Source organism: Populus alba, chromosome 3, assembly GCF_005239225.2.
Source record: "Populus alba chromosome 3, ASM523922v2, whole genome shotgun sequence".
NCBI classification, from domain to species: Eukaryota; Viridiplantae; Streptophyta; class Magnoliopsida; order Malpighiales; family Salicaceae; genus Populus; species Populus alba.
In genome coordinates, this window is record NC_133286.1 from 11,929,922 (window position 1) to 11,998,053 (window position 68,132).

The 68,132-nt window shown below is 33.9% G+C and overlaps 10 protein-coding genes across 27 annotated transcripts; 5 read left to right on the top strand and 5 right to left on the bottom strand.

Moving 5' to 3' along the window:
* Positions 1-2,888: 2,888 nt before the first annotated feature.
* On the top strand, positions 2,889-5,579 carry LOC118062966 (VAN3-binding protein). The gene is made up of 6 exons (XM_035076868.2): positions 2,889-3,895; positions 4,073-4,451; positions 4,539-4,715; positions 4,847-4,896; positions 4,980-5,037; positions 5,151-5,579. The coding sequence occupies exons 1-6, from the start codon at positions 3,638-3,640 to the stop codon at positions 5,390-5,392; spliced, it is 1,164 nt and encodes a 387-aa protein (XP_034932759.1). The 5' UTR covers positions 2,889-3,637; the 3' UTR covers positions 5,393-5,579.
* A 455-nt stretch (positions 5,580-6,034) lies between these two features.
* On the bottom strand, positions 6,035-9,233 carry LOC118062967 (formyltetrahydrofolate deformylase 1, mitochondrial). 2 transcript variants are annotated; one of them, XM_035076870.2, is made up of 8 exons: positions 8,985-9,233; positions 8,800-8,912; positions 8,364-8,514; positions 8,206-8,243; positions 7,975-8,134; positions 7,594-7,692; positions 7,397-7,483; positions 6,035-6,399 (listed from the first exon to the last, which is right to left on the bottom strand). In XM_035076870.2, exons 1-8 carry the CDS (start codon positions 9,105-9,107, stop codon positions 6,253-6,255), a joined length of 918 nt encoding a protein of 305 aa, XP_034932761.1. In that variant the 5' UTR covers positions 9,108-9,233; the 3' UTR covers positions 6,035-6,252. The 2 variants fall into 2 exon arrangements, with proteins under 2 accessions (XP_034932761.1, XP_034932760.1); XM_035076869.2 differs by having other exon boundaries at positions 8,206-8,279.
* Positions 9,234-9,368: 135 nt separating this feature from the next.
* LOC118062968 (uncharacterized) lies at positions 9,369-10,965 on the top strand. 6 transcript variants are annotated; one of them, XR_012169307.1, is made up of 4 exons: positions 9,369-9,570; positions 9,662-9,814; positions 9,944-10,040; positions 10,407-10,965. XR_012169307.1 is itself a non-coding variant. In XM_035076872.2 (3 exons), the coding sequence occupies exons 1-2, from the start codon at positions 9,565-9,567 to the stop codon at positions 9,812-9,814; spliced, it is 159 nt and encodes a 52-aa protein (XP_034932763.1). In that variant the 5' UTR covers positions 9,369-9,564; the 3' UTR covers positions 9,944-10,108. The 6 variants fall into 6 exon arrangements, 2 of the variants coding, with proteins under 2 accessions (XP_034932763.1, XP_034932762.1); XR_012169308.1 differs by having other exon boundaries at positions 10,516-10,965; XR_012169305.1 differs by having other exon boundaries at positions 9,662-9,810.
* Positions 10,966-11,810: 845 nt separating this feature from the next.
* On the bottom strand, positions 11,811-17,962 carry LOC118062869 (phosphatidylserine decarboxylase proenzyme 1, mitochondrial). The gene is made up of 12 exons (XM_035076732.2): positions 17,525-17,962; positions 17,151-17,239; positions 16,969-17,022; positions 16,761-16,826; positions 16,457-16,517; positions 16,186-16,295; positions 15,832-16,085; positions 14,759-14,865; positions 13,485-13,552; positions 12,793-12,870; positions 12,585-12,707; positions 11,811-12,304 (listed from the first exon to the last, which is right to left on the bottom strand). The coding sequence occupies exons 1-12, from the start codon at positions 17,685-17,687 to the stop codon at positions 12,143-12,145; spliced, it is 1,335 nt and encodes a 444-aa protein (XP_034932623.1). The 5' UTR covers positions 17,688-17,962; the 3' UTR covers positions 11,811-12,142.
* A 4,499-nt stretch (positions 17,963-22,461) lies between these two features.
* LOC118062888 (uncharacterized) lies at positions 22,462-26,156 on the top strand. The gene is made up of 6 exons (XM_035076758.2): positions 22,462-22,720; positions 22,815-23,150; positions 23,224-23,388; positions 24,621-24,755; positions 25,113-25,210; positions 25,314-26,156. The coding sequence occupies exons 1-6, from the start codon at positions 22,526-22,528 to the stop codon at positions 25,513-25,515; spliced, it is 1,131 nt and encodes a 376-aa protein (XP_034932649.1). The 5' UTR covers positions 22,462-22,525; the 3' UTR covers positions 25,516-26,156.
* Positions 26,157-26,960: 804 nt separating this feature from the next.
* On the top strand, positions 26,961-33,405 carry LOC118062816 (DNA mismatch repair protein MSH4). 9 transcript variants are annotated; one of them, XR_012169476.1, is made up of 6 exons: positions 27,010-27,102; positions 27,744-27,917; positions 28,042-28,077; positions 28,201-28,319; positions 28,788-28,904; positions 32,419-33,405. XR_012169476.1 is itself a non-coding variant. In XM_073408350.1 (5 exons), the coding sequence occupies exons 1-4, from the start codon at positions 27,031-27,033 to the stop codon at positions 28,282-28,284; spliced, it is 366 nt and encodes a 121-aa protein (XP_073264451.1). In that variant the 5' UTR covers positions 27,010-27,030; the 3' UTR covers positions 28,285-28,319; positions 28,788-29,056. The 9 variants fall into 9 exon arrangements, 2 of the variants coding, with proteins under 2 accessions (XP_073264451.1, XP_073264450.1); XR_012169479.1 differs by having other exon boundaries at positions 28,042-28,213; positions 28,859-28,904; XM_073408350.1 differs by lacking the exon at positions 32,419-33,405 and having other exon boundaries at positions 28,788-29,056.
* On the bottom strand, positions 29,360-31,823 carry LOC118062815 (large ribosomal subunit protein eL15). Its single transcript, XM_035076661.2, has 4 exons — positions 31,687-31,823; positions 31,176-31,342; positions 29,923-30,120; positions 29,360-29,790 (listed from the first exon to the last, which is right to left on the bottom strand). Exons 1-4 carry the CDS (start codon positions 31,688-31,690, stop codon positions 29,545-29,547), a joined length of 615 nt encoding a protein of 204 aa, XP_034932552.1. The 5' UTR covers positions 31,691-31,823; the 3' UTR covers positions 29,360-29,544.
* Positions 33,406-33,540: 135 nt separating the features above from the next.
* LOC118062814 (E3 ubiquitin ligase PARAQUAT TOLERANCE 3) lies at positions 33,541-40,726 on the bottom strand. 2 transcript variants are annotated; one of them, XM_035076660.2, is made up of 15 exons: positions 39,733-40,726; positions 39,191-39,287; positions 38,781-38,862; positions 38,507-38,673; positions 38,328-38,404; positions 38,066-38,122; positions 37,809-37,965; positions 37,558-37,706; positions 37,142-37,306; positions 36,745-37,047; positions 36,569-36,610; positions 36,123-36,366; positions 35,911-36,030; positions 35,482-35,551; positions 33,541-34,566 (listed from the first exon to the last, which is right to left on the bottom strand). In XM_035076660.2, the coding sequence occupies exons 1-15, from the start codon at positions 39,896-39,898 to the stop codon at positions 33,895-33,897; spliced, it is 2,568 nt and encodes an 855-aa protein (XP_034932551.1). In that variant the 5' UTR covers positions 39,899-40,726; the 3' UTR covers positions 33,541-33,894. The 2 variants fall into 2 exon arrangements, with proteins under 2 accessions (XP_034932551.1, XP_034932550.1); XM_035076659.2 differs by having other exon boundaries at positions 38,066-38,131.
* A 4,113-nt stretch (positions 40,727-44,839) lies between these two features.
* On the bottom strand, positions 44,840-49,601 carry LOC118062862 (uncharacterized). 2 transcript variants are annotated; one of them, XM_035076724.2, is made up of 10 exons: positions 49,273-49,601; positions 48,246-48,305; positions 48,117-48,156; positions 47,429-47,607; positions 47,251-47,289; positions 46,970-47,056; positions 46,729-46,789; positions 46,241-46,365; positions 45,586-45,677; positions 44,840-45,386 (listed from the first exon to the last, which is right to left on the bottom strand). In XM_035076724.2, exons 1-10 carry the CDS (start codon positions 49,318-49,320, stop codon positions 45,272-45,274), a joined length of 846 nt encoding a protein of 281 aa, XP_034932615.1. In that variant the 5' UTR covers positions 49,321-49,601; the 3' UTR covers positions 44,840-45,271. The 2 variants fall into 2 exon arrangements, with proteins under 2 accessions (XP_034932615.1, XP_034932616.1); XM_035076725.2 differs by having other exon boundaries at positions 47,705-48,156; positions 49,273-49,322.
* A 2,841-nt stretch (positions 49,602-52,442) lies between these two features.
* Positions 52,443-60,422, top strand: LOC118062820 (probable glycosyltransferase At3g07620). Of its 2 annotated transcripts, none has more exons than XM_073407890.1 (5): positions 52,443-52,682; positions 53,173-53,850; positions 53,949-54,079; positions 55,982-56,330; positions 59,023-60,422. In XM_073407890.1, the coding sequence occupies exons 2-5, from the start codon at positions 53,404-53,406 to the stop codon at positions 59,710-59,712; spliced, it is 1,617 nt and encodes a 538-aa protein (XP_073263991.1). In that variant the 5' UTR covers positions 52,443-52,682; positions 53,173-53,403; the 3' UTR covers positions 59,713-60,422. The 2 variants fall into 2 exon arrangements, with proteins under 2 accessions (XP_073263991.1, XP_034932561.1); XM_035076670.2 differs by having other exon boundaries at positions 53,186-53,850.
* Positions 60,423-68,132: the final 7,710 nt, after the last annotated feature.

A 68,132-nucleotide genomic window follows, 5' to 3' on the forward strand; every position in this document is an offset into this window, starting at 1 on the left:
GACATGCGATGCAATCCGAGATCTAATCATATATATTGATGAACCCATCATCTAATTAATTAATGCTGTAAAGGCTTACTCTTCCACTGTACAAGAAAGGATCAAGCAGCGAAGCTTGGATGCTGCACGTGAGGCAGCAAAGATCCTGGCAATAACCATTCGAAGGGATGAATGCATAGCTCTAGCTATTTGACGTCAGAATATGTCTATTAAAAAGATGATAAAATTAATTACCAGTGCCTGCACCAGACAAATAAAAGAAACTTAATAAGCTTCATGGACCAACGTCCAAGGTTCTTGCTTCATTAATTCCCTAGCTAGAATTCTTTTTTTTTTTTTTTTTTTTAAATTAATGAAAGTTTATGTGACTAGCACATGAATGTTCTCATGATCAGTTCCACTGTAAAAAGTGGGAATCTGTAGATTTTTGCTAAATGGCATGAAGCGTGGCTGTCAGGCAATGTTCTTTAATTAGTGGCTGTCAACTTTATTTGATCCAGGTTCCACCCCCATGTGGAGGGGATAACACTAGCTTTCTATCTTCTCACTTTCTTGACTTCTCTTTCCTTTGATCTGAAAATTTGATTCCCTGTCGATTTTTTTGGTTGATTTCTGCTTTGCATTACACAGGTGGCCGGAGCAGCTGAGCTTGGTCTCCTAGCTATAATGGCCTAGAAAAGTAGTCATTTGTGGATTTCTTAGTCGACGGAGTGAAGGAGACGAAACCGAAAGATAACAACCACAATATTTGTATAATTGGTTGGTGCCTTCTACTATAATAGCCTACAGGCACCTCCTCCCTTTACATGTTACTTTCTTGATGCGTATCGAATTTAAATTCTTGATTATTTCTTAAAGAAATACTTTTGTGTCACTTGATTTAGTAGCTTCTATAAATTCATGAAGAATGTTGATGTGGGTTGATCTAGTATAAGAGATGGTCTTCTTGATTTTTCTCCCTTTATATCTTGCTTAAAAAAATATTTAATATATATGTAACTTAAGCTAAAGCTTTTGATATGGGCTTTCAATTTATTTAAATATAAATAATTTGCAATAATTTTTTTTTATTCAAGTAGGTGTTCGGGTCAGCTTGTGCGTACATCGACTAATTTCATAGGCTATGAAGTTCACGACCATGTAAATCTTCAGTAGCTCTGAGGTTTTTGGACTCGAACTGATAACCTCTAGAGAACAAATCTAGAACCTGACTAGTTGACCTACATCTTTCACAATTAAAAAATCATGATTCAATGTATTTAATTAAAAAGGTTTCTCATATTTTTTCATCTTGATATCAATATTTTAATAAATATCAAAACTTTCATGATTAATATTTAATTATATTGATAGATAAGCAAAGTATATATCAGAACTACAACATATACTTTAAATTGCATCAGTTTTAATACTATATATCATCGATTGATACCTCCTTACAATTTCCCGGAGCTTATTCTACCAGCAGTCCCAAAAGGCAGCAGGGACTTCAAGTCGGCGAAGAACACTGTTTCCAACAAATTAAGCTAAAATTCAAAATCGTTAAGCACATTCTTTTAAAATGCTATTTCCTGGCACTGTGATAGCAAAGGCCCATAACAAAGACATTTCAACAAAAACAAAAAGGGTGAAAATGATAGAAACAAACATAAAAGTTTAAAGTTGATTAACATTAAAGTTCAAAATTTAACCATTCAGTGGGTGGTTTAATGGAAAAAACTTAAGATTAAAAAATTTACTTTTCATGGTTAAAGCCTTATAATTAATAATATGATGACTATTAAACACCCATATTAATAATAATAAAATAAAAAAAGTTGATTAACATATCTATATTCCATGCGTGGAGTAAGAATTGGTTCATGTAGCATCTGTCGTTATATATATATATATATATATATATAAGGGTTAAAGCAGATTGTAATTATGACTCGACGCAAGTCCCATAGTCTCCCAGTGTTGAGTGCGATGATTATAGGGCATAAAACCGTGTACAGACTGGCTAGGTCAAATCATTTATCAAGAAGGGCCATCTCGTTATGTGTATAATGCAGACTTGGGGCCCCTCTATCAGCTCTTGGAGACAAGGAAAAGGCTGAACACTTTCTTGATCTTTGCCTTCTCATCCCACAATTTGAAATTTGAGCGAAGCCAGAATCTTTGGCTGGCCCTCGGTGATGAAGGTGGCGAGTGAAGCTCTGTTTGTGTCCAATGCAAGCATGGAGTTTCCCATGGAACAAGCCCTACATATTGAAACGTGAAAATTGGCATTTGTGTCGGTGTGTCAACGCAACCACAGATCGGAGGAGGCCAATTATAGGACTCTGTGTGTAGTGTACTCAATTAGGTATAGCGATGGTGACTGGCTAACTAGCATTTTATTTAGATGCATCCTTGTACACATGAAACAACCGCCCAATTTGACCATATGGCATGCTGATTTCTCTCTGAAAGAAGATAGATTGTATGGTTATGAGCAATCATGAACAAATAATATCAGCTCGCATACTAATAATTAATATCACATGGATGATTGGATCAAACCATGAATTTAGTAAAATGTAAATTTGAAATAAAGACTATACTTTATGTTTAGCCCGAGATTTATTGATCTTGCTTCCACGTTACTCCACTTAGAATTTATTTATTTTTGTGTTTTAAAAAAATTAATATTTTTTATTTTAAATTAATATTTTTCAGTCATTTTTAATATGTTAATGTTAGAAATAATTTTTAAAAAGAAAAAAAATATTATCTTAATGTATTTTCAAGCAAAAAAATACTTTAAAAAACAATTATCATCACATTTTAAAATACCCCACCTTGATTAAAACATATCAAACAAATATATTGAGCCCCATGGTTGCTCGAAGGAATAAATTTAAAAGCTGATAGATAATGATACCAACCTTAACCGTCCTGCTTCAAGCAAGGCTGTTGAAATGGAAGAGAAAGAATCCTAAACGGTCCCCACCGTCCAGCCAATATTCATGAAGTGGCCGGTCTTTGCACGAGCTTTCGAAATACTTGCAGGTGAATCATCCATGATGCGCTCTTACTAGCTCTCATAGGGAAATACACTCGATATTTAATACTCATAACCTCCAAAAAGTACAAGAGTTTAACACATAATCCTTTGTCTCCTTATAGAATCCTGCGCTTTCTTGCACGAGTGCTTAAGGAACAATCCCCGCTTGTTAAGGATGATGTTCTATTTGTGTCCCTTAAGCTTAGAATCATACTAGTTATCGAGTTTGGTGAATTCTGTCCTTTTGATCCCTTTAACGAAACCCAACCTTATTTCCATGAGGTTTCGAAGCACTAGATTTTGAAAAGTGCTTTTTTAATCTAATTTGTCCCCTACATTTGCAAGTTTATTGACCTTTTTGTAGCTACATGCTATATATATATATAACAACCTTGTTCCGAAGGCAGTTGTATCTTGTTTTCTAAGCTTGCAAGGCTAGTATTTTTCGTATCTTCTACTTCTTCTTCTTAGAGGCATCTTTGACTGATTTGACTGGGAACACCAGTCATTGAGGTTTTAGTGAGAGAGATCACTGCCCTAAACAAGAAATAGCTCAAGGAAGCGAAGGTTTACAATTTGATTGGAATACTTGAAATACAAATTGAAGAAATGGAAAGTGGAGTTCATTCTGCTTTTAAGAGCACTTCGATGCTAGAATATTTAGAGGAGGACCAAGAGCTGAAACCTGCATCTTCACTGCCAGCGATTCCTCAACCCCAGACGCCAAGAGAGCCTATGGAGTTCTTATCAAGATCCTGGAGTCTCTCTGCTTCAGAAATCTCAAAAGCTCTGGCTCAGAAGCAGAAAGAGTTTTTCACTGAAAAGAATCCCGATACATTTCCAGAGACAATTGTGGCACAACAATCAGTGAGTCTTCCTCGCAGCTACTCTTAGTTTATTTGCAATTTCTAAATCCTGTCCTCTTTATTTTCTGATATGAACAAGAACATTCTCAAATCCGAAATTAAGTAATCCAAAGCTTCTTTTTTTTTTGGCACGTAATCCATTCTATTCTTGTCATCAAATTATTTCACTCCTTTGCAGTCAGGGAAGGTGGTAAATTCAAAAGGAGGTTCAAGGACAGGATCAATAGGGAAATGGTTCCACCACAAGGAATTCAGTAGCAGTGCAGTGAAGAAGAAAGACAAAGCACGCACGGAAAATGCCCATATGCATTCTGCTGTATCTATAGCCGGACTAGCTGCGGCATTGGCTGCCGTGACAGCTGCCGGAAATTCCAGTGGTTCCAGCTCCAAAATGAGCATGGCTTTGGCCTCAGCTGCAGAACTCCTTGCATCACATTGCATAGAATTAGCAGAATCAGCCGGAGTTGATCACGATTGTGTGGCTTCTGTTGTGAGATCAGCAGTAGATCTTCAAAGTCCAGGTGATCTAATGACCCTTACTGCGGCGGCGGCAACGGGTATTTGCTCAATCTTTTTCTGGTCTTCATTTTATTTCCGATCGTGAACATTGATTAGTAAATAATGTGACCCATCCTCTAAACCAGCTTTGAGAGGAGAAGCAGCTTTAAAATCAAGATTGCCAAAAGAAGCAAGAAGGAATGCTGCTATAAGTCCTTATGATAGGGGGGTGGCGGATACTCACTGGACTTCTTCTTCAAATGGTCCATCAGAAGAACAGGGCCCTCCCTGTGTTGGTGAACTCTTGCAACACACAAAGAAAGGTTCATGTCCATGCCCTCTCTGTTGCTTTTGGAATTTCCTTGAGTTCTTGATAAAGAAATACTAAGAAATGAAACCGCTGTTGAGTGATTTTAGATGCTAGTGCTAAATGAGTTGCTATTGGAATTGTCAGGAGTGATGCGATGGAAACATGTCACCGTGTACATCAACAAGAAATCCCAGGTACATACTCCTCGGAGAAAAGTTGGGAGCGATAGTTTATTGAGGTCATAAAATACGTTGTTCACCGATACAAATCTTTTCAGGTCCTAATTAAGATCAAAAGCAAACACGTTGGAGGAGCCTTGTCCAAGAAGCAAAAAGGTAAAGTGGCACTAGATAAATACTCTTTTCTAGTTGCAAATCTCAAAATACTTGAGCAACAAATCTTGAAGTTTTAAATCCTTTAACACCTGAATGTCTTCTGCTGCTACCAGGTGTTGTTTACGGAGTCTGTGATGAGACAACAGCATGGCCATATAGAAAAGAAAGGGAAACTGGTACTGAGGAAGTCTATTTTGGCACTAAAACAGCACAAGGTCTGCTGGAGTTCAAGTGCAAGAACAAAATTCACAAGCAGAGGTGGGTTGATGGTATACAGAGTCTTCTTCGACAAGTCAGCAGCGTTGAAGAAACTGACCAATCCCTGAAATGTTTGAGCATAAACGATGGTGCCTAGCATAGCATATGATCGATGTTTGTATATTTGCTCCGAGAAAATAGAGCAGATGATAGTTTTGTTCGATGAAGTATAGAGTGACAACGGTATACGAGTGATATTACAAATGAAAATCCCTCTTTTGTACAATTTACCTATGTAATGTAAGAAACGCACACACCTTTCTCTAATGCAGTCCCCGAACCCGGAAGCATCTCTTTGATCTGGTTTTCAATTTAATGCTAAAAAAACAATCTAGATAAGACAGACAGCTATATAATTTTCATGCATTTCACTTTTAAAAACGAATAAATGATATTATTCTTGGCGTTCCTAACCAACATGTAACCATTTTTCAGATTGAATTCACGGTTATAACATATGATATAAAGGAAGAAAAAAAAACATTTCATCTAGAAAGCAGAAAGTATTAAAAAATCAAGTATTAGACAAAAACTTGAAAAAATAATTCTCATTTCTATATCATAAGCTATTAAGTTGATATGGTTCTTTAACATGAATATATTAATAAGCACTCACGAGTTTCAAATCTCGTGAATTACCTAGTAAAAACACTTTAAAACTATCACTTCGAGTAGTTCAGTATATAGCTTAAGTAATTCCTTCAAAAGTGCAAACTAAATATGAACTTACTGTAAGTCGGCAACAATAGAAGATCAGTTTTGTCTGGTGCTCTCACTAAATCAAATCCAAAGAGATAGCTTAAATTTCACTAGGTGACCTTCTGAGTTTGGAATATAAATAATAATAATCATCATCTCGACATTTGTGATGGGAATATTTTAATTAGGAAAAATGAATGGCTCACGAACATACAGATTGTAACAACAGTCAACAGCTCTCTCCTCTTTGTCTTCACCTCAGAATACAACAGTCTTGTTTTCCTCATAAGGCAAAACACGCAATTCACAGTATGATTTTATAGCTTTTGCAAGGCATTGTTTCTCAAGGTTCTCTGATTTCCGCACAAAACTCTGGATATTATCTCTATGAGAAACTCTCTCAACCTGTAACACGTAAACAGGGATATTGAAAAAACTAAGCAAGTTAGGCAAAACCAGTTACATATCCTGCAACACGTGGTAGATAAAGACAATATCACAACAACATCGTATGATAGATGTTGTGATACAGCCCATATGGTGTTAAAACTTCAGATTGCAACAGTGATCAATTAAAACAGTAGTTTGAGATAATTTATTGCGAGGCACAAACCCTCCCTGCTCGTTTCACTAGCATGGCTTCAGAAATCTACCAAATCAACTCTAACAATTCAAAGTTAATGTTTCCAAAAAGAGAAGCGTGTAGAATAGCAAAGATCCTTGAATGAACAACATCAGCTACACGAGATATTAGGTACAAATCACGGCAATTACATTCTTTAGGAATCATCTCTGAATATCTCATATAAAAATAGAGAGAGAGAGAGAGAGAGAGAGAAAGAGGAAAGAAAGACACTGGGGTTAAGCAATTTTTAAAGACTTACATTCTTCTTCAGTTAATTCAACTTGATCCAATCATCTCATAGATTTCGTTCTGAATTTCCTATACCAACCAGTTTGTGTTTTCAAGCCCGGAATAAATGGCCTCTTCCTTACAAATTGACTCCTTATTTCACCAATTCACCATGATATTGAACTCTGTTGACTAGGATTTTTCATTCGTCAGTCTTCAATCTTAGAAAAAAGCAGCATCTAGAAATCCTCTATTCAATAAAATGGGTAATTGATTGGAAATTGTTAATCCATTTGAGAAGTTCCAGCATTTTATAGATATGACAGTGGAGAATTTTACAAAGTGACACAGTTTACATTTCTGAACACTTTGGCAACATGGCAAGAACAAAAATAATGTGATAGCAGAGGAAGTGATGGTACAAGGTGAAATAAAAGAAACAAAACCCAAATCAATGAGCCAAGAAATAATTCACCACTAAGTACAACCAACAGAAATTACGATAGTTTAGACAAGAAACTTCATAGCTTAGTAAGTGATAGTGATTACCATCTGTTCAATAATAGGCCCTGCATCAAGTTCTTCAGTAACAAAGTGACTCGTAGCACCGATTAATTTCACACCAGCATCAAAAGCCTGCCAACAATATCTAGCAATTAAAAATGTGTGGGAGTCAGGGAGAAAAGTTGAAATGGTTGCATAGGTGATAATTTCTATATCCTAAGGATAAGGTTACAAAAACTAACCTGCTTTGATGGATTCCCACCCTTAAATGATGGCAAAAGACCATGGTGAATGTTAATTATATCCTTTCCATAGCTCTGCAGAAATTTACCAGATAATATCTGCACTCAAGATTTAAATTTGTGAATACAAATGTTGCCACAGTTGACTCATTTATATCAACTACTGTGTATGCATCATGGACATTGCAAGTAATATTATGTTTGTGGGTACAAAAAGGAGCAGGCAAAAATAAAATTACAGGATTTCCTGTAAGGATATCAGAGATGAAAAAGAAACTAGGAAACCCTATTTCTTCTATCAGATGAACTACATAGATTCTACTAGTTTGGTACACAAGAAGAAAACAGATGAGGATCTCTGAACCTTATCATCAGGTTTACCTGCATGTACCTGGCAAGAACTAAAAAATCAGTATTCTGAACCAAATCCAGGATCTCCTCTTCTCTTTTATTCTCTTTAGTTGTGTGTAAATAATGATAAGGAATGCCATTCCGTTCAAGAAACCGAATCACATGAGTGTCTGGGCCTCTATCATGATTACTGTCGCGCATGAAGAACCATAATTAGACCAAATAGATAAACCTGAAGTCTTAACATTTCAAAAAGTTCACCTTATTACACGAGTTATATCAACCGGAAGCCTTCCATCCTGCCATGAGTGTAACAAATCAATCAGGCAATGCTCCTGCAGCAAGACAAGCACAGATTTAGATTGATACCGAAAGTATAAAACAAACCCACTGGAAAAAAAAATTACAACAAACAGCACCTGCTTTGAAGCAATAACAGCAATCTTGAATTTGGGGTCCAGCTTAGGCACCCGGACAACAGACCTTGTTGCATCGAACATTTTTGAAATTCTGAGAAAGTCCTCATCCATTTGCACACGCGGCCATTTAACGGGGTCAAAAATAAACTCACTGCCACATTACACATAAATCAAAATACACCTCCACTTGCAATCAAAATTTATTGATCAAACAGGTAAAAATGGTTAGCAATTGAAGGTCAGCAATTGCTGCTTGCTAACTACATTCAACGTTAAAAATACCATTCCTTGAACCCAAACCACAACAAGCATCAACCCATTTACAAAAAAATCAAGAATTCATTGAACCACACGTGCTGCGTCACAAAATTGTCATTGAGCAAATAATTTAGCAAGCAAAAGGAAGGTAACCGGAATAACAAACTTGAGGTAATACCTTCTAGAGTAGAAGACATTCTTGTTTTGAGGGACGAAAATATCAGCACCGAGAATGTTTCCACCTCTGGAAGCAATACAATCCGAGAGCTTCGCAACAATACCAACAGAGTCCTAACCAATTGACACAGATACAATTCATTTCTCTCTTTCTTTGTTTCTTTTTAATGAAATAAATTGACTTACAGGGCATTGGAAAACGTGGACGCCGTGGGTAATGGAGGAGGGATCGAGGGACGACTTGAAGAACCTTCCGAATCCAAATACTTGAGGAATTCTTGAACTCACTCTTCTTCGTGTCAGGTTCATATTTCTCTTCTAGTCTTTTAAGTTTTCAAAATTGGACAAGCACTGGCCAAGGCACCCGCAAACTTTGGCGGCCTTACCCTTCGGGGTAGTTGGCTGTTGAAGCTCACATTTTCAGGATTTTTTCATCTTTTTTTTTGTCTGTCTTGACGGTGTCGTTTTATGTAAATCCCGTAGGAACTTGACACGTGATACCAGAGATTCGATGGTCATTTTAATATCCTCGTGGCAACTATCAAGCGGTCAATAGAACTCACCGGACCTATCTTACTGGACAGAATTATTCAGATCCTGGTAGGTACTAACCAGTAAGCGAAACTTGAAATTCCGCATCTTTTTTCCTCACAATTTCGCCAAAGAATCTGCAATTAGTCAATCAATCAATCGCCAAGCGAAAAAATCTGTAAAATTATCGTAATCATACAGTCGATCAATCCAATTTCTATCGTATATAAAAAAAATGCATGTAAGTCTCTCTCCCTCCCTGATTGTGGATGATCTGGATCTATTGTTATCATTGTCCACTTACAAATTCATTCGATACCATGCGGGCGCAGTACAGGAGAGTCATGGAGGTGGAGCCACCGAGTCCGTTAAGATACCTAATCGGCGCAGCATTAATGATGATTGGAGTGGTGTTACCCGTCGGTTACATGATGTTTCGTAACAAGCGGGGTCCTTCTTCTTCCTCTTACCCCAAACAGACGTAGGTGTGCCTTTGCCTATTCTTACTGATTTTTCGATAATAATCTTATTAGGTTTTGGAAGGGCTGTTAATCTGTTGATTTTGGTTAAATCTGAAGGAAATTTAAATTATTATCTCTTTTTAATATTCTCAGGGCAAAGTTTTGATAGATTGGTAGTGATTGAAAGAGAGAGGGAGATCTGGTGCTGGATGAGTTGAAGAGTTTGAAGAAGATGCAAGAAAAAGATGAGGTATTTTTTGACAGATTGTGCAAATACAAATGTAATTGACAGAAACTCTAGTTCTGTCATTAATTCTGTTTTTTATCAAAATACAAATATTTCATCTGTGTGAAATTTCTTCAAACAATTTGGAGAATAGACACTTCATTGATTTCTTCGTGATCTTTCTTAGCTGCATATTAGAGTAGGCATCTGCTTGGTAGAATTTAGAGTGTCTAGTGACACTGCAGAATGCTTGTTTTAATCGGTGATACATTTTTTTATTTTGGATATGCCTGACAGAATGGGTTATGCCAGTGATTGGTGAATTACCTGATGGTTGGATTTACTCGATTAGCATGGAATTTTTGTTTTGTTTCATGCTCTCTGTATCAGTCTGAGCTATGGAACGACCTGTTAGAATGACAGAATTTGCTGTTTTCAAGTGGGAATGAAGAAAAGAGTGGAAAATATACATGGTTGAAATGTGTTGCCTATTTGCTAGGAGCTACCGTGGAAACAGCTACCATTTGGAATTGAAATGCTTGGTGGTGAAGACAATGCAGGATGCACAAGGATCAGAAACATTTTAGATTCTTAAAGAATGATTTTTCATGGCTCAGTCTCACAGATGTGTTGTGGTTCCATCTCAGAGAAAAAGCATAATACATGAGGGTGTGATGAGATCAAAGTGGTGTTAACAAGATTGAACAGAGCCGATAATATTTGCTGCTCTACCCTCATGAATGGAGGCGTCTTATGCATTTACTCACTGTTATCATCTATAGAAACCATATCCTCTCAGGAACAAGCTGCCAGGATGTTGATTTTTTTTTTTTATCGGATTTCCATGATGTTGGTTTGGTTCTAACTTCTAAGATCTGTTACAATATATTTGAGAACTTGACTCAGGAGTGGATCAATTTTATGGAACTCCGACTGTGTTTATACTCCATCTGTGCATGTTTGGCGGTAAACTTGTAGCATGTCCTTAAATTGAGATGAAGATAGTTAAAATGGGTGCATTGAGGAGACAATAAAACTGTATGAGTTTTTTTTTTTTTAAAAAGTGGCAGATTTCATGGTTCTAACATCACTTCTTACAAAAAAAAAAGAAATTTCATGCTTTTAACAAACGCATGTTGGAGTTGCAGATTCTTACAGTTGTATTAATTTTGGTACGAAGGTGTATTTAGTTAAGACTAACTGGGGCTTTGAGCAGTACAGTTTCTAGCACAACGCCTCATTATGTTTTTCCAGACTACTTCGAATCCATGTGAATCTTGAAATCTTGCAACGTACCTTTGGATAGATATTATGTCTAGCTGATTGATTTTTAAGGGTTCTCGCACATTTGGTAAATGCAATCTCTCGTCCTTGCTTCGCAGCCAACCTTGCCAAGTCGCTTGCTCTGTTGAAATTACCAGTTCGTATTCGGAGTCCACTCTTTTGCCTCCTAACTGAGAAGGGAAATGGGCCTAATCCTTTGCCTTCCATTTGTAGGGGGTATGTTCCTGGACTCATGAAGGGTCTCGTGCTTCAACGTCCGAAGTAAGATTAGCCGAGGCATGTATATAATCTCCAGTATTATCAAGTGTAATGGTTACTAGTTACTAATCATTCTCCATGGACACAAGCACAAGCTTGTTTTACTGCTAGAGTAGACTCGTATTAATTTATTTGGGGGTAACCCCCTTGGAGCAGGTTTATATGTTTTTAGGAGCCGAATAATTTATCCTAATTTTTTTTATTTTTGGAAAAATTTTTTTGACATTTCCCGACTTTGAAAACGAAAAAAGCTGAAACCAAATTATCAATAATGTAATATGAACAAAATAAGAATCAAACAAATATTTGACCAAAACACAGAAGAACCAGTACTGTCCTTACAGTCGAACCCATGGAGTGAGTTGCTTGATGCCTAATGGTTCTTGAACGCACAGCCTCTAGGATATAACCGAGTTTTTTCAATGACCAACAAAGGTGCTTCAGGAAACAAAAATTGAGCTGTCGAGGGCTTCAAACCCTGAAGAAATACGGTAAGAAATCAGTTCGCCACCTTCATTGGTGTAGAATTTCTATACAAATGCTTGCCCTCTATTGTCAATGTACCACACACGCCAAGCTTGTTCTTACAAGTCATGCCACCTCCCCAAAGCTTCCCCAACACGCACTCTATCTCCACGTCTGATACTGAACCTAAACTCCGAAGATGAATCCCTGTTTTGTAGCATTTTTAATGTGGGGGCCTGGAACACGAGCACCACTGTCGATCCCAAGTTGAAAGCAGCCACCTAAATGGAGCAATCATTGAAACCATGAAAATCATCGTCTTCAAATGAAAAGATTCAGAACAATCAAATTCTCATGGTGACTAATATGCCTTTTCCATACAAATAAAAGAACAGGTCTGGGGAGAAAAAGGATTCCAATTAGCTAGGTTGAAATGATTAACAGCAAGTGTTGAAAACCAGATTGGAAGAAAAAAAATTGGGAAGGACTGCACCTGATTTAATCATAGCTGTACTACTAGCAAGGATCATTCTCAAAATACAATCTACTCGCATTACTAACCTCAGCCCCTTTCTTGAGAGTTTTACCAACCCCTTCATGTTCATATACTCGCTCATCTGGAGGTTCTGAATTCAGTATCTTTTGCCTTCGCTGGTTTGTTTGAAGTTCTGGTTCAATGAAAAGCTGTACAACATGCAAGTTTAGACTAATGTCAGCTGGAGGCATCTCATTAGAGACGCACTATATTTCTGTTATTGTGTTGCATTACCTTAATTGACCCAATATTCGTAGCACCAATTGCAGCAATAGCCATGAATCCTCCTTCCCACAAACCTTCAAGCACAACCTGATGAGAACGAAACAAAGGCAATGAATGAAACCCCAGAGATATCCATGAAGATGAGGAGAGGGTAGCTAAGCAGAGCACACTCGAGACTAAAAAACTAGAACATCCAAGAAAATTCTGTCAGGCTATTTTGATCAAGCCTGTACACTGAGCTACCACAGCTAAAAAGGTTGAAAGCTTACCGATATGTGCCAAATGTGGGGAAGTAGCAGATCATGGAGCATATTGGCACATTACATAGTAACAAAAGATGTGACCAACAAATGGAGAAAGAGAGTGAAAACACACATTCACAAATTCATGCAGAAAAGACGTGTTAGGCTCTGGTTCTTTCTATCAAGCAACTGTCCAGTAAATTTTTTGTTAATTTTTAATTGTGAACATAAGAATCAAATTTCCAATACATATATAAATTATATGCAAAAGAAGAGCTTTATGGCATGATGTAGCTCTTCACCTCTCCTCCACCATCTTATATAACATTCTAAAACTTGACAACTAAACACCTCCAATCCAACAAGATTAAGGACAAGCATAGAAGATTAAAAATAATATTGAAGCTACTACACTGTCAAATCTTAATGTTAAGTACAAAAGATACAAATCAGGATTACCCTTTCATTCTGAACATAAAGATTTCTGATGGTTCTTGCAGCTCGTTCATTCACAGGAAATAGATGCCCTACATAATAACTGAAAAATTAGAAGCATAAAGTCACATTAATTATATATTAATGGAATAATAGAGGCATGCGTGAATATCCAACAAAAAATATTGACCACATATATCACAAATTGCACAGGTGCAAACATGCTCTTCCTTGTGTACTTGGTGACTGCTACAGCTATTTAGACAAATTTATGAATGTGCACCTCTAGAACCAAAACCAATCTGTTTCATGTGCCATAAGCACTAACAGATTAAAATCCTCCTCATACTCATGGTAATATGCTGGTCATTATGGCTATCCATCTTCCTGTTACTGATTGTTGCGGCATCCTCCCTCAGGATGCCATAATGTGCAATTTGAATCTTTGATTGATGTCACCAGGACAACCCAAGCAACTGCATTTAGCACAGTTCCAAGAGAATTTGACCAGAAAAAATATTTGCCCATTGATCTAGTGAACCTATTGAACATAAGCTGATCAAGGTCTCTGAAAAGAGAGAAGGCAAGGCACCAAAATAGTGTTCTTCCTATTTCTTGCTAGGTGTGAATTTCAAAACAACCTTCTTGAAAGGACCAGTATGTCATATGAAGCACTTCACAGCGACTAACAAATGGAAAGCACTGCACACACTACAAAGACATGATTTGTGATTTCTCATGTGTGCAAATAAATCAATACAATGCCAAGGATTTTATCTCTACAGCATTCCTGATGGTAGATAAGCTGCCCTCTCTCCCTCTTTCTTCCGCACTGTAAATGTGCAAATGTATTCTTCACCATCCCTTTGCAATTTTCAAAGGGACATTGCTGTCATGTTCTCCATTTTATATCACATATCATCAATTAAGTGTGAAAAAAATATATCTTATGGGAGCCTAAGCAACCAGCAGATTAACAATTATAAAGAACATTCTAATCAAGAGAAGAGAAGCGAATGCAAATCTAATTTGAAGGCCAAACATAATAAACAATGACACAAAGTAGCCAAAAAACTGAGTTTCCTAAGCAGAAACAAGGTTAATTGGATTACATGAAAAATGCCGGCAGACAACAAATCAAGCACAATAGATTGATACTTTGATAGCTATAAAGAACCTTCTAATCAAAAGAAGAGAAGCGGATGCATGTCTAATTTGAAGAGTAAAATTAATAAAACAATAACACAGTGTATCCAAAAACTGAGTTATGTAAGTAAATAAGAGGTTGATTGGGCTACCTGAAAAATGCCGGCGGACAAGAACATTCCAATCAGCAGGTGAGTGTATCAGATGATAGTCTCCAGGACTCAAGTATATTACACAGTAGTAGAGGCCTTTTGCTGGACTGCAATCAAATTTTAATGCATGCACCAATTTAACATTAGTTATAGGACCATACTGCTCATGTATAGCAGAAAATCTGACAGGGAAAGGACCTTAGAGCTTAACATAAAATCAATCATCTTCCGCAAAGCCCAAAGCATTAACAGGAAAACTTGATTTCAAAATCCTGACCACCCCAGGAAACTTCATGCAAGAAACATGGTACTTATTCCAGGTTGCAATAATTTGGTGAATTCCATATGCATATTTTTTTTTCTATTCTTGGATGGAACCATCAACATTTATCAAGCAATTGAAAATGCATCAGAGATCCGTAACATATGGATGTAAATAAAAAAAAATATGAAAGTCAGCTAGCTTCTTCTGTAAATAATGATGTCACAACCTAACAGAAGATTTAAATGCATTGCATGAAAAGTGCAATACAAGCATCACGCATATTAAGATGCTCCACTCAACAAAGTTTTAATCTCGAAGATGAATGAAAGCCAATACCATATTCCATGTGATGCTATTAATTTAGTATGCATTTCAAGATTTTGAAATCATGCATAAATGGTAAAGGCACATTTCTGGCACAGAGGCACTTTAGGAGTGACAACACCTGAACCTCTTCATTACTGTTCACTATTCTTAGGTTCTAACAAAATTATTCATGGATTCTTAACATTCCCCATCTCAATCCCGAATCCCAATGGCATTTTCTCATGAACAACATAGCTCCTTAGCTAAGATTTCCCATGAAATCTGGAAGTATAACTTCATCGAATTACAAAGAAAATAAATTTTGTAGTAAGAAAATATGGCTATATTAAACGTATTTGCAAATTCTAGAAGCACGATATCCATTACCTTTTAGGTTAATCTAAAGAAAAGTGCTTAATAATAATCCATGTCAGTTTTGCAACGAAAATTCAATACATTTACATAAAGTGGGAAAAAAGGAAACATGTTAGTACGTGAGTACCATGCTGACACAGTGTCTCTGATTTTAGGGGAAGCCAATGAAAATCTCCACCATGACTTCTTGTTCTTCTCTTTGAGATTTCCTTGCTCTTCACTACTCTCCTTGTGCATATCCCCTTCAGTTATCACGGGAAGCAAGGAGCTAGCACCAAGAAGAGAAGAAACAGAATAAGAAAAACCTTTGACTTGCTCAATCATAGTCCCTGAGCCTTTCAACTCTCCAAATCTTAGAACAGTACCATCCACAGGACTAACCTGAAGAAAAAATGAAACATATACAAGCAAGTTTAAAAACAATCAGCAATTGAAACAGCTTGGAAAACTAAGATGCCACAAGAAGCTTGTTACCAGTTACCAGACAATGTGGGTCAGGGTCGATGGGCCTGGAACCTTCTTTCAAGGTCCGAACAAAGAATTCCCGTAAAGAAGCATAGTTTTCGAGAGGCAGAGCTACTTCTTCTAAGTCTGATATAAACACAAGCTTAGAAATTTTCTCATATCCTTGTTTTTAGTTAACAATTCACATACTCTACAGTATCCATAAAAAAAAAAATAACAGCAAAACATGGAAGAAAGTACAGGTATCGATCAATAAAAGGGAGCAGAGAAACAGTAAGCAATCATACTTGAATGGAATGCACGAGCCCATGCTCTATAAACATGTGGACGCATCCAAACAGGAAGTTCCTGAAATTTCGTTCCTTTAGCAAGTCATACGGAAATAGTAAAGCACCAATGCTATTGTAACACAATGGTGAAGGAAGTGATAGGGAAAAGAAGAATTTATGTGGTCAATTCGAGGTTTTTTTTTCTTTCAATCAGAGACCAGGCTGGCCAGTGCACAAAACCTATTCCATAACTGGATGTGTTGTTATAACATCAGAGGTAACTAGAGCCTGTAGCTAAAAGAAAAGGGTGAAGAATACTCACCACACTTGTCAAGGAACCGAAAAGTCTAGAAATGGAGCGTAAAGGTAACATCCTCAGAAATGACGCCTGATGTTGAGAAAGTAATAGGAATTAATAGAAAAACTAGATATGAAATCACAGAATTTGATAATCGAAACAGATGTAACCATAAAAATAAAAGGTTAAAGTATCAAAACTTAAATTTCAGGTCATTATATAAGCATATTACTTTATGATCAGGTTGGAACTCGAACTCAATTCCTTTCTCCCGCGCCTCTTCGACCTGGCATCAAGAGGGAACGAATACTGTAACAAAGAGTGTATAGATAAAAGATAACATAATGATACTCTTAAAGAGCATGAACTAACATATATTTGAAAGAAATAAGTAAAAGAGTGAGAATAATATACCTTCTTATCGTCATAAAGCCGACGAGCATGAAGAGCACCGAGCATGAGTAAAGTGGCGACGGTTGCACCAGGTACCAGAAATACATTACCTGCACGACCATGCCCCCAATCAATACATACCAAATTATTCACTGTAAAAATTTGTTACCTCAAGAATCATTAGTTTATTCACTCTCTCTCGGAAAATTACAGTTCAAGTTAGAGTACATTTTTATAGTTCCGTCCAAGCAACCTTAACAACTAGCTAACAAGCTAAAATGCAAGAGGGAGCCAAGATAGTTAAAATATTAATAGTAATAATTGGCATTTTCCCCCTCTCTTTCTCCTCAATTTTCTCAGGAACACCGGGAGAATTACTCAATCAATTAACTAACCTCGGGGATTTCCACTGCTTCCATTGAAAGAAGCACGTACTTGAGATGCTGTTTGGACCCTTTTGAGAAGCGAAGTGAAGAACTGGCGTCGCTGATGGTGTTGGTGGCTCAGACGTAAAGAGTGAGCAAAAATAGGGAGTTTGTTGGAATACCGGAATTTCATTGTTGTTGAATTATTTTGTTGGCAGTGATGGTTGTTCTGGTTAGGGTTTTGTGGAAGCTCACAGTGAAGCTGATGGTTTGATGATGGATGATTAAACGACAGGAGGTGCACCGTTTTACTGTTTTGACCTCGAAAGGAAGCGGGTTTTCTTCGTATCCGCGCATTGGCGCACACCGTTTTCGCGCTCGCTGGAAAATTTAATCATTCACTAGTTTGGGTCTGCAGGCAAAACACTCTCCCTTTGCACAACACATACAATTTTACCATTTGCTTGGTGTTGAGAAATTCCATCGCTGTGACTTTATGCATGTCATCCTGTTTCAAAGTAGAAAAACTGAAGAGTCATTTGTTGTTTATGTTTTTAATGTTCACGCACGTAGCAAATCACAACAGAATAAAAAACCACTCATAGACCCCGGAAGATATACCTTAATTATCATATCCTAGATTTACTTTATAAATCTTTTATAAATCTCAGAGTCACGGAAAATTTATATAATCATTAATTTTAGAACAAGTAGGATTAATTAAGATATACGCAAATTAACTCGAACACTCATATTAATAATAATAAATAAATAAATAAAAACCCATGTTAGTTTACACAGAAGAGGCAGTAGCATTTTAGTAAAAATATGCATGTGAAATAAAGAACAACGTCCCAGAAAAGAAAAGAAAAAAAGTTCAATTGGCAAAGAGCATGAAAGGCCGTCAATGAAATGCATTAATGTGCTAGGAAAAAGTATGTGAGAAATCGACATATAAAAATGAGAAAATAAAAAATCGCTGAAAAACAAACAATATCTGAAAGATGATGTTAAAATTGTAAACCCAGACCTGAATTTTTAGTATTAATGAAAATTTAAATTTAACCTGAGAATATTGTGGGTTAATTAAAAAATAAAATAAGAAAATATTGAATAGAATGAAATGAGTTTGAAAGATTAAGATAAAATAAATAAAAAATGATCAAGAAATAAAAAAATATAAAAACATGAATAAAAAATAAATAAAAATGATATATGCGGAAAGAAAGGTACTTCGTTATAATTCAATGAAATTCAAAATAATTCAGTTTAAATTTAGCATAAACAAGTGATGGAGTCTGAAAAGTATTACCCAAGAAAACATTAAAAAAAAAATAGTGTAAAGAAGGGATATATTGGGAATTAATAAAATAATTATTTTTATTTTTATTTTTATTTCTATTTCTATTTCTATTTCTATTATATCCCACCTTGAACGGAAAGGAGATAATGATAGTTCTTCGTTTTCTTAAGCTTACTCTTGTGAAAACTTAGGAAAAACTTAAGATTCAGGGGAAAGTGTAGAATTTTACTAAAATAAACACTCAATCACTTGAAATTATAAATATTCAGTGAGGGAAAAGTAAGGTATTATAAAGAAAAGGTTAGGGAGGTGAAGGAAAAAGCTTGAAGAGATTTTGATTGGTTAGCTTTTTTAAAAGTGTATACTACTGTGTGGTAAAGTGCTCTAAGCTAATTTGAACCAATTATCGATATTTTTTTATCGTTTTTTTAATTCTTGAATTTAGGGTTTTCAAGTGAGAGTAAAGGATTATGTGGAGTTGTTATGGTAGAATAACATTTAAATGATTTAAAAAAACCTAAGTTAATTTATTTAACCCGTGACTCGTGTCATGAGATTAGGATAACCTCATTAAAAATAACACCAAAAAAATAACTTGACTTAATTCAATTTAACCTGCTAAACTTGCGATCAAGGTAATGAAAACCATGATTACCTTGTAAAAAGAAAATCAAAACAAATTATGAAGTCTGGTTTTCAACAAACTCATTGCTGAAGGATAAAATTAAAAAAAAAATCAATATAAAAACAAGACAAAATAAAAACAACCCGAATCTACTCGGGTTAACCCACAAAACATGTGATCCGAGTCATAAGACTAATATTACCTTATAGAAAGCAAACTAAAACAAATCATGAAATCTAATTTCTAATCAACTCAATGTTTAATGATGAAATTAACAAAAAAAAACAAAAATAAAACTCGAGACAACTAGATTAACCCGCCAAACCCATAACTCAAGTTAACCTCGTAGACAATAAGCCAAAATAAATTATGAAATCTAATTTCTAAATTAATCAAGTGTTGAATGATGAAATTAAAAATATATATATAAATTAAAAAAAAACACTTGAATCAATCCGCCAAACTCGTGACATGGGTTATGAGGCTGAGCTAACTATATATAAAGCAAATCACAATAAATTATAAAAGTTTAATTTCCAATAAACCATATGTTGAAGTATGAAATTAAAGAAAAAAAACATAAATTTAAAGAAAAAATACTATTGAAATTAAAGGTGTTTTGTGATATTTATTTTATTTTAAAATTAATAAATTAATTAAAAATATCAAGAGATTTTAAAACTTTGTTACATATTAGGAGTCATGGAATATCATACTGCTTATTTGATTAAAAATGAATTAATCTTGAAAAATATCAATAACAAAAACATAAAAAAAGTTCATAGGCAGATATTAGCTAAATTATATTTATATATTTTTTTTCATTGTTGTTTGTCTATTTAATAAACTAATTTGATTCAAACAGTAAAGTAATATCGATGTAAAATGTTTTAAGAATTTTTTTTTATTAAGTTTGGAAAATTAAAAATTATACTTAGTGATTTTATTTTTTTAGTTTATTTAGAACTTTTATTTTTTTTTTCTATTTACGAGTTTTTTTAATTTGTTTAGGTTGGTTTTTTGAATTTATTTAATTAATTATAAGCCTCTTAGAGAGGCAAACTATTCGAGAAAAAAATATTCGGTAATGAAATTTTAAATTATAATTTTTGTGTGTTTCACCTTATTAGGTAGAATTATGTGTTGCATGTGCTTGTTGTTTTTCTTATGTTATTTTCATCTCTGTTGGTTCTAATTATTCATGGCGGCTAGTTGTTATGTGTTATTGAATAATTGTGGCTATAAGAGTAACTCCAACACAGGAGCCAATAGGATAGTCAAAACCATAAAACTATACTTTTACCTATTATTTTTAGTTTTAACAACTCTAACGGGATAGCTATATATGAATAGCTAAAATGTATTTTCTTACTCTAAAATGTTATTTTTACACTTCTCTGTAGAACAACCAAAAGCAAGAGAAAGTATATATATCCATTGGTCTCTTTCCTTTGTTTCCCTCTTTAAAAACATAATAAAAAAAAGAAAATAAACCTACAAATCTCAAAGCTTTATGCCTCAACTTCTTTGCGGTTTGGAAAAATAAAAGGCATTTGTTCTCTAATTAATTAATAATATCAGTTGTGTCCCTGCTCTGTTAATTACAAAATATTCATATAAATAAATTTTAAATTTAAAAGTTTTAAATTTGAACTTAAGATTATATCTTTTAACTTTCATGTTACTCCATTAATTTTATAAATTACTCATATTAATTATATAATTAATAACATCATGCTTATATTATATAAAAATAACTAAATTAGTTATATAATTATATTAAAATTAGTTTAATATAAAATATATTAAAATTAGTTTAATATAAAATATATTAAAATATAATTGGCTCTTCTAAATAGCTTTTTACTATTGGAATGCACATAAACAAATAACTATATTTACACTATTTAAAAAGCTATTTTATTAATTTGGCTCTTTAATATAACATATCCTATTCCAATACTCTGAAAGTTGATAGTAGAATATGACATGTTTTTATAGTGGGATGCGGAGATTCTCTCTAAAGAAAAAGATATTTATGAATCGATGATAAAATACATGTAAAAACAAATTACAAAATTAACTTGCTGAGTAGTGGTGATAAAGTTACAAAGATTTGACAAAGATGAAGAACAAAAATCCTGGAGAATCATTAAAAGAGTGATAATAGATTTATTGTCAGCTTTGAAAACATGTTTACAAAATAAACAACTTCTTAATTAGGATGAATACATGAAATTTTGATGATCTTGTTTATTATAAGATAAATATAGATTGATATTCTCTATCAATTTATAATATTTATTTTGATGATGATTATGTTAATAAAAATAAAATAAATAATAATAATAACAATGATGATAATCTCATCAATAATAATATATAATATTGCTAGAAAATATATTTAAATACAAAACATGTTATATATGACAATGATCATACATTTTAAGTTATATAAATTGTCTTATAAAATTAGTTTACCATAGGAAATAAATTTATTTTCAATGTTCTTCAAACACCAAAAATTAGTTACATATCTATAATATTATATTTAAATATTTATATTATATTTTATAAAATAAACTATATATAATTATATGATATAATAAATTCTTTTTTTTTCACCGTCACACTTTTTATATCTCATTATTTTCTTGTAAATGATTAGATAATTATATTTAATGCTCTATACATGTTAGATAAATTTTGAAAAAATTAAAATTTTAATATGTGATTTTTCATGGTACAATCAAACATTGAAAAATATATTTTTACTTATTTTTTATGATATTATTAAACATTAAAAATAATATTTTTTAAAAAATTCACAAAACTATTTTCTAAAAAAAACTATTTTCCACAAACGACGCCTTCGTATACTTGTTAAAACCAACATGGTTGCAATTCGAGGAGCTCAAATTAACAATACGAGTCCGAGATCATACTAATTATTCTTTCAAATATCTTAAGTTTAATAGTAATTCAAATTAAAAATAAAATAGACTTTTTTTACCTTTTATTTTGTCTATATGTCTCATGCTAACTACAAGGGATTGTTTGGACGTTAGAGATCAAAACAAACGAAGGAAAAAAAACCCAAACCATGGCTTCAGTCGAGAATGATGATGGTACAGTGAAGTACGGAATCGTAGGAGTGGGAATGATGGGGAGAGAACACCTCATCAATCTCTACCATCTTCGCAGTCAAAACGTTGGCGTTGTTGCCATAGCTGATCCTCATGTTCCCTCCCAACAACTAGCTGTTGAATTAGCCCAATCATTTGGTTGGCATCTCGAGGTATTAAAATCAATAATCACATCTCATCTGTCACCTAATGCTAATTATCACCCTCCTTTCCTTTGAACTAACATTGAAGTGACTTGAATTGAAGGTATTTTCAGGGCACCGAGAGTTACTGGACAGCGGACTTTGTGATGTGGTGGTTGTGTCCAGTCCAAACATGACTCATTATCGAATCCTCATGGACATTATTAACCACCCAAAACCCCATCATGTTCTAGTGGAGAAGCCGTTGTGCACCACTGTTGCTGACTGCAAGAAGGTAGTTGATGCTGCTAGAAGGAGGACAGACATGCTCGTGCAAGTTGGACTGGAGTATAGATACATGCCACCGGTTGCTAAATTGATTGAAGTTGTAAAGGGTGGAGCTGTTGGGCAAGTGAAAATGGTGGCAATCAGGGAACATCGGTTTCCTTTCTTGGTTAAGGTAAATTAGGCAACTAATTTTATGAAGATACTGCTGTAGCCATTCAGTGTTTCTGACTGCTGGTTTTGATTAGGTTGACAATTGGAACCGGTTCAATGCTAACACGGGGGGGACTCTGGTGGAGAAGTGCTGCCATTTCTTTGATTTAATGAAGCTGTTCGCGGGTGCGAATCCTGTTCGAGTTATGGCTTCTGGAGCTATAGATGTTAATCACAAGGATGAAGTATATGATGGGAAGGTAAGTTCATGTTGGTGATAATTTGATAAAGATACCATAATTCATATGCCATAGTTGGATAAAAAGTTGCAATGCTATTTATGGATCTATGTTTTATAGGAGTTTATAATGCTGCAGGACTTAGACATGCAATTCAATCGAGCTCTCTTTTAATTTTTTTATTCAAATGCGTAAGCAATCCCCTAAATTTCAGTATATTAACCTTTTTTTACTGAGAGTTCGAATCTAACATGGAGTGGAACTTAGTCTTAGACCTGGGCTTTGGTGGCCGACAGGAAAGAGCTTTAACCATGGCATGATTACACAATTCGCTAATTTTGTATTTTGGAGCACTTGGAAGTTGGTAGAATGAGTTTGCTTAGTGCATATGTCTCGTTTGCGAAAACCCAGGAGTTATATTTGAGATAGTTCCATAATCCGTATTAAATTTTATGTTTTCTGCTGTTCTATGGTGCTTAAGAATGCAATGATGGCTGATCTCTCCAGTGCATTTATATACAATAAAATAAACATGACTTTCATGCTGTTTACGTTGAAGATATCCAAGTCATTTGACAAGCATTTTGACTTGTGAGCTATGCCCTTGAGGCCAATAAACTTGGCAATGTACAGACAGAGATTCATTACGAAAAGTCCTGGTTAGGCCACTGAAGGGGTATGGCTGTATGATTATGGTCTATGGGCTCAATTATGCCGTAACATTTTCAAATTACAACTTACAAAGCACAGTTTCATGATTTATACTCTGATAGATGAGGCTTGGAAATAGATATATGGTCACATTCAGCAACAAAATGCTGAAAATGTAATTGTTTGTGCTCTGGCTGTCCATTTGATTAGGACTTGTTGGTCAAACGGGACCCTGTCTGAATACTGCTGACTGAAGGAGGAAGGGCTTTTCTGGATTTGCATATCTGAAATGATGTTGGAATTGAAGAGAGACTTTTCTATACGCATATCTGTAATTAAATCAGAATTGACTTTTTTCTTCAGATCATGTTTGCTAGTTTTTCAGCTATTTTTGCTAGATCATTGAATTCTATCTAAATGAATTGAGTGTTCTATCTATGAGTGAGTAAATTGAATCCAGGCACATAGCTTTTTTAGTTTGGTGATTATTGACAGTTCGAGCTCTGCAATGCTTGATCTTTCCTTTCACGAGATGTAATTCCTTAAAACCTTTTGAGCTGTGAATAACCCCGTGTTCCATTGATAACCTTGCTGTGGTTCAGGTACCAGATATCATTGACAATGCATATGTTATTGTTGAGTTTGACAATGGTTCCCGAGGGATGCTTGACCTTTGCATGTTTGCTGAAGGCAGTAAAAATGAGCAAGAAATATCTGTTGTTGGTGATATAGGAAAGGTACTTGTGCATGCACACATATGCTTTAGCTTTATTCATGGAAGTGAATGCTGATCCGGCAAATATATATATATATATATATATATATATATATATATATATATATATATATATATATATATATATATATATATTATTTTTTTTCGCATTTGCCATCTCCCTCGTCTATAGGCAGTCACCTCTTTTGCTGCTTCATAATGTCTGGAAGATTCCATTATAAATGACTGATTCAATTGTATTGTTGTTTTAATTTTAACATCCAACAGTTCCATTTACTATTTCCAGCATGCTGCTCCATTCTTGGGCATGTATGCAAGTCCTTCCACTCATTTTGTTCAAACTGTGTGTTTGTTATAGGGGGAGGCCTTTGTCCCAGAGAGTATAGTGCGTTTTGGTACTCGCGTGGCAGGAAGGGATGGTGTACAAACATTGAAAGCCGAGGATCGCCGAATTAAGTGAGTTTCCTCGAAGTCTATATGTGAAAATGCTTTGGATTATTATATCTACGAATGTTTCAGGCTTCTTTTCAGTGTGATTCTGAACGAACTTGTTTTTCAGATATGATGGACTGCATCATGGATCCAGCTATTTGGAACACCTTACCTTCTTGTCTGCAGTTCGAGCAAAAGGTGAAAAAGCTCCTGCAGTGGATTTGCAAGATGGGTTGATTTCAGTTGCTATTGGAGTTGCAGCTCAGCTTTCCATTGAGAAGGGCCAATTTGTCACAATTCAGGAAGTCATGGATGAACATCATGGCTAAGCCAAGATTGTCATTTTAACACGTCACGGAAAATGCAATGTAAATTCGGATAGTAAAATTATAAGTAAAATTTCTAACTAATTATATAGATAATTTCAGTCAAATAGTAAATAACAATATAACACAATTCAAACAAAAATAAAATCAACACAAAATTTCAAGCAGAAAAAAAAATTCATAATCTAACTTAAAAATCCTTAATTTTACTACCTAACTAATATTATCTTTATCCTGACTATTTCTAAGACATTCATGGAGATAAAAATAACTGTTTACCTAGACCTTTCAAGCGAATTGATACAGGGGCGGCCTACAAGCTACATCAGAGATACTAACGGTCCAATGGGAGCAAGAAGCACCCAACTCTTTGAGGAAGGTTTTCAATTATAATATCTCTTTGCAAGCTTCAACCAAATGATGTTTACTGGTTGGCAGTGCATGCCCTAAAGAAAAAGGGACGGCGACAAGATTCTTAATACAAATAAGATGAAAAAAAAGGTCATCGCCAGAAAATTGTCAGCTTTGATCGTTCTTACTCATTATAAGATTCAATATCTCGAGATAAGATGAATGCCTAATCCAGACTAGAAACATAGCTTGATGAACGGATATGAAAATCAAAATTTGAAATAGTTTGAGAACGTCCTCAATCTAATAAACAGATGATTCACTGTTACCACTAAAGAGAAACAACTAATTCATGTGTCCATTGGATAAATTAAAAATCCCCTTTTAGGCAGAATCTTCAATTGTTCTTTCATCTTTCTTTTTTCCTATAAATTTTATAAAATTAAAAAGAAAATTGAGAGATTGAAACCTGAAATGGTGCCCCATTCTTGAGTTCCGATTGAGACCCTCATTGTTCTCTATGAATTGTTTGTGCTTTTCAAGCTTGAGGCCAGAGATACTTTTATGTAAACTTCATGCATGTATGTTCTGATCTTCTAAAAATGGCTGCTCTGCCATCAGTGGCAGTACATTGCAGCAAAGCATTTATTTAAAATTACAGTAGTAATCGTGGTTTAAAGTGGTTTTTATTTAAAAATATATTAAAATAAAATATTGTTGTTTGCCGTGAAATACATGGAGTTATTTATTTTTTTATTGTTGTTGCCCGCAAAGTTCCAGGTATTTACATCTAAATTTCAGCTGGGCTTATTTTCCCATGGCCCTGGGCAACGTAGCGCATGGCCTTAGTCTCTCCCGTCCATGTTTTTCCAATTTCGAAAGAGACAGAAAGGAAAGATAGTGCCTAGAAAGAGAACGGTAGGCAAAGTTCCAATTTAATTTTTAATTTATTTTTAAATATTTTGATATAATGATATAAAAAATAATTTTTTTAAAATAAAAAAAATATTATTTTAATATATTTTAAAAAATAAAAAACACTTTAATTCCACATATTCAAACACTATCCTAAACGATCGTGCACCCTCGCTTCAAATAGCACTTGTATAAATAGCGCACGCGTTAGCGCGCATTTGTTAACACTTGACTCACTCACATCGACGCAATATGGAAGACGATACGGGGAGTGAAATCGGGCATTGTGATCGGCCTCATAGAGAACAGAGCCAAAGAGGTAAGGTGCGCTCTCCGTTTGTTTTTCACTATCTCTGCAAAATTAGTGAAACTTTTAGTAGCTATAACTGTAAAATTCACTATTTCGCATACATTCATTTATTTACACCGGAATCTGAACTAAGATAACAGTAGTAAAATTTGAAATTCTGATTCATTTCATGTCCTCTCCGATTTAATTAGCACAAGAACTGATGGTTGAAATCTCAGTTCCTTAATGGCTTGTTGAATCTTAGATGTGAAATTCCGTTCCTGATGTTTTTATAGATCCTTATATTTTTTTAATTCGTAAAAAAAACTCTATAAAAAAATAGCTTATTAATCTTGGATCTAGACTTCTAGTTCCTAACATTTGATAATTCTTGAGCTTCTAGAATTATAAATCCTCTCTTTCTTTAAATGTGATTAACTGAAAATTTCAAATCAATAAGATAAAAAGATTCATGATGTATATAAAATATAATCTTAGACGCTCGAACTGAATGTTTTAATTATAAGAAATTAATTGTTTCTTTCAAATATTTGGCCATGTAAAGATCACTCAAAAGTTGCTGGTAATCTGATAAATGAAAAATTGAAATGGAAAGATTTTAAAAAATCTGAATTTGGTTCATGCGCTAAATAAGTTGATATTGTGTGACTGGCAGGTTGGAATGGCTGGTTTTGATTTAAGGTCAGCCTCACTGCATCTTTCTCAGTATAGTGAAACTAGCAGCTCGTATCAGAATACAAAATCCTTGCTCCAATTTTATGATCCTGTGGTCGTCGTTGTTCCTCCTAATAAATATGCACCTGATGGTTTGGTCGGAATTTCAGAGCTGGTAGATCAATTTTATGCTTCAGTCAAGAAAGTCAACCTCTTTAACAAGTTGGAAATTTTTCATGCTGCTTCCTTTATCTCTGTTCATGCACCGATTTCATGGTATTATTTGCTGAATTTTGCAGGTTCTAATGGCCTGTGGTTGCTTTGATGACACCAAGGTTGTAGCTGGGAAACATCTCATTCTTTAACTGGTGTTTTACTTCTGGGTACTGGTGCTTGAATATTTGATACACTGCCTTTGTCATATAAGCAATATTATCCCTGCTTATCTGCTGCTGCAGCTACAATCAAGTGGTACTCTCAGTCTCAGAACTTTGGCTTGCCTCAAATTTGACTGGAAGAAAAGATTTCAATCTTGGATTTAGTTTGCACGCCACAATGCCATACTAGAGGTTATATCGTAAGTAATTAGTCATTAACTACTCAAATCAGGTAAAAGTCTTCTCGATAGTTTGGTTAAATATCAAATAAGTGAGTGTTGTTATGTTGAAATTTTTATTTTTTAGAACCAAGTTTTTTTTAAAAGCTAAAGAAACTGTACTGTTTCATGAACTTAATCCATACAAGTATCTGGTTTTGAGAATACTTCACCTGACTAGGCATAGATACTTCATGCTCAGTAAGTGGAGGCAAATTGCACATATTGAACCGGTGTGAGGTGGATCTATTTTTTGAAGATTAATAGATTATAACATGTTTTATTGTCTTTGAAATTCCCCTTGAACATTATGGTTTTAGCCCTAGATTATGCACTCCATGTTTCTTCAAGCCCTTTTCACCTTATAAAATCATCACACTGACCACATTAGTCATTTTAAGTTTGCCTCAAGTTACTGAATACTAATGTGCATTTTTTTACACCTTACAGTTACAGTATTTTCCATATTCTTCATCCATTATTCTGCTTCTAAAAGAAAGTTCCAACCGCAACATACACAGGACAGAAGCAGAGAAGGCAGTCATCGTCACCAACCACCCATTGTTGGTATATATGCTCTCTCTCTCTCGGGACCTTTCTTTCTCTTGCGAAATGCATATATCATTGTTCGTTAAGAATTTTTACATCAGTCCAACACGCCCATTTCTAAGAAATAGGTGCATTTACGTGATGATATGAAATTATTGGCATCATGTTTATCTGGTTCTAAATATGGTTACACAGAAGCAATGAGAACCAGATCTCTTTAAAACCATGTATATATTCTGTGAAAATCTTGGCAGTCTCAGAAGATATTTTAGAACCATGATGACAGAACCTTTACATCCATATAAATGGATGTTGGAAGATATAGTATCCTTCTAGTTTTCTTTGTTCTGGCTAGGGTGTCACTCTCTCTCTCTCTGGATCTTGGGAAGGAGCCACATCCTTTTTCTTGGTACTGGCAAGGACATCATAGCCCACTAAGGGTTAAAAAAAAAATGAAATTTCACGAAAGAGTCGAACAGAAACACACCATACATAAACACGACTTGAATATACAACACGGCTTGTAACTTCTAACGCACCAATTCAAATAGAAGAACACGTTCCAAGATTTCCAATATCCAAAATTTTCAACTCAATGACCACAATGTCCTCCAAAAAATCAAATAATTGACAACACAAAACAGCCACATCACTGGACTCAGCGGTATCGACGAAGGGAGAGGGTGTTGTTTCTCTTCCAGTTTGCCCGCCGAGAAGGTCGAGCTTTGTGGTGCAAGTGTCCCCTGCCACGTAGACCCCTGTATTTCTTCCCGGCGGAGGTAAGGCCACGGAGCTCCCTATGCTTGTGCACAGGGTTGCAGAGCCAGTTGATTCTTGGGTCATTCCGGATTGCATTGTGGGCAACATCAACCAAGATTACCTCAAAGTACTTATAAGTAGAATCCTGCGTTGAAGAAAATGCATTACTAATGCAAGTAAATGATTAACAGTACGAAAGTCCGATTCTTAGGTAGCACATGTGGCAATAATAACCAGTGAAATGAGACAGATGAAAACTCAGACTTAGCTGACTGACCTCATTAATCCAGTACGAATTGAGAACCCTGAGGCCCCCCAATTTCCGGCCAGCACGCTCCTCTGCCACAGACCTCTTGCTACGTTGAAACTTGAGTTGAGTAACACCCTGGTTTGTGGGCTTACCATATACGATACCCTTGGGAACAGGCCTCTTCCTACCACCTCGCCTCACACGTACACGATAAACAACATATCCCTAAAAATAATCAATTTTCAGTATCCATGCAGATTTAAAAGCACTACACCATTGTGTGAAAAAACAAGGGCAGGAATAGCAACTTTACTAGCTTGGTTCAACAATGGCATTGCTGATCTCCATTTTTATAACTTCCAATGTTATAAAAATTCACCTAATTATCAAAATCACAAATTCCTAGTGGTCTATTAGAAGACAAACTGAATGCTTGGACATAAAAAGTGAAGTGAAAATCCAACTTGCTAATTTCACATCCAAACAGTTTCTTCCCCGTTCAACTAGATGGTAAAATTGAAGACACCAACAACAACAAAGTACAAAAAAGAACCACAAGAACTGTATCAGATCGAGAAAAAAAAGAGTCCAACAAGGTGAGAGCCCATTTGGTCAGATGATCGATTATTTCAATATCACTGGTCTCAAGAAGCGTTCCATCATTTGTATGCATGCACCTTCATAGGGAAGAATGAATATAGTTTTGAAACCTAACCCGACCTGGCAACCTGAGCAAAACCCGTGACCTCTTGGGCTGGATCGACCACCGGGCCGGGTTTAAAAACTCTGAGAATGAATACGCATCAAGACGCTGCTTAGCCAGCAGAAATCACAAAATGCATACATTAATTAGGCAATGGCAACATTAACATGATCACAGGCTGGTTATGTCTATTCATAGAGGTTCAGAACCACACACATCAGCCAAAACAAACTATGCCCTCCAGACTTAGTGCAATAGCCGTCAGATACAGAAAAGCCAGGAACTTATACGAGAACCAAAAAGTAGAACCAACAAAGAGAGAAATACTTAAAAATACTTCTCACTTCACACATTTCAGATGAAATGACTCTAGAAGTAATCCACAAAACAAAACATTAAAGCGCTTGAAACTCGATCAGTTAACAAAACACAACAATAAAGAATACTTGTAGAGCTTACGTGTAACTGAAGCTCATAACCTAGCAAACGAAAGCTGACAATTGAAATAGCAGTAAATGATGTAACTGGGAACTCAGAAACACATGACCCGTGCTAAAAATGGCAATCAAAGTGCTACCTGCTTGGCCTTATAGCCCAAGCGGCGAGCCTTGTCAGGGCGTGTGGGGTGCGTGACACGAACAATTGAAGGATGCTGGCGGTACTCCCAACACCTAACCCTTTGCAAGAACCTCATCACATCTGATTGTTTCTTCCTCCATAGCTCAGAAACGTACTTGTAAGCCCCTATTTTCATCAAACCCACCAAAAAAAAAAACATTACACTCTTCACAGCATACTTAAATTCACTAGATTGAGAATTTAACAACCGTACTAATTATTTGAAAATGAATTTACGAGAAATGCATGCAGCACAGTTCGCATAAAATCCTTGTCAAAACCAAGTAGGAAACTACATAGACAAGAAAGAAAAACAAAATCTGGTCTATGGTAATACCTAAAGAAGTTAGCAGATCAGAATATAAGAAAAAAAAGAGATTGGAGATATTAATAGGTGAAAGGAAAGAATGTTGGCTCATAGAGAGCGAGAGAGAGAGAGAGAGAGAGAGAGAGAGAGAGAGAGAGAGTACCCATTAAATCAGAGCAGCAGCGGTGCCTGACTGGTGACTAGGGGTTTTAGTTTACAAGCTAAAAAGAGAGAAGGCTTGGGTCAGTAAAGAAAACAAAACCCTGGTATCGAAGAATGGAGAAACTAAACCTTGGCCGTTCATTTATCTTATAGGAGCGTTACTTGTTTGGACCGAAGTCGTTCGTTTTGTTTTGGTTAGGTGCTTGGGCTATGACAATATGGGCCTCTAAAGTTCCAATCTCCAAAAACATACCCTTCGAAAATCTTGCTTTCATCCCCATTTCCCGAATAAAAGTTAGATGGACCTGTATGGCTACATACAAGGCTAAACTTGTTTTTATTTATTTGATTAATTTAATTTTAATTTTAATTTTAATTTTAATTTATTTAAATAAAAAATTATTTTAATAAATAAATTTAACAAACACAACCAAATAAATATCTCATCATTTCAAGATTAAATATCTTGATTTATACTTGTCTCATAAATTTTCAAGTTTTATTTTTAGGTATTGTTAATATCTTTTTATTTATTTATCTTTAAACATGATTCTTGATTAATTTGATTATATGTATACATATTTTTTTTATTTGAACTTATATTTTATAAATTATAGAAATATATTAAAAAAAACTTGCATATATAATTTTTTTAAATATAAAAAAATAAAGATATTTAACTTGTAGCGAAGCATTTTTCGATAACTAGTGTTCTCTAAATGTTGTCTTGCAGTAAATTTGGTGGAATCAGATGACCTTGTCATTTCTAGGTTGTGATTTTTGAAAACTTCATGGGTAAATTACTTCAGTTTTAGGGAAAAAGGATTAACAAAGCGAAGATTGAATTTGGATGGTCGACAATTTAGGACGACAATATGTATTTTTTTCAAGTCAAATGATGACAAAGACACTGAGAATGAGGAATAATGTTTGTTGCCCTCGTTAATCTTAAGGTTTGGATATATTCATAAATGTTCCTTTATTTTATCTTGGGATTAAATAAAGTAACAAAGAAAATAAACATAGAACACGTATATTATTATGTTGTCAACAATCCTAATGGTTTACCATCCAAATTGACTCTATAATTTGATATCTGTGAATATATCACGCCCGGCATGAATAATTTTTGTTTAGGGATAAGCCACATTCATGTGAATTAATTTAGTCCCTGGTTCATGGAGAACGCATATCATGCTTTATTGCAAGAAAGATGTTGCATCTTCACTCTTGAGCATTTCAACAGCTCTGAAGTGGCGTAGACTTAGTTCTCTTCACTCAGTCTACGCTGTAAGCCATAAAGTACATGATGATGCATAGAAAGAGAGATTGATTATCCATTGGATTATTTCACTCTTATCGAGTCTTGTAAACATAGAGCACGGATGAACGCTAATTCTCAAACTTCTTTGTTTTGGTTATGATCAACCAGCTGATGATCACTACTCAAGAAATCCCTTGATTTCATTGCATTCATTAATGGAGTAAATTGTTTTTCCAAATGTGTTCATTTAATTTAGTATTATCATTTTTATTTTCCCACAAGACAAAGAGACCCCTTTTTTGGTAGAAAATGAGGCCCAGTTTTTAATCGAGGAAATGAATCCATATTCGTGGAAGAGTCTGCTGAGTATCCAATCAAATATTTGCATGTACTGCCCAAAAGTTAGGGTGCTATTTCAAAAACAGAGTGAGAAGTTCATCCTGTCATCTACTTTCGAGGAACAAGATACAGAAAAAAGGAAGAGAAAAAAACCAGAGAGAAGTGGATGAAAAGATTGATAAGAACTACAGCAGCATAAACAACCGCGTAAGTTTAAATGAATGCAAAAATAAAGAGCAGACGAATACAGAATGAATAAATGGTCAACTAAAAAGAGGATGAATTGGGAGGAATTTGGTTTTGTTTAGTTACATATACTTAAAAATGGAGTGGAAGAACTCAAAATTATGAGTTGGTTGTTACAATTTCACAAGCCATAGTTGACAGTTGTATCTCCCATTTTGATATTTAAAAGCATTTTATTCGATGTACAATCGCTCACTCGCTGGGCAGACTTCCACATATTTCCACCTTTTTCGAGAGAGGTTCCACCACCAGCAGCTAATGCAGCTCCACCTTGCTCCAGTAACAGGAAGACAGCAGCTCCCCCTGCTTTCATTTTCCTTCAAAAAAGGACCGCTTGGAAACCAAAAGGACAATCTTCCCTTATCTATGCTTCCGGTCCTTATCTCTTCTTGAATGCTTAACATCCTCCTCCCACTCTGCTGGAGGAGGAGGTGATGGCTCATACCTAGAGGGTTTCCTCTTGAAGTGCCTGTCATCATCACTGGACTCGTAGTCCATGGTGGCCGTGGCAGCAACACTGCTACTGCTCTTTCTGGTCTTCACAGAAGATGACTTGTAGTCATCATAATAGCCATTTTTAACTGGTGACGATGACTTGTGATGTGTAGAAGACAAAGGGCCGCCACCACCAGTGGTTGCTGGTGCTGCTTCACTAGAGGATGATACCTTGCGCTTCTTACTGGTGGGTTCTCCTTCTGCAGGAAAGCTAATGCGAGAGAACACGCTAACTTTTTGCTTTCGGTCTGTTACTGTTGTAGAAGGGGGTTTAGTGGTAGTCTCAGATACAGCTTTGGATGAGGATTCTGAACGGTGGCGGTGGTGGTGGCGATGATCACGGTCACTACGGTCACGTTCATGGTAATCAAAATCATTGGCATCTCTATCACCGTGTTCATGGCGGTCAGCCTTTCTTTTAGAAGGGCGTGGTGGTAATGGGTCAATCTCACGGGCTGAACGTTCCGGTGATAATCTGTCAGACCTTCGACGATGATGATGGGGATCGCCGCTGGCACTGGATTGTGGTATTGACTTCTGCACCAACAGACAAGGAATAACTATTAGAATATCACCTTTCTTTCCTTTCATTTTTGGTATTAAGATATAAGAAAAAACAACTCCTGGTTAATTTTTAATATTCTTCTTCTTTTTAATTATTAATGATACATACAGTGCTTTATTAAAATTTATACTTATTAAAAAAACCTTCTTTTTTTCCCTCCAGAGACTAATTGCTATTAGTTTTATTGATTATTATTCTATACTACAGCAAAAAAAAAAAAAAACTGCACAACAATCAATTCTCGTACAAAAACTTCTGTCCCTGAAAATTAAGGCTGAAAAGAGGCATGAATTCAATGGTACTCTTATTTTTTCAACTATAGATTCGAGTTTTTTAGTGCTCATCTATAACTATTAAGGGAAAAAAGAAAGCAAGAAAATATTTACTCAACTCCAAATAATTAACGGAAAAGAATTTATACTGTTCTGTCAAAAAAACTTCAACAAAACAACAAATGGAGAAATAGAAGCAGAGTCACCCTTATTGGGGAGAGTGAATTGCTTTGTTCAAGGACGTGGTGCCAGCAAATCCTGAAAGACTGATTACAAAATTTACATGGAAGGCATGACATGGAAGAGGGGAATGGCGACAAATCTAATAAAAAGTCTTGAGGAACCAAGAAAATTCAAAAACTGGGTTGGCTTTGGTGTTAATTTCAGGTTCTAACTCCAAGTAGTTCATCTGAAAAGGGAGTAAAATGAGGATTTTTTTCAAGTTGAGGAAGGACTCAGAAACCCCAGTAAAATAATAATAACCAATTATCTTTTCTAGCATTGAAAAGACAAAAGCGTGTTCTGGCTAAATTGTTGCTCAACAACATGGAAGGTACCTGATGCAGTACAGAAATAGATAATAAAGAGAAATCCAAAACATCATAAAAGACATACAGATTTCATTGAAGAAACAACACCGCCGCCGCTCACTTCCCTGCCCGGATCCCAATCTCTGGAAAACTCCCTATAGAAAGAGAATTATTTAGACATTAACAAGAATATGATTAAATGGACAAAAAACGAGATCACAGGGCTAACCAGGGGGGGAAAGGAACTGGTTGAGTCACATGATCATCAAACTCCAAAATGAGCTGATTATAACATATTTTACAAAGCCACCCAAGGGTTTGAGGTGGATGTGCATGCACACAAGTGTTTTTGGGGGTGGGGGTTATAGTAACCACCGGGGTGGGGGTATCATAATAAGCACCAAGCAACAGGTCTGATATTTAATATAATGGCTTCAGAACCATGCAATTTAACATAAGAAATGTTACATCATTTCTTAAACCACTAGGAAATAATGAGAAACAGTAATATTACCTTTCAGCTCGCCTCTCATTTTCACGACGCCTCCTGACATCAGCTTTGCGGGCCTCAAATTCCTCCCTGCTCATTAGAGGAGGTCTGAGATTCATGTTCATTCCAAATTCAGCAAGATCCCTACAGCAGTTGGGAGATAAGAAAATTCCAAATAAGTTTGTCAGCTTGCAGAGACAAGATGAGAAAAATAACCAAAATGCAGAATTGTGTACCTCTGCGGTGGAACAGCAGGCATCATATAACTCTGGGCACCAAAAGGATCTGGAGGCATAACTCCCCCAAATGGAATATCCAAAGGGCTTAATCCATAACCCATAAAGGGCATTGGACCTGGATAAGGAGCCATGTATCCTTCCATTCCAGTCTGCATGCCACTCCAATATGGATTAAAGGCAGAGGGACCCATAGGCATCATAAAGCTCTCAGCTGCAAGATCCTGAGAAGCTTTCCACAAATCTGTGGTACATTACATTCATCGAGGGAATCATAAAATATTGTCACTAATGATTAATTACAAATTGAAATAAATACAAATACACCAAGCCTAGAATAAAGAACATATCACTAATCCAAAAAAAAATTAATCAGCCATTATGTATGAAACCATAGTTACAGAACCCATTTATCCAGGAAAAACTAAAGAAAGCAACCAATATACCATTCGGAGGCATGCGAACTTTCTTCTTCTTCTTTTTCTTCCCTGACAAAGCAAAAGTCACAGTCAATTAAGCCACTCTCATGTGTCTTTTCTAAGTGAAATTAAGAGAAAACAGAGGATTCCATAACGCCCTAACAACAACAACAATAAATGTATATATAAAGATTGGCCATTACCCGCCTCACCAGGAGCCAGCTTCTGCTGCACTTCTTCCTCAGCCAGTGGAGCACTTCCTTGTGATGCTGGCTCCTTCACACTTATTGACTCATGCGTCGCCTCAGATACATCCACAGCTTTAGCAGTCCTCACTTTCTCAGGGACTTGCTGAGAAGCAATAAGAGGCTTCTCCTCCTCGGCTATTTCCTTGTTTAAAATTGGAGATTCTTCATTAACAGGAGACGGCTTGTGTTCGCCCTTAGATGCAGCAGACTGTGTGGGTGATGGAATCTTTGGAGGTGGACAGCGTGCAGACTCCATATCTAAACTTAGAAAGTTAGAAAGAAATTAATCATGCATATAATTGAATTAGCAGAAAATTTATGCAACTAATACAAAACAAACACATGCACAAACCTTGAACTTGAAAGGCGCTTCCTACATTTTCAGCACTACTGTTACCAGACTCCAAAATACGATTGATTGTATCCCTGAGAGTCTTGTTAGGAAGAAGATCATCTGCAAGGACATTTGATACCCCACATACACACTTTGATTTTGAGATAATGTAATCTCTTATACCTGTATTAAACAGAAAAGGGCGGTAACTTCATGTAAGAATACTCTAAATACTGAAATAAAGAAATAAAATGAGTTATAATAGGCCAACTAGACATTCCTAAAACTAACAAGGTAGAAGATGGTGGAGAAGTATTGCCAAATTGCTGATTCAATGAAAATTTAATGTTGCGGTAGAACAATTTATACGGCAGGTGGCAAATGAAATTCCAATACAAGATGATACAGGAGATGGAAAAAAAAAAAAAACTTACACTTGTCACAGAAGCTCGTGAAACAACATTTGCTTGTTAAGACTGCATTTTTCATAACTTCCTTGCACAGTGGGCAGTGAAGTTCAGGTGGAAGATCACCAACAGGCCGTGTGGAAGGTAGGCCTTCAATTTCTCTCTCAAAAGCAGCCCTGTTCAAATTTAAACATTCATAATGAATTTGATTGCCAGCGTATCTAATTTAAAACCATATGGAGAAGAAATACTGAAGCATAAAACAGATATCAGCTTACTCATTTGGCTTCAAAACAGCAACTGCACCACTAGGTAAAGCATATGAGCCATCTGGGGTAGCCATCAGCATTGACTTTGGAATACCAGTAGGTGGCTTTACTCTTTTAATATCGTAATTAGGGTCACCATTTGTAGGGCAGTGTTGAATAAAATGCCCTGAATAAAGGTGACATAAAAATTAAAGGTTTGCATACTGCTCTCCTGCCCAACAAGTTTAAGTGGAGGTGTTTTCATTTAAATATGAACAATTACAAACCAGGAATCTTGCATCTGTGGCATACATAGCCTTGTGGAGGTGTTTTCCGCTCCAAGCCTAATCGACCTCAACAAAAAAATCATTTATGTCAGTGTATTGGGAAAATATTTGAAGTAAACATGCAATCTTTAGTGAATGTTAATACTAGCACAAGCCCATCATGGACAAGCACACAATCAGAAAGGAAAAGAGAAATTTTAGCTTTATGGAAACACACCAAAAAACAATGCAATAATCACAAGAGAAGGAATAAGAAAATCACCAAAACCACGCCCACCCATTCTTCCAGCCACACCCCTACCAAAACCTCTACCAGCACCAAAGCCATCAGCACCCTGACTGCAAACCCAAATGGAAATTTAACAAATATACATACAAATAACTCCACAGGTAGTAAAAGCACGCAGATTTCAATGTAACACAACTGAGGATCAATCTCACCGCTGCCAGTCCAGTGCTGGGGTATCAATCAATGCCTTAATTCTGTCATCCTCATCAGCCTTGTTTGTAGGGGCCACATCAGGAGGTGGATTACTAGATTGAACAGGCAGTACATCAGGAATGGAATACAAATCGTTTCCAAATTCATCCCATTCATTGTCTTCAGTCTACAATATCAAATAGCACACATAACAAACACACTACAAATTCATACTAATTATATTGCTATATTACCAAATCAATTCAAGGAAAAGATGGCAGCATCCAAGCTTACATATCTCATGGAAGATGAATCAGCACCCATAAAACTACTCTTCTCTGGAAGGGTGTCCTCCACCTTAGTTTCCAACTTTGGCCTGCAAAATATAACAAGGACAAACTCAACCTAGCCCTGAAAATTTGTTTAACAAGAAGCTAAAACAAAATGAAAATCAATTTGCGGGCACTGCGCTGTACGATCTGTCTAACTCATTAAGTCAATGAAAGTAACCTATTTGAGGAAGCTGCACCCTTAAACAATATTCCACAGATAAATAAAGCACAAGAACTCTACAAATGTCTGGGCTAATATAAATTATGACAGCTCCACAAACCAAACATTTCATGCTCCATCTTCCAAAAACATTGGCCTTAACTAAATAAACTCAATCAAGCGTTTAAGAATTTAAAGGTTTGAGATAGTACTCTTGCTCTGTAACAATGGGCAGACGAGGCCTCCCCGGAACCCGGCGTATTAATACAGAGGTATTTTTGGGAATTAACATTGCTTCATCAAGATACTCTGAAATTGGAAACAAGGGAACAGCAAGGCTATAAAACACTACAAGAATGATAAATTATAAAACCAAACTTATAGTTTATCAAATGCAATCCCATTTGGTGGAACCAATCAGTCCTAGCCATAAGAAGTTCGTCTATCTACAAAACCCCCCAATAGGCATCTACAAACAATTCAGCATGAAATTTGTTAGGTTTTTCCACTGCCCACAGTTAAGAAAGCTCATTTGCACGCAACTGGATACATTGGGCACAAACTAGCCTTCTCCATAACGTGCATCAGTGTGCAAATCCAGGTGCTAAAAACAATATGGGCAGAAAGTGGAATGAGGAATCCAGAAGCAAAACCCAGAATTAAGAGTTGCATTGCTATTAGGTTTGTAATTTAATTGAAGGACAATCTAAGTGAAAAACGATCTAGTTAAACTAAAAAAAGAATTAAAACCAACCTTCATTGGTTTGGGCATTAGTGACAACAAGGTCGAAGTCTGTACCCCTTCCCAAATGCTTTGATTCAAATATTTTTTCTTTCAAAGTACCAACGGATATAAACGGACCGTCCATTGGGATTGAATCATAATCTCTAGCACTCTTAAATTTGTAATACACAGCCATTTTTTTTTCTTTCCACTAATTCAATAAAAAAAATATTATCGGATATCAAAACAACAGCACACACAATAGAACCGTGCCTCTCAAAAAACAAGGCCTGCTATTCAACTAAAAAAAGATAACAGTACAAAAAATTGAACTCTCTCTCTCCTTTCTCTATCCTTCTCAAGTAAAGATCAATCAAACAAACCAACTACGGAAGAAGAACCGTTCGCTTCGCGTGCCTCTTTCCCAACAAACCCTTCAAAACCCAGCCAATAGCAAAAAGCTCCTCTCTTCGAGTGCAATCAGACCAATCAAATCCTTGAAACAAGAAACCTCTGGTCGCAATTTAACTCAATCGAACAATTTCGGAACTTGTGAGTGGTAATTGAAATATCGCACCTAAAGCAAAATAAACCCCATAATCGTCGAACTTCATTGGGAAATGATTGAATCTGATAAATCAGCCGATCCAAATCTTCATAGCCCGGCCAGATTAGACAGCAGCCGCCAAGTCCTCAATCACCGAGAAGAAATCACGAACTTGAAAACAATCTCGGGTGCAGTGATGATTATCATTAAAGGAGATTGATTGAAGCTTCGCTGCGACAACCCTAAAATCGAGAGATTTAGAGGGATTCTTCGCGACACCTCATTTGATAGAGCGAGAGAGATAGGTTAGGGTTAGGGCTTGTCGAGAACCCGATTAGGAGGGTAGTTTACGGATTTGTGGTTAAAAGGGAGAAAATAGCGTGCGTGGGGGTGCGAGTGGGTATGTATAGAGAAAGAGAGAGGAAGGTGATAGCTTTTGCTTGCGTTGCACGGGTTTATTATTCATTTACTGGTTTGTTACGGGGCTCGCTTCCTATATGTGTGCTGCCAATTGACGCGTTGTTTAGGAGTCTCGGGCTTCTGGATAACGTCCCGAAAGGGCCCATCTTTATACATCGAGTCCAATTATATTCGTCGGGTTTTGCTGTTTTTACAAAGAAACAAATATAGAATAATTATTACATTACATATTAAATTATTTTATTAAAGAAAACTCGTTGCGAGGAAATTGCTATTGAGTTGCTGAATGGCCACACGTTCACAGCTTTATTGTGAATGCTGAATATTTTTTTTTGTTTAAGATTATTTTTTATATATTTTTAAATTGTTTTGATATATTGACAATAAAAATAAGTTTTTTAAAATAAAAATATTATTTAGATGTATTTTCAAATAAAAAACACTTTAAAAAACCATCTTTATTATATAATACCAAACACGCTTTCAATACATCATATACTCGTTGTGTACTAGGTTTTTTTTTTATTTTTGTTCATGATTTTTTTTAATTTCATCGTTTTACGACCAAAATGAAGGCTAGTTGAAATTAAATTGTTATAGAATGAAAAAATTAAAAGACGGATAACCATGATAAAAAGGGCAGAAGAAAAGGGTGGCAACCTTAAAATTTAAAAAAGTTCAGTTTGATCCTTATACTTTACAATTTATTTTTTTGATTCCTTTGGTTTTTGAAATTTTAATTTTGATCTAGAACTTCATTTTTCTTTTCTTTCAATCCCTGGTTTAAGAGACGAGAGAGAAATTCATCAAATTTTGATGGTAGGGAGTGAAAGTCTCGATTAACACTGATTTAAACCGTGAAAAAGATCGATCTCAGTGTCAATGAGTTCCATTTAATAAAAGGAGCTAATATATTTAGCATTCTCATCACCTAAAATAAGACATTTGAGATTGTAATTTTGTTTTTGTTCAAGTTGATCTTAAGTCTATAGACTAATTTTTGGGTTATTTAAGGCCATATACAAGTTTATTAAGATGTATAAAGTGTTTTATAAGTGTTTTTGGGTCAAAATAAGTTTTTAGATCAAAAAATCAAAACCATCAATTTTTTAGTCACCGTTCTGGGCATAATCAAGGACGGAGTCGACATCACATCGCTTTCTTTTCTTAAAAAAAAGGGGTGGATGACATTTTCAAATAAAAAGATAAGACTCGCACACAAGCCTAGCTTACTAAGTCAAACAACACTTAGCCTCTCTTTTTTTTCTAATTTTTTTTCTTATACTTTTTGTATGTATTTTTTTAAATATTTTTTAATTTATTTCTAAATTAATACCCCTTCTGATTTTTTAACGGTGGTTTTTTTAAAAAATTATTTTGTGTGTATTTAATATTTCAAAGAGATTATTGTAATTAATCTATAATTTCTTTTAATGTTTTTATGAAAATAAACTTTATCTTCATGGTGTTTTTATAAGAATAAATATTAATTTCATGGTAAGAAAATGTAACCTTTAGGGTTAAAAAAAATATATGCATTAAAGGAAAAGGTTGAGGTTAAATATCATAATTATCTTTTTATATATATAATAATCGGTAGTATTATTAATAAAATATCATATTTATCTATTTTTATGGGAATGATTATCCTTTTATTTTAGAATTTGATAAGCATTAGTAGTTCTTTCTTAGTTTGCCGGTTCATACATTTTAAGATATATTTTGTTTAGCATGCATATCATTTTTATATTTTTCAATTAAAACAATAACGATACAGTTAAACGTGCTTGCAACATTGTCTTGTTTTTCTATTACGTTAAAAAAACAACTTGAGACCCTACATGCGTTAACAACTCTATCTTGTATTTATTAACGCATATGAACCTCACTTTATTTCATTATATGTAAGCGTCTAATTTTAGATTTATAATTATATATTTTTTTCTCAATGTTAAAAGGCACAATAATAACACCTACAAACTCGTTCTTTTGTATTATAAAAAATTAGATGACTCACAACGAAGCATGTTAAATAGACTCGTTAACACCTTTTTTTGTCATTTAATGGCATAGATGATGCTCGATTTATTTAATTAAATGCATGTATAAGCTTTTGATTTATAATTAGAATTTGTTGTTGTAAAAAAAACACACATTAGAAAAACTTGTATATTTATTTTTTTGTTAAAAAAACAATTATTTGACTTATGACGAAGCACGAGTCAAATAGCTAGTAAACAATAAAACTACTATCATGGTTTCCTATCTTAATCGTTAATTCCAAAATGTTTTTTTTTATTTATTGTGATCATCTAACTTTATTTCTTTTTTAATTGAGTTCTTCCTAATTATATTAGCCTAATTTTATATGTCAGGATTTTTTTACTTCACATGCTTTTGCATATGCAAAGGATTGAGAAATATTGCGGTGTTAGATTAAAAATTGATTTTGTGAAATAGAATTTTACATTGCAATTGAAAATAAATTAAAAGAATAAGGATAAAAAAAATATTGAAAAGGCATGGAAACTTTATTTTAGTTCTTGAAGTTTCAATTTACACATTTTAGTTGGTCCTTGAAGTTTATGAATTTTATATTCGATAATAAAATTTATTTTTATTTTTATTTTTCAATCCCTTTAATGTTGAATTAGGAGGAAGAAAGTTGTCAAAAAAATAAGAAGGGAAGAAGTTACTCGAACATACTCTAAACACCAAATAGACCAATCTTAGTGTTAGTGAGTTTGTTTTATAGAAAGGAGTTTTATGAGGGCTTGAGAAAGGTTTTTTTTTATTCATTTTCATTTTGAGTTTTTCCATCAATTGGAGGATGTTTTAGGATTAAAAATAGGTTTAATGGGTTCATAACATGTTTTTTAAGTGTATTTAGATAAAAAAAAATTGAAAAATAAGGTTTTAGGACATAAAAGCTCGATTTTTGGCCACATAAAATATCCAAATATGTATTAGAAGATAACTTGTCATTAAAAAAAAAAGCATATAGTCATGACCTTTCAAACTCATGCAAGCTTGAACTTTTTATTTTGGACAAGGCACAACCCGTTCTTGCAAGTCTAGTTATAATTAGCCTATTTTAAAATAAGCCTTAGCTCTTATTATTATTATTATTTATTAAAACAAGTTTTATAAGTGCACGTCACTTCTTATAGTAACTCACAAGATATTTATAAAATATTTTAAACCACAATTACACATTACACATGCTATCATAATGCCAAGAAATAACAATGATACGTGCTAGATGCTTACAATATGTAATATTTTAGTGATACATATTTTGGTCCCTATAATTTCTCAAAATATTTATTTGAACCCTAAACATTCTTTCTTTTTTCTTACAAATAAGTACTTGAATTTTTTTTGGATCCTCATATTTTACTATAAATGTCATTTGGTCCCTAAATAAGTTTTTCAATTAAATTCCTACATGTTAAACCTTAAATTTGTTAAGAATCGTAACGATAAATATATGATATTGTTGAAAACAAAAGTTTAAATTATAAGAAAAAGTTATTTAAAAATAATAAATTTATGATAATGTGAGAAAAAAATCAAAATAAAAAATCATATCATACCATATAACAATTAAAAAAATTTAAAGAAGATTATTGATATTATAAAGTAATTATTCAAAAATAAAATAATTTTATTTTTTAATTAGTATATCTATTTAAATCGAATTAATTATTACCATTTTGAATACATAAATTAATACAGAGACTTTTAACTATCAAAACATGAAAACACGTGCATACAACAACACCATCCCAATACTTTAATTATGTTCGTAATTATATTTCCACCAACATTTCAACTTCTAATTTATTAACATCCCAAATATCCTTAAAAATTAAAAATTAATAAAAAAATAACAAATGATATCCTATTAGTTACTTTTTGATATATTTTTTAAAATAAATACAAAAATAAAATAAAATTTATGATTCATAAAAAATAATAAAAATGTCTTCATCTAGAATTTTTTTTTGTTACATCTCTCTATTTTTTAAAATATTATAAAAAATAATTAATATGATGGTACTCATTGCTCTTATAAAATTTATCGTGTGTTTGTAGAAGAAGACAAACATATAAGATAACATATAAGATAGTATTAAATTTTCTTATCAAAAAGTGAAAGGACAAAAATAAAAAAAAAAACCAATGCATCAACACTGGCTACTATATAAATCTCATGGAATACAAAAATAAAAATTAAAATTAAAATCACAATAACAACTCACATAGCTACAACAATAATATGAAGTTTGCTCAACTCTGTAGTTTCATGTTCCTCACCAGCGAGGATATGAGATTGGAGCATAGTTGATGTTGAATCTAAAGCGTCGACTGCCATCTTTTCTGTTCCAGTTGTTTCTGTTTCTTTTGTCACAAAACGTCACCAAAGCTATCATAACGAACAAAATATACATATCCAAAAAGACCACTTCAAAACCCTTTGTTCCCATTGATATGGTCATACTTAAATTAAATAAGCCGCAGCTCAAAGCTCGATTAAGGGCTATAATGTGGGGTTTAATAAAAAAAAAAAAAAAAAAAGGAAAAAGAAGAAAAAAAGGTTCATACATCGGTCAAGATTAATGAAGATACAATCACAACATATGCCAGGAAAAAGAAAATCGCAATCTGCACAAAGAACTTCGGATTCTCTCTCATGTTTGGGGATGTCACTGCCCTGTCAATCAGAAAACCATTCAACTTCGTTAAGCTTTGCAATGGAGAGTAATTAGCTTTGATAAACCTCAAATGGAGGGGCATGAGCGAAAATGAAAAGATCAAAATAGACTCTTCAATCCATACACTGTAACAATTTCCGTTGGATACAAAAAAAGAAAGAAAATCAACGTTTTGGCCATGCTGAAAAATGATTTTACCTAGCAATGCGCTGAGAAAACAGTTGAAAGGGCAAACTTTGGATAAAGACGATGCCTGGTCCTGTTAGAGTGGCTGTTACTAAATTGTCGCCCTGCAATTTCAAAGACAGTTTAGAACAGCCAATTCTTGCAAAATGTTAATTATATACTAAAGTGATGCACGGTGTTTTTCATAAACAAAGAAGCTATCTTTAGCTTTTTTGATTCATTACTTTGTATCGTGGTTGTTTGGTCCCCTGTAAATGAGCACTTGTGTTTCGTGGTGACGAAACAGATCAAGGTAACCTTGGACTCTTATACAAGGTAAAAATTAGAGAAAATAAGCTACTATTTTCTATATGAAAAAGACAAAAGTCTGCGTTGTTTTTATTTGCTGCTAACACCTAAACAAGAAAAAGACTTTATCTGCTTTCATTCTCCATCCGTTTTCTGTTATGCCAACAGTGTAAAGGCGTAAGTCAGCAAACTAACAATATCACATTAGGCAAGAAGCCGTGAGTATTAACTGATTACTATAATCGAACAACAAGCACACTATAAAGGAGAGAAAGTCCACAACATCACTAAAAATTAAGGGCTTGGACCAGCAAAGACAAAAGTAAACAAAAAAATGGAGAGAGATAGTGAGTGAAATCTATAAAAAAGAGCAACTTACCCCAAAGACTGCTCGTCTCACTGGCCCATTGTATTTGATTTGGACATTGACTGTGGTATTAAGGGCAGCAATGCAAGACACGTCAACAGCTAATACCTCACCCACCTCAAGAACTTTCTGTGCAACTAGCATAAAACAATAGCAATAAAGCTCCCAGGGTCAGTGCAAAACGGGACAGATCCAGAGTAATGTGTGACAGAAAAAACAGCAAACACGTCCATGAAAAGTGTATACAATCAAAGATCAAGCATAACAGGGAGAAATGGAAGAGGAAAGTGACAATATAAAGAAAAGAACAGAAAGGAAACAAGTGAGTGGGTGTTGCAAACAAGCATGAGTGGACACTGAAGCCTGCCAAGATATTCCAAACCACAGAGATAAGCCTAAAAGGCCAATCTGTTCCTGATCCAATTGCATATATAGAATTCAGGGAAGACCCACACTTTTATAAGTACTTTCTAATTCTTGAGATGTCAGAAAATGCATACCAGATCCTCCAGCAAGAATAAATGCAAGTCCCTGTCCAGTTAGCTTCTGCCTCAAAAACCCCTATAGAAGCATCAATATCACCATAAAAAAAATCAGATGACTTGAGGAAAGATCAAGATAAGACAGGTTTAAACAGAAAAAAAGATTGCTTAAATGACCATGACAGTCAGTCAACAAAAGCAAACAGACAAAATTGAAAAATTCAGAGTGGAGAGTGCTTGCAAACAAACATAATCTAACCTCTATATTAGGCATGACATTACGTGCCCTGTGATCTAATGCATTGCTGACCTTCACATCATTGATGGAGCAAAGGAATGCATCTGGCTACACAGCAATTTCACAAAGAAATAAATTTGCAGCAGGTCAAGAGTAAGGAGAGAAAAAAATACTTCTACTTCGAAAATAATACAAGCTTTGAGCATCCAAGTTTTTTCACTGCAAAATGACTAATACCATAAAAAGAAAATTCTTATCAGCAAAACCAGGGGACACAAACAAAAAGCGTGAATTAGCTTTACCAGGCATAAAATCTCTCCTCCAAACTTCGCCAAGTCAATCTGCAGACAAACCAACAACAGATCAGACAAATTTCAAACAATGGCCAGCCATATTAAATTATAAATTTGGGATCATGAGCTTCACATCACAAGATAAAAAATAATGCATCTCAAAACTTCACATAATAGAAGCACAAACCGGGAGGATTCTTGCAAGAGAAGGTGTAGCAATTCCAACAAATCCATCACCTGGACCAGGATTACGGAAGATTACACTAGTAACAGCCTTGCCAAAAAACCACTGCCAGACACCCACTTCATTTTCAGGGATTAAAACATTCTCCATTTCAATGGACCCAGACATGAAGCACATAGAACCTGCACTTTACTAGGGTATCAGTTCCATGCGGCATGGTAATAGTGAATGGAATGTGTGTTTCATAATTAAAGATGTTTGATTGGGCAAAGCACCGACTTGAAATATAAAATCCTTCCTCTCCTGGCTCCTAAGGATATCCTGGTGTGCTTGCCTTGATCTTATATGGCAAGAGAGAAACACACAGGTGGCACTCTAAACAATCATCATCAACAGATAGTATTGTATATAATATAGTTTTTATCGTTGAAAATAGATTACAAAATACCAACATGTGCAAAGATGCCATCAGGAAACCTCCTTTGTTAATGTTTGCTACATCTAGGGGTTAGTTTAAGAATCATACCCATGGAAAAAATTGCCTTTTGCTTTGTAGTAGGGATTGGCCCCTACATTTTCTGTTTCCTTTATAAATGATATTCATTCATTCATCAAGAAAAAAGGAAAGGAAAAAAAAAGCTAACACAGATATGTATAAGCCATAAAGAAAATCGAGTTTCAATCACCTTACCTGGTTTTGCAATAATTTTTTCTTGTGGTTTCAACATTATCTGAATATGCAAAATCAATACCATTGAAGAAATTTAGAACAGAGAACCAAAAAGGAGTGGCACAAACTAGGGATAATTATCATACACACCTGAACCATCTGAGCTTCACCCCCCAGAATCTGGAAAGGTATCACAGCACCATGATGACTCTACATTACATTATCCCTCATGAGATTATTCAGTGTATGTAATATTACAAAGTTAAAGTACAGACTCTCAACAACAAAGGAGGCAATATAAATTGGTGATCCTGGGATTAAATTAGTTTTCATAAAGTGGGCAGAACTGATGATACCAAACCAGGAAGAATGATACCCACGGGACTAGCAAAATAAACAACATATCCACCTAAAGGAAATGGGTGGAAACCAATCACCCAACATTGGTTTCTATCTATTGTAATCATCAATGATATAAATTGAATGGTGAATTAAGTTTAAACCATTGCACCACAGTAGGACTTTCTAGGTCATAACAGTCGCGAAGCGGAACCAACTCCAAAACTCTCTCTTCAAATCAGAATTCATTTTCCTTTAATCAGCCTGCCCAATCAATCACTACTGTTTTATTGTCTTCTTCCGCACATTCTTCTTATATCTTCAATCTTCATCATTTTGATCACACAATCTTTATATTAATATTCATATTGACATAGGCAACAGCCAAAGAAGAACCAAACTTAAACCTAGAGCATGTTCCAAAAAGCTTCACAGACCAAGCAGCCAAGAATCTTCCTCAATACAAGAGGAGTTTACAAAACTAGATGATAGTTTGATCAGCGTTCGCTGATGAGGTGAGAACCTCAAAGGTAAGAAAATCCAAAAAAAAAAAAACAAATTCAGTGATACCAATTTCCAAAATATTCCTTGATTCTATAAATAAAAAAAATCACATTTTACACAAAATCTTGTTCAATTAGCAAAAACAGATCACATTTATAACGAATTGAGTAACAAAGTCACTTCTACTACTAAATTCAGCCATGAACAATGAACATCAAAAGGGGATCAAACCACACTAAAACCCTAAAGTCAACCTCCATCATTCAAATTTTATTCCTTAAATCAGCGACCAATCATATAGACGTAATTGTGAAAGTAGAGTGAAATCGTGTACCTGATAAACGTAAGGTTGAAACGGAGTAGAGAAGAAAGGTGCAGCCATGGAGGCGCTAGGATTACAGAAGCAGAAAGAAAACTAAGTTTTTTAATTGTATAACGGAGATCAAAAAAATGGTTCCATTTACGTTATCAGATCAGAAAAATTCACATTCACACATCGAAAAATAATCTAAAAAATTAACAGAGGCACGAAGCTGAACGGTTCTTTTTCTTTATTTAATTTTTAGCAGAAAGGGGTTTAAGTTCTGGACGTTGCCGAATCTTGTTGATTTGCCTTTGAAAGTTAGGTGATTCGGTGCCGCTGTTAGTTATTGATGATACCGCGTGAGCGCTGGGTAAATATTATTTTTAAAAAACTATATTATTTTATGTTTTAAAAATTAATTTTAATATTAATTTTAAAAAAATTAATTTAAAAATAAAAAGATAAAAAATTCTTAAAACATGGTTGGATCGTAAAGGTTTTCATTTTTGCGTTGTTATCAAGCTGAGTTACATTATCTATTGATGTTATAATATCTTATAAAAGTAATTCTGAAAGTTTTAAACTATATAGGTAGAAGTGGAATATTGATGAATGTAAAGGGGTAAAGATGAAAATCAGCAAAAATAGAAGGATGCAACGACATCGTTATCTAATTTTGTTAATAATGACAAAGTGGGTCCGGTTGTTGATGGGCCTTGCCTGTTTTACAGAACATTGTACCCAGTTAAAGGCAGAATATCCATTCTATCCCCAGAAGGCCTATAAAACCAAAATGCATTGAGCTCTGTTCTGATCTCTACCCAATTGAAAGCGCTAATGATTTTTTTATTATTATTATTATTATTTTTCTATTTACATTCTGAGAATGTTTGCATCATTGCATGTTAAGTAGCAAACTAGCAATGAGTGAGCGCTGAGCGTCTTAACGCTGGGAAGTAACATAGATTAGCCAATCATGATGAATAATTAAAATTTAAGAGTAAAATTGAATTAAAAAAACTAGAAAATTGATGCAAATTTGAGCTACGGAGTTTATAAAAGTCAAAACTCTTAAAAATAAAAAGGCAAATTTAAATTTATTTATTTATTTATTTATGTGAATCTTTTCTTATCAAAAAAACCATTACAACACTTTTTATAGAAAAAAAAAAAAAACTAGAAAATCGTAATAATATTGAATTGAAAAAAAACAAGAGAAAAATAATAAAACTAGCTATTTTTTTATTTTTTAAAAAATCTCAATTATCGGTATTTCCATGGTTAGAAGAAACTCATCTTCGAATTTAAATATCAAATATAAAATGTCATTCACTACAAACATCCTTTTATATATGAACTATTCCATCGCGAACTTTAAAATCTTTGTTCTGAATATCTCATCATGGGTCTAGCCACTATGGTTTCCAATAATATGAAATGATGTAGATGAAAATAACAAATTGTTTCTTGGACTTCTCTTTCCCGATGAGGAAACCTCCTCTTCTCTTTTCTATGTAAGCACATCCTATTTTGCAACCTTTTCTAAAAATAGTTATTCGACAACACACTTCAACTAATCGTTAGGAATTGTTAAACTTTAACACACATCTTCTGCAACTTCTAACCATTGTGATTTGATGATATACAACGAAAACCATTGGGGATTATTGGACTTTGCTAGCAATTGACACAAATAAAAATGCAGAGGAATAGTGTTTATTACAGGTCAATTTTTTAAAAGATCAAGAACACTTTAATCATGAGGAGGCATCAAAAAGATTCATTTTTTATTCCTTGAAGTCTTCATTTGTCAAAAGGCTATTACAACCATTTATATAGAAAAACCTAATAATACTAAATAAGAAAAATAAAATAGAAAAACTATTCTCTTCAATTAGGACTAGAAAAATATAATAATATAGAATATGAAAAAATAAAATTAATTAAGAAAAATAGTTATTTCTTTTAAAAAAATTCATAGATAAAAAACTCATTAAAAACCCAACATTAATCAATGAAACAACAAAAACATATTAAAGGTAGGAAAAAAAAACAAAAAATCTAAAAAACAACAATTGAGATGTGCGAGCCTATATGGTAGGCCACACAAATAAGCCCTATTTTCTTCTTTTTCTTGTCTTAAAAATGTTGGCACACATTTGTTACTAGAATCCAGTTGGTGTCTGAAAAATCAAGGATGAGATGTTTTCGATTAGAAAATCTTTTTTTCAACCAATTTCACTTGAACAACAACTAATAAACACTATAAAAGACTCCCTAAACCACATATCAACCCCAAAACTAACAAAAACCAAAAAAACAAAAATAAACCAAATAAAACAAATCAAAATTGGAAACCCAGTCTTTTTTTTTTATGCATGTTTATAAGAAGAACCCATCATAATTAAACTCGTTTTATCGAATGGAACCTGTTAACATTTTATAAACAAACTATTTTTTTTTTTATTGTTTTCAAACGAATTTCTCTCTCATTTCTTCATGATGAAAGCTAGGAAATGAAAAAAAATCTTCTGAATTAAAATAAAAATTGCATTGAATTTGGGATTAAACATGTAATTTCTTTGTATTTTATATTTTGGTCATCTTTCTTTTTATTTGGTAGTTTTGCTATACTTTCAAAACTAATTTCATCTAACTTGATTATAGAAGAATTAAATTGAAAGAAAAAAAGTTTTTAAAAAACCCAGATGTTTTAGTAAAGAAGGTAATTTGATAATGAATACCCAAATGTGAATATTATTGAGTTTCCTATTTAATATTATAAGACAATGCATTCGGATGCTTTTACACACCCACACATGCATGCATGTATTCTTATAAACACTTCAATAATACAGGAGAAATCGTTTGCTTATTAAGTGATTATGATTTATTAAATTATCGTTTAAGGTACAGATTTTATGGAAAAAGAGTTGTTCATCAGATTCCATGAGAAGTTATCGTAATTATTTTTTAATTTTTTTAATTAAAATAATATTTATTTTAAAATTATTTTTAATATTAAAATATAAAACGATATAAAATTATAAAAAAATTATTAGATAAAAAATGATATAAAATTATAAAAAAATAATTTTTATAAAATACTATTTTACTCAAATATTAAAAAAAAATTAAAATTTTTTATTTATAAAAAAAGCAATAGACGCAACGCCCTGGAAAAGAAAACTCAAAAGAAAAGTAGGAATTGAGAGGAGGTATTTCAAGGCGCAAAGGTCAGTCAGTTTACCGGGTCCGTTGCAGACGCGATGCTTTCCCTTCTTTCCCTCCACTCAAACAGTCAAATTCAATTTTCTCCTTTCCTTCTTTCCTTCCTTCATCACTAAAGCTTTTCATATCTCATCATTCCCTTCCAATTTCGCAAAGTACTTTCACTTCCCAATCTCATCCTCTTCCTCCAATCCCTGTTCCAACACCAGGTACTTTCTCTCTTTCTCCCTTTTTATTTTTTGCAGTTATTTTAAGTCATCAATTACTTTTGAATTTTAATATTCATGTCTTCTTACATTAATCTTTCATCAATAACGGAATGCTTCAGGTTAATATTGAAGTACAAGGAGAATTTTCATTGGTATAAATTATTAAAAGCATGCCATTAATGGATCTGCCCCGTCTCAAGCTTTGAAAAATAAATATAAATGAACCCAGTTTTTTTTTTTTTGATATATATATATATATATAAAGTAATCAAGTGGTTATTAAATAAAACCTCAAAATTTGGAGAGGTGTGACGTGCACAGATGATTGGAGATTGGATTGTTGTGACTATCTAAAGTTAGTTAATCTATAGATTGTAAAATATGTTGTCAGGATGGATTATGTATTATTTCTTAATTGTAATTCCGATTGAATTGAGTAAATGCTTGAGATTTCTCAGTTTTTTTTTTTAAAGTTGATTGATGTTTTCAGTTTCTTGTTTCAGAAGCTGGCCTTTTTGGAGTTGTAGATTTGAAGGGTATAATTTGCAAGATAAAACCAAGATTCTGCTTTTTTTCACGCGCTGCCGATGGTTTTAATGTTGTTTTGGCCTCCCCAGGCAACCGAATCTGTGAAATCTCTGAATCTTCAATCCCAAAGGACTAGATTGATGTGCTCATCCTTTATATGAAGGAGTTTTTTGATACTGTTATCACTACTTAGATGATTGGGAACAGAGAAATTTTTGGAGTTGTTCTGATGAGAGAATTATTACGGCGTTGCGCTTGGAAAAAAGTTGATTGGAGAAAACTGCTGTTCCTTGGTGTGGTCATGACAATAGTTGGAGTTTTGGTTCCCACATATGCATTTCCTCATACAGTGAATATGTGGTTCCTTTCTCCACCTCTAGCTGTTTCATCGTACGTATCCTTGAATGGTAGTATGCAGTTAAGAGAGGCTCTTACTCAAGAAAGGGTTCAACAATTTCCTCCTGTTTCTGCTGCTTCAGTTCTTTCTCCGAATACCACAGTACCATCTATAAATAAAAGAGCCAAAATCCCTCGGACGAGAAACTCTGTATTAAAAAGGAGAAAGAAGAAGAGCAAGGAAAATGATGAGTCAAAGGTTGTTCCTCCTCCTCCTCGTAGTCCTATACCTCCTCGTATGCAGGTACAGCCATTGAGTGTTGTAACCTCAAACTTTTCGTTGGGAATTATCATAAAGGAGTTGCTACAAACAATTTTTTTTCCTCCTTTCATATAATTCAGAGATTCATTTGGTCCTTGTCACCGAATGATGCACTTATATATGCCAAAAGGGAGATTGAGCATGCCCCAGTGGTTATTGATGATCCTTATCTGAGTGCCCCTATATTCCGCAACATTTCTGTTTTCAAGAGGTATGTAATTCTTCTCCCATGTACTATTATTCTCTCACCGCCAGTTTATGGTCTCCTAAGTTAAAGATAACATGAATTATGCCAATCTGTTCATATGAAGAGAGGGAGACAGATAGGCATTTCATTGTTGGTTGCATATACGAAAGCAAATAGAAGTACATAAATTGCAAGGAGGTAGTATTTGTAGTATTTAAACAACTAGTTCAACTGAGTTTGTCACAGTCATGCAATATGAAGACAAGTTAATGAATAGGTCTTTAGCAATGGATTTACTATGGATCGAGGAAAAAAGAAATTGGCGTCGTTTTCTCCTTCATGTAGTTCAGTTGTTTTCTTTGTTGAGTCGTGGCTCATTTCAGTTTTGTGTCTGTGTTGTTCAGTTTAACTTGCAGCTTCATTCCATTCTTGTATTTTGTTTGCTAGGTTAGTATAGGTTGACTAGAGTTATTTTTTTGTTATTTTTTATTATTTATCTTTTAATATTAGGTTGGTTGAAAATCAATCTTAGTGATTTTTTTTTAATTTGCTTTTTATGGGTTTATCCCATTCTCATAATTCAAGTTGTAAGTTTTACGAGCAAACTCAAGTAGCAAGTTTGACATGCTACCTTGGATTGACTCGATTTTTTTTGTCATATCTTTAATTGTTTTTTTTTCTTCAATTTCATCCTTCAACATTTAGTCGATAAAGAAATTTGCTTCGTGATTTATTTCATTTTGCTTTTTATGAAAGTTATCATGTTCTCATGACTTAACTTGTGGGTTTGAGAGATTAACCAAGATTTTTTTTTGTCTTTTTTTTTAAAAATGGAATTAATTTTTTCTAGTTTTGTCCTCAATATTTTGTTAGTTGAGAATTAAGTTTTATAATTTGTTTCAATCTGTTTTCTATAAAATTATTATACTCATAACTCAGAACTTGAATTTGATAGGTTATCATGAATTAACACAGGTCAATCTAATATATCATCACTATACTATTAAAAAAAATTTATTCAATATCTAACCATATCAATATCTTTTAAAAAATATTATCTAATATCCATCAAATTTTAAATTTAAGATGAAAAAATTCATTCTAAAAAACCCAGGAGAAATGCCTTGAAATGTTTTATGTTAAACAAAAAATTTACTTGGCTAACAACATAGCGCGTGTCAACAAGCTATATCAAGTAATGGCATAGGAATCCTTCTTGTCCACAATGTAAGCCTCTTTCTAATTTTACTTTTTAGCATTCACCAATTGTTTTTCATGTATTTCTGTTAAGATTTGTGGTTCAGTAAGTTTTCACTTTCATCTTTTCCACTTACCGAATTTGTACATCCAGGACTACATATTTAGTACTTGGAGGTTCCTTTTTCGAAGTCATTGAACCTAGTGTGTATTTTGTGAATGAAATAGGATTACCCGAGCACTTGTTAATCTTCTCCATTTATGAAATGCTATGATATTCAACAATCAGGTCAGCCAATCCGACAAGTCTTTGATTCCCTGCAAGGTTCACGAAACTTGTTATTAAGGCTGCCTTTTGAATTGCCATGACAGAAGTTTCTCTTGTGTTGCATACTGTAATTAAACGCATCATCATCAGAATAAAAATACTTCGCCCAGTATGTACAATATGTTGATTAAGTAGTGGAGGAGAGTAACGTTTGCTTGAATCAATTTCAAACTAATTGAATCAATAAGTGGTTGAGGCTGTTCTGTTTTGTTAGTTTCCATCTACTCATTTGTTCCACAGTGCTGGCATACCTGTAGCTGTTCTAAAAGTCAGCTTATTTCTAGTTTGGCCTCCCAGGGCTTTGATACCATATGTTATCCAGCTCAACGAACAACATGATTCCATTGTTGTCAATTGTTTTAAAAACATGTGTTTGAAGACAAATTCAACCTGAATTTCAGGAGCTACGAGTTGATGGAAACGATACTAAAAGTTTTCATCTACCCGGATGGAGATAAGCCCATCTTTCATCAACCGCATCTCTATGGAATCTATGCTTCTGAAGGATGGTTTATGAAATTTATGGAGGCAAGCAGGGAGTTTGTCTCGAGAGATCCAGAAAAGGCTCATCTATTTTATCTTCCATACAGTGCACGCCAGCTGGAGGTAGCGGTTTATGTGCCTAATTCACATAATTTGAGACCGTTGTCAATCTTTATGCGAGACTATGCAAACATGATTGCTGCAAAGTATCCATATTGGAACCGCACACATGGAAGGGACCATTTTCTTGTTGCATGCCATGACTGGGTATGGTAATTTCTTATCCTCTCCGTAGATCTCCATTTTGATTTTGTGAGTGCCGATATATAGCTGCTTTATAGTCGGACAGTAAATTCCTTGTTTCTGTCTGTGGAAACACATAATTGCAATCCTCGGAGTAATTATTGTGTTTTTGGTCACATCTGTAGTTTTTCCTATCACATCCATTGATGATTTGCCTTAGACAAATGCCCCATTCAAGATGGTTACTAAATCTGGTATAGTTAAAGTGTCATTGAGCAGCCAGATGGAAAGACATCCATGTTGGCCTAAAAGAAACATGTTAGAAAATTTAAATAATTTTAGGTAGTCTAGAAACCTCAGCTGCATTTCCATATAGTCAATGAATTCGATGAGTTGACATGTCTAGAATCATTCAGTTGTTCTTGTTGAACATATAATCTGGTAATTATTGTCATCAAAGACATATCAGCATTTCTATTCTCATCTGTGTTATTCATTAGCCCTTTTTTTTTCCCTTTTATTTCAACATGGACATATCTACTGAGTTAATAGTTTTGATCAGGTACAAGATAAATTATGGATACTTCAAACGACAAACAGCTTCTATCCTTCTTTCACTTTGAATTTCACCCAGGAAAATGTTATGCGTTCTGCACTGGTAACAATTGGATTCTTTTCCGTACCATAATGACATGTCATTGGTAATTGTTAAGAGTATTAGGATTTTAATTTTAATTTTATTGTAAACCCATTCAATAAGAAGGTGTCTGGCAGCCCGGCACAACTTGTTTTTTTTAAAAAATTAATTTTTTTTGGTATTTTTAAATTGTTTTAATGTGCTAATATTAAAAATTAATTTTAAAAACAAATAAAATATTATTTTGATGTATTTTTAAGTAAAAAATGTTGAAAAACAACTTCTATCGCTATCTCAAACACTCCCTTAAGTATTTAGTTATTATTCTAGGATAAAAAAAAAATGAGAGAAGATAATGAAGATAAAAACATATTTGATTTGAGAGACAAACATAAATACACAAATAAATATATCTTTAAGATAATTTTTGAATGAATTTTTGTACTTTCAAATAAAAGATATAGTGGGATATGTCTCTATAGATAATATTTATTATTTTTTTATTCCAAATATCCTTGTAAAAAATTCTTAACTTCAAACTTGTGATTACTGATATGTAAGTATACCTGATGTAGTATATAACTTAGAATAAGGCTCAAGTTACAAGTTGGGAGGGTTAACCAAGGTTGATCCAATTGTTTTTTAAATGACTAAAATAAAGTCTTTTTTATTTATTTTAATAAAAAAATCAATGGGATTTTGACCCATGTTTGACCCTAGGTTGACTGGATTACTAATCAACCTGAATTTTTTACTAGGTTAATCTCTTTATTTTTTTTTTAAGCTCAGATTGACCCAGGTCTTAGGGTCTTTTGAGTTTCAAGTCGACTTGCTAAGCTAATTTAGGTTTTATAACTAGGGTTATTATACTATTATTAACTGTAGCATTTAATATAAACTAAACTAAAAAAAATAATATATAATTATTTTTAAAAAGTATATAAATTTAACAATAATAAATGTTAAAAATTAATATTTTTTTATATTTTTTCCACCATCAACTTATAGCTCTATCAAAACAATTGTATCTTCTTTTCTGTCCTGTTTGGTCATCTGTCTTTTAAGAAGACAGTAACAAAGCTAGTCTTTTATCTCACCCGAGCACATAAATGCGCCAGCAAACAATAGAATCATCAAATGTTTACTGTGAATATTTCAAAAGTGTGACTAGAATACAATAATCAGTTAGGATGCTAGCCTAAGATGTAAGATAAAAAGCTTCAAATGCAAATGTTTACCTCAAGTTGTTGCACACCAACGTCAAAGCTTTGGCTTCACAACCAACCTCAGCTGAATAATTATAAGTCTTACTTGAGTGGGTAGTTACGCTAGCCATATGATGCAAACGAAAACTTAAAGATAGAGTATGGATATAAATATGAACTTTAAATTCACATGTTTTTTCTCTTTAAAAATAATAATAGTAAAGTCTCTCTTTTTAGTAGATTCACAAAATCTTAAATAGACAAAAAGTCCTATGTTAATTAAAAAAAAATATATGAAATTACAAAGAAAAGAAATATAAAATCTGAAAAGAAGCATGAAAATAACAAGTAAAACCACAAAAATACCAAAACCTGGGATTTGAGTAAGATTTTTGATATTTAAATATCTAATGGTTTACGTAGCGACATAGTGGAATACTATAGGGGAAACAACATTCAAAAGCTTTAGTAAAAATTTGAGCGCGATACAATGATCAGACTAAAAATTGTATTTCTTTTGAGCTGTCATTCTAATTTAACGCGATCAGACCTTTCTCTTGGACCTATAACTTATCTCACCGGTTCATAAATATATCTTCTAGACATCTATGTAATTTGTCTATGACAAGCCTATATCCAACTGCTTAAGAATTAAAGTTCAACTTTCACTTGGACTCCTAACGTGGATTTTACTCATTTAAATGTCTACAAATACGCACTCGAGCAGCTTGATACATGTTTTGAAATATGAATTTTGTTCTTTCGATTTTCTTTCAATTACTTTGAGAATGCTGGAATGTTTGTTCTCGAATATTGTTCATCTACTGTCATTATGTTTTGTTAACCTAGTTTTCCTATGTTCTAAACCATACAGGGACCTTACGCATTGACTATGCACGAGGAACTGACCAAAAACACTATGAAGGCTTTATGCAATGCAGATGTGTCTGAAGGTATTTTTACTGCTGGCCAGGACGTATCCCTGCCTGAAACTACCATAAGGAGTCCCAAGAGACCACTTAGAAATGTCGGTGGTGGTATAAGAGTATCACAGCGTCCAATCCTTGCCTTCTTCGCTGGAAATATGCATGGAAGGGTCCGACCGACACTCCTGAAGTACTGGCATAACAAAGATGATGACATGAAAATATATGGGCCGCTACCCATTGGTATATCTCGAAAGATGACTTATGTTCAGCATATGAAATCTAGCAAGTACTGTATATGTCCAATGGGCTACGAAGTTAACAGCCCTCGGATCGTCGAGGCCATTTATTACGAGTGTGTTCCAGTCATCATTGCAGATAATTTTGTTCTTCCTTTCAATGAGGTTTTGGATTGGAGTGCCTTCTCTGTTATTGTAGCAGAGAAGGATATCCCGAAGCTGAAGGAGATTCTTTTGGCTATCCCACTGAGAAGATATCTTACAATGCTAGCTAATCTGAAGACGGTGCAAAAGCATTTTCTTTGGAACCCAAGACCACTCAGGTACGATTTGTTCCACATGATTCTGCATTCCATTTGGTTTAGCAGGTTGAACCATGTTCAAATCCCACAATCGTAGCAATTCCTTTAATTTGGTGTGCAATACTCCGGCGAAGTACAGCCGAGTATTGATGATGAGCCCAAAAAAGGAGACATTCCACATGGCCAGTATCAATCCTGTAAAACTACTGTGGTCCCTGGAAATGGCTTGATGTCAATCATGTACTCTCAACTGAAAAGCAGAAATGAATATTTTATGGGAAGAAAGCCAAGGACGTCTGAAAATTCATTATCTTTAGTCATAAATCTGCTATACTGGATGAACGTCTACGGCTGTTAACTGCCACCCCACTTGCCTTTAATAAATGAACGCCGGTACTATTGAACTTAGGATTAATATTTGTCCAGCCTATAGCCTGTTCCATTATGTTGGTGTTTTGTCACCACTTCCAGGGACTCCCATGCCATGAAACGGAGGAGCTCGGATTTCGCATACAAAATGGTTGAACCTAACGTTTAATTCTTATTTAGAGATGTAAAATGGCAGCTGCGCCATTTGTAACTCGTAACCTGATATGTGTCTGTTAGCTGGAGCAGTTGGCTCTTCCAACAGGTACTTGGAAAACTCGAATATGATGACTCCCATACTTGATTTCATAGAAGGAATGTTGAGGAGAAAAAGCTTGTGTCAAGAATTTCGTGTTTCTCATTTTTAATGTGGTGTTTGGCATGTTGGAAAGTATTGATTGGACAGGAAATGATTGAAGTAAATAAATAATTATCTTGTCATGTCAATTGTCATGTCTTGGTGAGCATTGAATTGAATTGGACGGAGAAATTTATTTTATTTTGTATTCCATGACAGTAGACTAGACATGGTTAAACCGGAGCCTGAATTGATTCAGGTTTTTTTTTTAAAAAAAAAAAAAAAGTTATCTGATTTAATCTGGTTAAAAATCTGGATTGACATAAGATAACACATGGATAAAAGATCCATTTACTTTTTAATTTATTTTTGTTGCATTGATTTTTTTTAAAAAAATTTGAGATAATTCTCTCAACATGTGACTCGAGTCTTGCACTAAGTCAATTCGAAATCATGTTTTAAAACTACGAAAATAACTATTTTTAATATTCATACGTTAATTTGAATCAACTCGGATTGACCCTACTAATATGTGACTCGGGTCTTATCCTAAGTTGATTTCCAAGTCTGATTTTAAGATTATGATAATAATCATTTTAATTTTTATATTCACATAAATCAATGGTCAACTCGGCTTGTCACCCTGGCCTTAACCCATGTTGACCCCTAAGTCAGGTTTTAAAACTATGATAATAACATTTTATATCCTTACGCTGATCAAGGTCAATGGTTAACCCGACTTGTGTCCTAAGCCTTATTTTGGATAAACCCCGTAGTCGAGTTTTAATATTATAATAATAACTATTTTTATTTTTATATTGATCCAGTTTAATAGTCAACTCAACCCGCGACCAGAGCCTTACTCTAGATCTATCTCTGAGAGGTTTTAAAACTATGATAATAATTAATTTTATTTTTGTATTGACTCGAGTCAATGATCAACTTAACTAGTGATCCAAGCCTTGTCTCAGGTTAACCTTTATGTAAGGTTTCAAAAATGTATTAATAATTATTTTTATTTTTATATTGATTTAAATCAATAATCAACCTGATTTGTGATAAGCCTTGTCTTATGTCAACTCTTAGTTAAACTTTAAAATTATAGTAATAATTATTTTATCTTTACATTGATTCAGGTTAACTCTTGTTGTTAACAGAATTTGATAAGTTTGTCCGAAACACAAATTTCTCAACTAAGACAGGATAAAAATTGATTTTTATACACTACCTAATTTTCAATGATGATAGGTTTGCTATGAAAATTTACATTTCAGATTTCTTGTGCGGTGAAGGGCAGTAGAGCATCCTTCGCGGTTGTCCATGACAATTTTACACCGATCCCGGGGACAAACAGGTGGTTGTAGAATCAATTTCTAATTCCAAGGAGTGAATGAAGCCAACCGCATGAGAAAGAGAATTAAATGAATGAGATTTGGCCTTCTCTCTCTGTTTTTTTGGTGCTGATAAATGAACTATTTGATGCAAAAACTTACATGTCTTTTGCACCCCAATACTGTTCACCGTGCATTAATTTTAATTATAAATATTTACAAAAGAAAAGACTTTTCATGCAATATTTTAGTACAAAACAAGTGGCAATTATTTCTTTCACAGGATGTCAACTGTTTAAAACTCATAGACCTATATTTTAACGGTTACAATTTCTTTCGATTAAAACATCAATTTGTATGAAATTTAATATAAATAATTTATTCGTAAATCATTTCTGTAATGTTATTATATCATGGCGCATTTTGATGTTTATAAGATGAAGTATCTTGTAAATAAAAAGCTTGTTTGAGAATATAGTTACAATTATTTTTCAAAATGTTTTTTGTGTCGAAGTGTATTAAAATGATATATATTTTTTAAAAATTATTTTTAAGATTAGTGTATTAAAATATAAAAAAATTTAAATTTTAATAAAAAAATAAATTTTTAAAAAATTATAATTTGCATCCATTTTCAAACGATAACCATAGGCAGGCAGCTACTAGCATTTTGCTGTAACAAATCGCAATAAATATTTTCAGAACTAACAAGATGGCTATGTTTACTTCTTTGAAAAGAGATGAATGAAGGGTAAAGCTATTGTGTGTGTGTGTGTGTGTTGTATTGGAGAACAGAATATGGTAATTATTACCCCATCAGTTAAAAATAAAATAAAATTTACTTGTAAATTCTCATACGAATGAGATCATGAATTTTTCTTTTTATTATTTTATTATTTTATTTTTTGTCTTTTTTTATTTTTTTTTTGTAATTATCAAGTTTGAACAAAAATACTTTAGTATTTTTATATAAATAAAATATTATTTAATCTGACAAAGCGACTACGCATGTGGCCAACGCAGTCACTCATGGGTTGTCTTACAGACTTTAAACGATACGTATTATGTCGTTCAATGGCCAAACTCCAGTATCCATAATGATGTTTTAATCCTCATAGTGTCACCTCCATTCCTGGATGGCATGTATGGAAAAATATGTCAAGTTTTGCACCAATTGTTGTTGTTGTTTTTTTTTTTTTTTTTTTTTTTTCTCTCTCCCTTTCTTGGTTCTATAGCCAATCCCTACACATTTTCATTCAAAGGAGCTCTTCAATTTATTTTGATTTTAGATTAATTTAGTCTTTATTTTTTTATTGCTATTTGTTTTATTTTAGATTATCTATAAAATTACAATTTTCTTTTAATTTAATCCTTCTTTTGTTCAAATTTGATCTTCATTCTTTTAATTTTGATTTTTTTAATTATTCTCTTAATTAAATTATTTTTTCATTTGCATCCCTCGATATTTCAATTTATTTTATTTTATGTCAGATTTGATCATTATTTTTTTGATTGCTATTTATTTTAGTTTTAATTATTTTTTTTGTTGAAAATTTCTTTTTCAATTCCATCCCTTAACATTTTATTGATCAAGGTTTTGTTAACCTTTTAGGTCATGAGTTTTAAAGATAGGACCGAGTTGGCTTAGATTTTTTTTTTTCAGGTCTTATTTTACAAATAATTTTTGTTGATGTCATTCTTCTATAGAGCTATTATGATCTCATCAGGTCACAAGTTTCGCGTGTTAACCCAACATTAAATTGAATATATTTTTAAAATTTTTTTGTTGTTGTTGTCTAATTTTTTTTTATCATATTATTAAATTAATTGAAGTTTAACTCAATTATCAAAAATTTTTTATTTTTTTAAAAACATAACCGTCTCCTGAACTTATTTTTTTCTAAGTTGAAAAAAGATTAGTACACCCGCTATATTACGTGGTTGAACCATATTTTAAAAAAAATTTAATTTTTTTTAGCTTTAAATTATTATTATTTTTATATTTGAATAATTTTGATGTGCTGTATTAAAAATAAATTTTTAAAATAAAAAATTATTTTAATATATTTTTAAATAAAAAACACTAAAAAAAAACTTTAGCATGATCTCAAACACCAATATAATTACATCGGATAATGCTCACCTCTTCACGATCGGTGAGCCACTGAATCCCCATCAAGTTGAAGAGATTTATCAACCCAATAAAATCCTTCAGCGGAGAAGTCAAAGAACTCATTAACATCAAAGTTCCCAGTCTCCAAGTTCCATGCTTCTCTAGCGCCGCCCTCTTCCTCGACCTGAATGGCATCCGAAGTCTTTTGGTGCATGGTGGCTAGCGGTGTGGAAGGTTGATCTGGCATTTTCTCCTTTTGAGTTTGATCTATAATTTTCTTGCTCAAATGAGAATTCCAGTAGTTCTTAATTTCATTATCTGTTCGTCCTGGAAGTCTCCCAGCAATCAGTGACCACCTATATAAATGTAAAAAAACTGCTCAAATTGCTATCAAATTAGACGATAGTGCTCGAAGACGCACGCCACGAGATAGAATGATCATTTATATCAGTATAGCTCTCGTAATTAGAGTAGTACTGGTCCGGGGTTTAGAGAATAATTAACCTGTTTCCTAGCAGCTTATGGAGCCTGATAATCAAGTCCTCTTCGTCATATGATATGTTGCCTCTCTTGATGTTAGGTCTCAAATAGTTCATCCATCTTAATCTGCAACTCTTTCCACATCGATTTAAACCTGAAAAATACAAGAAAATATGGAGGTCCGTCTAGCTAGATAGAGCACAAAAAAAAATAAAAATAGTACTAACTGTTCGAAACCCTGGCAAAATGTAATAGCTAAAATTTACGGGGCTAGCTAGCTGTTCTACGAGGAAAACTGGGAGTGAGAATATTGACCTGATTTAAGTGCGACTGTTTTCCACCTTTTTGCACCATGAACTTCAACGCAGTGAGCTAGTTTGTTATCTTCCTCAGCCGTCCATGCTCCTTTGCTCATAACTTTTTTAGTGGATGCATCAGTGACAGTATTCTTGGGAGCCATGAGAGGAAAGAGAGATACAGAAGTTTAAATAACAGAAAGACAAAGTTTTCTTGAAGTAGGAAATTGTTAAGAGTTAGCGAGATGCAGGTAGTATGTTAGCTGGTGATTGCGGCACATAAAAGAGATGCAATTGGTGATTTATATGAGACGGACATAAATGCATGATGGACTTGGGCAATTCTTGAAGGGGAAAAGTAAGTCTACGTGTATATGTTTTTGTAGCTAATTAGTTGGCTAGATGTCATATATATATATATAAAAGCGCGCAGGTTTAGGGGTGTAACCAGAAAATAAAATTAAAAAGGGTCAAAATTTAAGTTGTTTTATTATTTAGGCTAAAAATATAAATATTATTAAAAAAGGGGTTGAAAAAACAATTTTCTTGCAGGGGCGAGGCCTTGCCAGCCCTCCCTGTCTTCGCCCCTGTGTGTGTGTAAAGCTTATTAATATGAGTTTATTTATTTTTAATATTCATTAAATATCTTATTAATGAATCTAATATTTTATTAGTGAATCTAGAGTAAAGAAAAAGTTCTTGAGATAAAAATATTTTGTAAAGAAAATTATAAAATTGTTATAATTATGAGATTTTTATTGCATCAAAGCATTATTTATAAATACTCATGGTCAATGCTCTATTAACACTCAATATTAATTAGAGCTATTGAAACTGATACATATTATTATTATTATTATTATTATTATTATTATTGTATGAAAGGGATGACATGTACACTGAATGGACCAGTATGAAAATTCTATATGGAGAGACCATTCGTGTCCATTGAAAGACTCATGTGAATAGTTGTGTAAATGATTCTTAGACTTGAAATCACTAAATTATCTTATATAAAGAGTGTTATATTTTGATCTTACTACACGTTATCCTAATCAAGGGTAACAAATGAGTAGGTATATAGTATAATATGAACTATATAAAGGTATTTAAGTAATCAAGAAAGGATTTATCACCTTAGGTGTATTGTGAAAAATGTTTTATTTGTTCTCAAATAATATTGATTGTAGCCCTTACGTAAGAAGAAATGAAATTTAAAAATAGTTTCAAATCCTATTCAAAGAATCAATAATTATGATGTTGAGAACAAACATTATTTGATATAGTAGACGCACCCCATGTTATAATGTCCAAATCAGAATATTATTAATGAAAGGATAGTAATTACACTCAGAAACTGATGACTGAAAATCTAAGTCAAATTATTTATGAATTTTTTTAATATTTGAAGGATTATGATAGGTTTCTACACATTATTACACTTAATTTTTAAAAATATAAATCAATCATTTATATATTAAATATATCTTGAATCAGGTTGGGATTAGTTTTGAGACATTTAAAGATCACTATATAAGGGATAAGACATGACTCCCAATTTCAGATGAGATGACCGTTAATCTCAATGACTAAAATATTTGTTTGAAACATAATGAATTTTCCAGGGGAAAAAAACTAAAAGAAAAAAAAAAGCCTTTCAAACTAAAAATAAATAAAGATAAATTGTAAAAATCAAATAGTCCGTGGCTTGCAATGGTATTCGATTTTTACTTTTCTCTAGTCATTAAACAAGTAGAAAACATGCGAGAGCACAAGGAAAGAGCAGCAATCGGTAGCAATTCATTGATGTGGAACTGCTTACAGTTGAATCAATCAAATACCTTTCAAGAAAATCTTCGATTCATGATTTCACGCATTCAACTCTCCTTATAACCGCCTTTTCACCAATTTAGTTATTGTATACTTCAACTTCAAAATAATTGCTCATCAATGATGGGATGAATGAAAAGGTAAAACCTTTTAGTTTTCACATGGACCGGATGACATCATGGTTTCCGGTTTTTTTTTTCGCCGGCTTGCTTGATGTTCTAATTAAGCTAGTGTGTAACTCTCAGTATGTTATTGTAACTTTTAGAACAACTTAGACTTGAAAATCATGGAGGTCGAGTTTACAGAGAGGGCACAGGAGAGTGAAACTATCCCAGCAAGGCCACCTGATATTAGCTGATTATCAAACGAACAGATTCAAGGTGGGAGGATTTCCTTTCGAGATCAAGTGCTGGGAACCAGAAACCCACCGCCTGCAGTTAAAAAACTGACATGATAGGGCAACAACTTTTTCATGTTCAATATGAAAACGAGGATCGTTTTCTACCGAAGATTTTCTTGGATGACAAATTTTTTAATGATTTTGTGTTGTTGGGGAAGAATATAGGGTATACCCAGATGAACTCTCGTTTGAGTGCCCTATGGAAACTGAATGGTGGTTTTGACCTTATGGACGGAGGGCATGGCTTCTTCATGGCCAAGTTTGATCAAGATAATGACAGACGGAAATCATGGACGGAGATCCTTGGATGATTTTCGACCAAATTTTGTGTCTTCTACAGCTAAAATTGATGGAACTCTAGTTTGGGCAAGGACCCCAGATCTGAATATCGTATACTACGATGAAAGTTTTCTTCTAGCCTTGGCCACAGTTCTGGGAAATTTGTCAAGATTTGAATTAAATAGATTCAAACCAACCTGATGCGGGGAAGCCATGGATTCGAGAGCAGTACTACTGGTATAATTAAGGTCGAGCACGAGGGGCTACAGCTACACAATATCATAATATTGCAAGATCATGCCCATTAGATTCTCATGGAAGCACGCTAGAGCGAGGGGCTAGCATGAAGGATGGGGTGACAGAGGGGACTAGCCCTAGTGTTCTGGTACAGCCAACAAATCCTGAAAATTCTGCCATGCAGCTAGAGGAAGGCGAAACTCATGGATAAACACGACATCTGAGGAAAAGGATCATGCGTTATCATATAATAAATATAATGTTCTGCGAGGTCCAGCTGTGAAGGACAAAGGGCCTGTGAAGGATTTGGGCCGAAAAAGGTAAACACAGATGGGCTTGAGTCCAGTGGAAGGACATAAGATTATAGCTCAGTTAGAGGGTCCAAGTGGGGGTCAGAAACTTATCTTTACCGAGGGGAGCTTAGGAAGCGTTTGGGAATGCTGGTTTGCAAACCGCGTCCCAATAAATTTGAAAATTTTTTTTTGTTAAAATTTAATGTGGTTTGTATTTTTTTGGATCACTTTGATGTGTTGATATTAAAAATAATTTTTAAAAATAAAAAAATATCATTGACATATTTCAACACGAAAAGTTATTTGAAAAAACAATCGCTATCACACTACTAAACACGCTCTTAGTGGCACTAGCTTATGCTTGAGAATATGGAATGTAAGTTATATATTTTTAAAAATTTTAATTTTTTAAATATTTTTAAATTATTTTAATATGTTAATATTAAAAATAATTTTTAAAAAATAAAAAAAAATATTTTTTACTATAATTTTAAATAACAACTATTTTTATAATTTTAAAATTTTTTTTGAAACGACAACAAACCAACAGAAACGGAGGAACTAGGCAGAAGCCACCCACCCTCCTTGACTTGT

Excerpts from the sequence above, each read along its gene's own strand:
- LOC118062966 (XM_035076868.2), top strand. The coding sequence starts at position 3,638 with ATGGAAAGTGGAGTTCATTCTGCTTTTAAGAGCACTTCGATGCTAGAA. Across the intron at positions 4,452-4,538 it reads TACTGCGGCGGCGGCAACGG|CTTTGAGAGGAGAAGCAGCT; the intron begins GTATTTGCTCAA and ends CCTCTAAACCAG. Across the intron at positions 4,716-4,846 it reads CTTGCAACACACAAAGAAAG|GAGTGATGCGATGGAAACAT; the intron begins GTTCATGTCCAT and ends TGGAATTGTCAG.
- LOC118062967 (XM_035076869.2), bottom strand. The coding sequence starts at position 9,107 with ATGAACCTGACACGAAGAAGAGTGAGTTCAAGAATTCCTCAAGTATTT. Across the intron at positions 8,913-8,984 it reads TCCACGTTTTCCAATGCCCT|GACTCTGTTGGTATTGTTGC; the intron begins GTAAGTCAATTT and ends TCAATTGGTTAG. Across the intron at positions 8,135-8,205 it reads GATATAACTCGTGTAATAAG|TAATCATGATAGAGGCCCAG; the intron begins GTGAACTTTTTG and ends CATGCGCGACAG.
- LOC118062869 (XM_035076732.2), bottom strand. The coding sequence starts at position 17,687 with ATGAAATTCCGGTATTCCAACAAACTCCCTATTTTTGCTCACTCTTTA. Across the intron at positions 17,023-17,150 it reads GGCTTTATGACGATAAGAAG|GTCGAAGAGGCGCGGGAGAA; the intron begins GTATATTATTCT and ends TCTTGATGCCAG. Across the intron at positions 16,827-16,968 it reads AGTTCCAACCTGATCATAAA|GCGTCATTTCTGAGGATGTT; the intron begins GTAATATGCTTA and ends TCTCAACATCAG.
- LOC118062888 (XM_035076758.2), top strand. The coding sequence starts at position 22,526 with ATGGCTTCAGTCGAGAATGATGATGGTACAGTGAAGTACGGAATCGTA. Across the intron at positions 23,151-23,223 it reads GGTTTCCTTTCTTGGTTAAG|GTTGACAATTGGAACCGGTT; the intron begins GTAAATTAGGCA and ends GGTTTTGATTAG. Across the intron at positions 23,389-24,620 it reads ATGAAGTATATGATGGGAAG|GTACCAGATATCATTGACAA; the intron begins GTAAGTTCATGT and ends GCTGTGGTTCAG.
- LOC118062816 (XM_073408349.1), top strand. The coding sequence starts at position 27,031 with ATGGAAGACGATACGGGGAGTGAAATCGGGCATTGTGATCGGCCTCAT. Across the intron at positions 27,918-28,041 it reads TGGTCGGAATTTCAGAGCTG|GTTCTAATGGCCTGTGGTTG; the intron begins GTAGATCAATTT and ends TGAATTTTGCAG. Across the intron at positions 28,078-28,200 it reads GTTGCTTTGATGACACCAAG|CTACAATCAAGTGGTACTCT; the intron begins GTTGTAGCTGGG and ends CTGCTGCTGCAG.
- LOC118062815 (XM_035076661.2), bottom strand. Across the intron at positions 30,121-31,175 it reads TGGGCTATAAGGCCAAGCAG|GGATATGTTGTTTATCGTGT; the intron begins GTAGCACTTTGA and ends GATTATTTTTAG. Across the intron at positions 29,791-29,922 it reads ATTCGTACTGGATTAATGAG|GATTCTACTTATAAGTACTT; the intron begins GTCAGTCAGCTA and ends TCTTCAACGCAG.
- LOC118062814 (XM_035076659.2), bottom strand. The coding sequence starts at position 39,898 with ATGGCTGTGTATTACAAATTTAAGAGTGCTAGAGATTATGATTCAATC. Across the intron at positions 36,611-36,744 it reads GCTGGCTCCTGGTGAGGCGG|GGAAGAAAAAGAAGAAGAAG; the intron begins GTAATGGCCAAT and ends TTGCTTTGTCAG. Across the intron at positions 35,552-35,910 it reads AATGAGAGGCGAGCTGAAAG|GGAGTTTTCCAGAGATTGGG; the intron begins GTAATATTACTG and ends CTCTTTCTATAG.
- LOC118062862 (XM_035076724.2), bottom strand. The coding sequence starts at position 49,320 with ATGGCTGCACCTTTCTTCTCTACTCCGTTTCAACCTTACGTTTATCAG. Across the intron at positions 48,157-48,245 it reads GTGAAGCTCAGATGGTTCAG|ATAATGTTGAAACCACAAGA; the intron begins GTGTGTATGATA and ends TTGCATATTCAG. Across the intron at positions 46,366-46,728 it reads TATTCTTGCTGGAGGATCTG|TTGCACAGAAAGTTCTTGAG; the intron begins GTATGCATTTTC and ends GTTTTATGCTAG.
- LOC118062820 (XM_073407890.1), top strand. The coding sequence starts at position 53,404 with ATGATTGGGAACAGAGAAATTTTTGGAGTTGTTCTGATGAGAGAATTA. Across the intron at positions 54,080-55,981 it reads AACATTTCTGTTTTCAAGAG|GAGCTACGAGTTGATGGAAA; the intron begins GTATGTAATTCT and ends CCTGAATTTCAG. Across the intron at positions 56,331-59,022 it reads TTGTTGCATGCCATGACTGG|GGACCTTACGCATTGACTAT; the intron begins GTATGGTAATTT and ends TAAACCATACAG.